This window comes from Anopheles gambiae, chromosome 3 (assembly GCF_943734735.2).
Source record: "Anopheles gambiae chromosome 3, idAnoGambNW_F1_1, whole genome shotgun sequence".
NCBI lineage: Eukaryota > Metazoa > Arthropoda > Insecta > Diptera > Culicidae > Anopheles > Anopheles gambiae.
The window spans coordinates 29697778-29769866 of record NC_064602.1 but is presented as its reverse complement, the minus strand read 5'-3'; the positions used below and the strand labels follow the sequence as shown (position 1 = coordinate 29769866).

Here is a 72089-nt window from a genome sequence, read left to right as displayed (position 1 = left end):
TAGTTGAATCGTAATGATTTGCGTCCGCAACATCGTCATAATAGATCACGCTGTTAATGGTAAGTGTCCAGTGGCCATAAGCATGGTGAAAAATAAAATAATCCTACTGTGGTTCAGCGTATCATGGTCGTCAGGGTACAGCGGACTGGCCAAATTTTACGGATGGATCTTGACGATGACGTATTGTCGAATAGATGTGATTTTTGATAACAGTTTATTGAATGCTGATTTCATTGAATTGAATGCTGATAACTTAAAATAATTAAATGAGTTTTGCGATTATAATTTGCGCATACTAATAACTAATTTTTTTACAAGCAGAAAGTTAGTACATTCCCTTTTATCATCGAAAATATAGCTTGTCACAATGAATATCCTTTAATTCTCTCCTCAAAAATCATTCGCCATGGTACGGTGATGGTCACGGGCAATGTATCATCGCTGCAGCTGCAATGGAAGCAAACATTATTAAAACTGCATTCAATTTAAACAAAGTGAAGTTAATCAGGATGGACAAAAGCGGTTTAGTCCAACTCCATGTGGAAGCAGCAAGCAGTGCATGTTTTATTGCATCGAGCTGAGGCCAAAGATCAGACAAAAAAGTGTTCCAGAAAGATTTCTTCCACGTGCGTATATTATACCTTCCGTATTTTAAGTATTAGGCTGACTGCAGGGATATCGCTCGGATTATTGCAAACTTCCGGCTAACTCATTACTATGAGTTTCGTTGCCTCACCAAACGCCCGTTTCCAGGTCGAAGGAAAATGGTCATAGCAAATGAAAAATAACAAGCTGTGCACCACTTGGGGGAGTGTCTGTGTGTGTAAGTAGTGTGCCACCAACGTGGTTGCCTATTAAAATAATGTATGTCCCTGGCTGGTTTAATGGTGCCATTCGCTCAGGCCCAGGCAGACACAAGGTCACCAAGGCGTTAAAATGCTTCGTTAGGCAGAGTGAGCGTGTCTGTATAAGTCTGTGTGCATGGAAAGTTGTTCCCTGGCAAGACAAAGTGCAGCCAAACTGGGCACTCTTCGATGGTGTTTGTTTGGCACTGCGATGGGTCCGGAAAGCAGTTAGTTAGTACCATTTGATCGCCGTGTTGCATACATTCTGGCGCTAAAGCTCGCAAAAGCGTAGGTTTTATACGAGATGAATTATTAATAGTTATGCGCGTGTCTGTGCTGCATCGCTTTATTAAGTGAACACAGTTGTATGTGTGTTGTTCACAATCTCGCAAAAAGCTCTTCCCATTGCAGGTATTCAAATTTGCTGTTGCCATCTATGCTGGATGCGCTTTTCCTTCTTCGGCTATAAAATTACCAAGAACTACTAATACCATCACCGCTACTGCTTTTTCGTGCAAAGAGTAAAAATTGCACCAGGTGACTCAGCATGATATCGCGTAGTGGAAGGCTGTGACGCTGCGACACTCCGCACGGGGTGCAGTCAATTTCAACCGGTGTGTCTGAGTAACTTGGTCCGTCGTCATCGTCGTCGTGTGCAGGAAAGTTTTCCCATTTTACACCGTGTGTACTCTATCTAATTCCAATCAATTACATGCACCAGAGACCTTGCACCGGGGACGCCTCATTTCGAGTGGTTTTTGCGCCAGACACGTGCGCACGTTCCGTCTCGGTCGTTTTCTTGATGCAGTGTCCCTTAGCTCCCTACATCTCAACTATTGTGAGGTGGACAAACGACACGTTTGCAATGTTGTCCGTTCTCTTTTTTATTTGGTTGTGACAGGAAATGGCAAGATTAGGTCTAGATGGAAACCGCCTTTGCGAACAGTGATGATGTACAGAACGAGAGGGAAAAACGTTTTGCACGCTAGTACGCCACCCGTTTTCGCTCTTTTTGGGTGCAACCGTTCACAACGGTGATCGTGTGTAGTGCTCTTTCATTGAATGAAGTTCTTCCAAAAAGTGTAAATTTTAGACCAGAAATAGGAGGAATACATACAAACAGTCTCATCAACGGATCACACTGGGTTAAAAGTTTGTCCTGCAAAGAGCATTTTATGCCACTTTTATTTCCCACCCACAGCCTGTCCTTACGCCGGGTGGCCGTTGACGAAAATTTAAAAGAGCTCCATCAGGCGACGGTCATTCTGTTTGGTCCCCGTTCTCGGGTCGTGTTGAAAGTTTTCGGTAAATTGGTTAAAGTTGAAGTGGATTTGGCTGCCCATTTGACCGCGCTGCCTTTGTGTGCCATAAATTGCAGTACTTTAACGCACAGAGTTTGAAGTGTAGTTGCTGATGTTGTGCCAGTTGGATAATGGATAATTTACCCGAGGAAATAGGACACTAATTTAACAGATCGAAGACCGATACTAGGAATTGTATATTTTTCATGACGTTTTTTTGCAGAAAGCTAGAGCTTGGAGCAATTGAATCTTTCTGCAAAGTTTTATATCGTTTATTTAAACTTCAACAGTATCGTTACTATTAATTGGGTCAAGTTGTGCCGTTTTTTAAGAATTTGGAAGTTTGGGAAATGCCGATCGTCTTCGATGATGACTTAAATACGAAACAGTCTCGAACTTGTAAAATCTTGATCATCGTCAGTTACTGATGTCCACAGTGAAGATAACACTAGTCTTAAAAGCATTGAAAATTTCAGTCCCGAAGTCATCATCCCCACTGATAGGTCGTTTAATGGTCGTTAAACTAATGGCCTAAAAGTTTTCGACCATTGCTGATTGTGTTTAATTGTTGTCGTTAGAATTAGTCTCGCTTGTTGTGTAAGCTCGAAATTGAAGTGTGGTTTGTTGGGAAAGCAACTCAGGGAAGGTATGTTGATGTCCATCCACAAAGGACATTTAGAGCTGGTAAGCGATTGCTCGATAATCATTACCACGGCAGCTGTTGGTGACTGAGCTGAGTATGCAAATGCATGTTGGAAGATTTGAAACCATTCGTAGGTTGGTTTGATAATGATTTTGCGAACATTCCTGTGCTGAGAGATTGAAGACGAACCAAAATTCGAATGGCAGACAATAGACGATGTCTAATGATAGTTGCCTCTCAAATATCTGGCTGTTGTTCGTTGTTAAGTAACGAGTAAAGAACATCTTTCAGATTTGGATTTTCTGCTCCTTTTTCGTACTATTCTTGCTTGCACCAATTTTTAAACTATTATTCCCGAATAATCCTTTGTCGATAGAACCGTACGAGATGTTTGCTGAAAAGATGCCAAAGACCATGATGTTTTCGTTCCAGATATGGTTACCGTTGTTGATGGAATGAATCAACCGATAAAGTCTTTATGTTGGCATCGTTTCACATAGGTCTAGTTTACAATGTACACATCGGACCTAAGGAGAGTGGGATTTGGGATCATCGGTTTATTGAACGTTCGGTTTTGATCCTTCTCCACGGGACATGGGAAGGGATGGGTCTTGTTGCGAAATCACTGTACCATCACCTGACCCTTATGATACAAGCTAGTAACAAAGTTGTGCAAACATTACGTATTATCTGTCCGATAGGAGATGTTCCTGTTCGTAGCATCAAAATCATGTTTGTGAATAGTTGATTACACTTTGATGACGACGTGTCTCTGATAACGAGACTCGGGTACGTTGAGCTGCCCCGGTGGAGTACACCTTCACCCACACCGAACTCGGGTTGTATTTCAAAACTGCTCAGCTTGCACCATTGCGAGACACTTACAACTTTTCGTGACAACCCGTTGTCTGGTATTGAATATCGATCCGCTGGGGAGTTTTGGGTTCGATTTTAATTGATTGTTCCCACAAGCGGCATTCGAGCACGCGGACGCACACGGCACTCTCGTTTAATTAGTTTTCGGTTCCGTGTGATTGGGTCGGAAAAGACGATGCACGGTCACAGACTAATTTCGGATGCTCTTTAAACGTTTACGAGCGTTATCGTACGCGCAAGGACGAATTACCAAGAACCCTTTGGAGTTTCTTGGAGTTGCGGCACTCACTGCCGGATGTTATTTTCACTTGATTGGGTCACAATATTGTGGAGGTGGTTCCTTTTTCCGGAGACATCTTTCTAGCTATATTGTGGGAAGGGTTTGGCTGATCGTTTCTGGTGCGACGATAAAATGTATCAAAGCGGAAAACAGGAAAAGGGTATTCTAGGGTAACATGGTATATTTAACCATAAGCCTCAGCATAGACGGAGCGTGAATTCTGCTCTACAAGGAGATGATGAAATGTCTTGTAAATGGCCTTACAATCTATTAAAAGCATTGTGATTTTGTTCGCTATAAAGGCTGTATTCTGTAAAATATCTTCTGGGGTTCTTCGGTACCTTTTCAGTTGATTTTTCCCATTTCCCCACGTTCCTTACTCACAGATGATGAAGTAATAAGGAAAAATTTGACTGTTTTATCCCAAATTGATCTAGGGTTATCTTGTCTTGTGTGCTTAACGTTTCTTAGATGTAACAAAAGGTCAAAAACAAGTAGTTTCCTGCTTAAAACACGACATAGGCACCATACAGTATGCAATCCTTCGACAAACAAAAATTATTAAGCAAAATATACTCTTTAATTGCAAAACTAAACATGATTGCATACTGCCAGGCGATGCGTCTTTCGTTGCAGTCGCAACGCCTGAAAGTATGCAATCATGCTTAGCACATTATTTATGCAGTAAATTACACTGGAACGAGACTGAGCGACATAAGATTGAAATTATTACATTACTTAAATGATTGAACTTGTTCCTCTTTTCCCAGAATTTCTGATCCGTTTCTATCCTAACCACTCTCCTGCTTATTATTCCCCAGTGGACAGATCTTTCCGCATGGCTACCGTTTGATATTTGCCGGCTGAAAATGCTTGTTTTAATTAGTGAACGTGAGATATAAAATATCAAATCATCCTGCAAAAGGACATTCGGTATACCGCCCTTTATCGTTCAATGTCACTGTGCCTGGTTCAATGAAATGGGATGGTTTTAATTAAATTTTATTGTATCTCTGCTACATATTGGTTTTGTGCGGTTTCGTTTTGGAATCGCTTACGTCCCTCCAAAGGGGGAAGGAAGGCCCGGGTCTTCCTCGAACGCAATGAGATTATGCGTTTTTGTAATGATTTTCATTTTGTTAAATCCCTAGAGTGGAGAGATACACACATACAGAGGGAGTTAGAGCGACAACGAGTGTCTGCAAAGTTGTGTATCCGCATCTGTTGGAACCTTTTTGCAAGGTACCCAACGACCTGTCGTAAACGCGCGTTTTTAAATATGTGAGATATCGGTTCGGGTTTCAACCGATCGCGTTCGGTTCGCAAGGAAAGGATAAAAAGGGGCAACAGGACACGGAGAAGGCCTCTAAACCAAAAGCGGGAATCGAAGACTAATTTTTTGGCAAACGTAGAAAAATAAATCGTTTCGGCAAAGAATTTACACCGCGTTGGTTTTCATTTCGCAACAGCATCTTTAATCTGTACGGAATTACTGCAACTTTCGGAGGAAGTTTTAAATTGGACAAACTTCCGCACCTCTGTACAGTCCTAACTTAACCTGTTTATGTCCTTGCCGTTTTATTTCCATCCTAAAGCTCGTGACTAATCTTCTACGGAAAGTGCTGCTATCCCTCGTCCGGAGATTGGCTGCATTAATGTTCGTGTTAGCTTTTGGTGCCATATTTCAACCGCGTCCGGTGTTGCACAAGATGATACCCTGAAGGCTTCTCTCATTTCACTCTCAAAAAAGGATTAACTGAGAGCAAACGGTCAAGGATGTTTGGCCAGGGATTTGTGCACGCTTCCGGGTGGATGTTTGCGTCCGGTGTGGTTGCAACTGCTCAGCTCCCGGGACATTATGCAGAAATTGGGTACGACTGCATCGAACCCGATTATGCAGAATTTGGTTCACGGTTTCATCGTTAGTGAATCGCACAAAAATTGGAATCAACCAGCAAAACTGCGGGATGATTCAGCGATAACTGAAGGGATGAAAAACGGCGCTCGGTATTTGCGGTATTTGCGCAATATCCATATCGATTGGCTATCTTTTGGTTGGAATGTCCGTTTGCTCGATGTGGTTAGATGCCTTTTGGTGGTTTTCAGCAGCAAATAGACGGTAGATAGAGTGCGAATGAGTTGTTGCGACGACAGGAGGTTCAGTTGATGATTAGCCCTTGGAAAACGGTCATAAACAGACCCGAGCACTTGAACAGTAAAACATTGGCTCGGATGAAGGGTGATCACTCGTTTGGGGAGAAAGTTTGCTACTGGGGATGGATCAGTTTACCACAAACATATAAATGAGTGTCTAAATTGGATTATAAACTATTTTTCACATTAAGGCCTGTTAACTTGGTCGTTGCAGAGAGCAATGTAATGGGATCGAACGTTACTGCACAGACACACAAATTGAAAGTTAGCGAACACAATCTCCCTTCACCGAGGCATCCATTCGAATGAAGGAGAAGCCAGTCGTTGGTTGGCTGGCGCTGTTTGACCGGATGTCGAAAATCGCCCAGACAGTGCCTGCAAGCGTTACGAGCGGATGTAGTTTTTCTTCAATTCTGCCATCACGTTGGAGCCTTTTCGATTGGCCACCGTTGTGACTAGTCACATCCAATGCTTGTCCTGGACGAGTAAGGGTGGTTGTTCCGGTTTTGGGGAATGCCGGAACCAACGTTTGAGCTGAATTGTTCTCTCGTTTGCTTCCGGTTGTTTGCAGTAGTTTGTACTGTGTATGGATGTAAAAGCATGTATGAACCTTAGCTGATTGTGTTCGGAAAGCTCGATAACTATCCGTGAGTAATTGAATTTAGGAATTGAGGATTGAATAAAGTGAGGATTTAAAATCACTAACAATTCTAAACCAAGTTTGAGTTTAAAGTATAAAAATATTTGATACGGTTCGATTGCGCTACAAAAACCACTTCAAAGGGTGTTCTTATTTATCACATTGAATACAGCTTGCTAACCCATTTTACAGTCAATCGAACGATCGATCAATATGATTTTAAATGTTTTACATCAAACTTAACGACTCGATCGTTACTCCAGCACCTGTCCCTCCGTTGAAGTAAAGCGGACTCATTAAACGCTTCATTTCCATTCTGTTTGGTCCACCGGTCGTTTGTGATGTTTTATCAAAACAGCAATGGCACGGAGTTTACGTGTTACTTTGTGAGCAGCCGTTAAACAAACTGCCAATTAAATTCATTGACCGATTGATGTTTTTCATTCGTGAGGTGTGCTTCCGCGTTGTTTCCGGTCCGGTTGTATTTTTGTTTAATATAAAGCACACAAACAGAAACAATCATGATGATTTGATTGGATCAACGAACGTTCTTTGAATGCAAGATCATGCATTAAATGGGATGTGGTGTTCCGGGTAATGTAAATCGGTATGGCTAGCTGTACGTGATTAGGAGGAATTAGAACACAGTTAAGCAAATTACAATAAAGGGGATGGATTAAGGGCATCATGAAGTGTTTCAGTATAGAGTTTTTACAGCAAAAAATCTGCTAAAAATGCATCAAGTGTTTAAATTCATGATCTTTTCGTATTTGCAAACCGTGGTAAAAGGGAACACTTATCAATTTTCCACCTCGAGTAGTTGCTCCTGCCAAAGGATCCTTCTAATGCATCGATAGCATCCCTACGTAAATTATCGGTTTTTAAAGCCTCAAAAATTGGAAAGGAAGGGTCATTCATTTCTTTGTCCATTTCGCTGCTCATTGAGCTGTGCTCTCGCCCATCTGTGTGTTTTCAATGTGTTTTCCCCCCAAAAACCATCTAACTTTCATGCTCTATTCTTTTTCATTCCTCACAGACCTCACACACCGAATGGCATCGTTCGTACACGTCCGTGTCCCGCTCGGAGATGATACTGACCGCGGCCAAAACGATAGCCACACTGTACAAGCATGCCGTGCTCGACTACGAACTTACCGTGGCGTCTCAGGTGGATTCGGCAGTGGGAGCAGCGACCGGACCATCCACTACCGGCGGCGATGGCGGGGACGGTACACCCCAACCGACGGAATAAGAATTAATGTTCACCATCATTAGGGTTTGCCACTGTAATTACTATTGAGTTAGTGCTGCCCTCTGCGGAACTGCGAGCTACAGCCGGATGGACAAATGAATTAAGCTCATAGTGTGTGGAAGCGTTTTCGTGACGATCGTAGTCCAAGATACTGCAAAAGAAGGGGTTTTGTGAAGAGCTGCACGGTAGTTCCACACAAGATGATGGCGGAATAGGTTAGCATTTAGAGGAGCTTTTGAGTGTCGCTCTTCGCCTTCTTTTACAGACTCATATCGAGAAAGACAGAGCATAATGGAAAAAGTATCGACCAACAATCCCATTGGGAGTGAACAGCAGCAAGAAAGCAAGTGAAAAAGCACATATAGGTTTTAATGTTCGTTTGGGTGGCGCCCGTTACGTGACGGTGTAGAATAAGATAATCTTTTTTTTATTGTTTTGACCCTCCTTCCGAGACACCGAGATTCCCTTTTGCCCGAGATGCGAATGGGAAAATTGGCATGATTTTCAATTTATTGATTCAACCCATGAGATTTAACCGACCGACCCGGATCACAAAAGAATCGCCCGGCATTGCCTGCTGAACAGGATCGCGTCAATCTCGTACGCTCGAAAGATGTGTGTGTGTGTGTGTGTGTGTGTGTGTGTGAGAGAGAGAGAGAGAGAGAGAGAGAGAGAGGGAGAGAGAGATAATTTCTTGAAGGTGTCGAGCGTGCGCTTATCAACATTATACGACCAAAGTTTTTTATTTCGTTTTATTTGTTTCATATATATATAATCGACGGAACATCGTGTCTAATCGGTAACCTTATAATTAAATTAAGGAGCGTATAAATAGACCTCTAGTTATAAGCAAACATTAAATGTGACGTAGACGCATTTTCTTCTTGAACGTAGATGTAGACTTATTAAAATCGAACAAATCTAACACTTCATTGAACACGAGGGACATTCGTATAATAGGGTGTCTCTGGCTATGGTTGTTGCGGGTACGCGGTACTAGGAGATGGAAATTAGATCTAAGAATCCGACAGGGAGCGAACAAATTGATGCAGGCTAGTAATGCCGGGGAATCAATCTCTCTGTTAAGGAGCCGGAATATGAAAAGGCATTGGGCGTTTTTACGTCGAGAGCAGAGTGGTTCAAATCCGAGAAGCAGACACCGCTGATGGTAGGAGGGCCGAGCATGGTGGAAATGCCATGGAAGGAGTCGAACCGCGTACCTGGTGATTCTCCGTTGAATGGCTTCGAGGCGATTGATGTCACCAACGCCAAGCGGGCACCAGATCGGGCAGCAGTACTCCAGGCACGACCTTACGATGGCACAGAAGATCGACTTGACGCACATGGGATCGGTAAACTCGTTACAGGTCCGCGTAATTAGACCGAGTAGCTGATTTCCCTTCGCAACAACGCTGTCAATGTGAGGGCGAAATGACATCTTATGGTCGAGTAGCACCCCCAGATCTCGGATACATGTCGTGCGAACCAAAGTCGTGTTGAACATAGTGTATGTAAACGAGATAGGGTAACGGGCTCTGCTGAATGATATACACTGACATTTATCAGCACACACTTGGAGGGCGTTTCTGCTGCACCAGCTGTCAAGATTCTCAAGGATCATTTGAAGGTGTACGCAGTCACTGTCGTTTCTAACTGGAGTGAATATTTTTACGTCGTCGGCGTACATTAGGTGTTGGCCTGGCGGTTAAACAAAAGATAGATCATTTATATAGATGAGGCACACCGGAGGAGCTGGTGAAGGAGTGAGAGCGATGAGATTCTATGCTTATATAGTACGAACGACCAGTTAAGTATGAACGCAGCCAGGTGATGTGCCAGTCGAGGAAACCGAGTTTTTGTTGCTTCGAGAGAAGAATATCATGAGAGATACTATCGAACGCAACCCTGAAGTCGATATATACTGCATCAACTTGAGTACCACGATCTATGTTGTCGAAGCAGAAACCAACAAATTCAGCAAGATTTGTGGTGGAAGATCTCCTTGGGAGAAATCCATGCTGACTAGGGCTCATATAGTTTTGAACTGCTGTGAGTAGCGGATTGTATAGAATGAGCTCAAACACCTTTGCACAAGCGCATGGGGAAACAATGCCACGATAATTGCAAGCATGAAGTCGACTGCCCTTCTCATGGATAGGAACCATTCGCGCGTGTTTCCAGGACGCAGGATACGTGCCATGCATAAGGGAATCATTAAATATTTTGGCAAGAATGGGTGCGAGTGATTGACGGCAGTGCTTCAAAATGTATGCGGGAATATTGTCAGGTCCAGATGATGTAGATGGTTTTATATCGTTGAGTGTGCGCGCAACTAATGCTTCGTCAATTGTGGGTATAATAAAATCGATAGCATCCGATGGAGTATTGCGAGTGGCCTCTGCTAGTGTGTTAGGGTTGTGAACAGGAAGGGTGAATGCATCAACGAAACAATTGGCGAAAGTGTTGCAGATATCGGATGTATCGATACTAGTTTCGCCATTGTAGCCCATTGACGGAGGGATACTACTTATATTGCGCCGTTTGTTCCAGAAGCTCCAGAACCGTGTCGGCTAAGAAAACAGCTGCCTTTCAGTACGGCGAATGAAGGAGCGGTAGAGCACACGATTTTGTCGACGATAATTGTTCAGTGCATCAAAAAAAAAATCTCCTATGTAGCGATGATCTCGTTCTACTATAATCCGCGTAGGCTTTAGATTTTATTTTTTTCAACCGTCTTAAAGATGCATAAGACCAATCGGGGCCAGACTTTCGTCGAGCAACAGGAACGCAGGAGTTAATCGCTGAGCCCATATAGCACTCGTTGAATCCGTAAGCCTATTATCGTAATAATCACCAGTAATAAAACGCAAACTGTAAGCAGCCATTCTTAACAAAGTGGAACGAAATGGAACGAAACTGGCCGCAAGAAGAGGACGCTGTTTAGCTTAATTCGCTTTTTATATGTCCGGCTGCAGTGTCGCCCTGATGTCGCAGTGTTCTGAGTCACAAATTAACAAAGTGGACGGTAGAAAATCTGCATTTCTTGCTCAACTTTCATCGTTGGTGTTTTCGAGTTGCTCGACAGGATTGCTGATGGTGGGACGTATATTTGTACGGTGACAACGTTTTCCGAAAATCTCATTCTTTCTCAACCTGGCCTGTTTGTCTGTTTGGTCGGAATCTTAAGCTCGTAAAGCATGGAAACGCGAACAAGGTGAGGTGTTTGAACCGGCACCAAGCTCTGGAGTGAAAATTAAATTATAAATTCTATGTTGGCAGATTTGAAAACAAATCGTTGGGCGGCTGATGTCTGAACATTAGCATTTGTGGTTTTGAGAGCTTAGTTTAGAGATACTTAGCTTAGATGAATTCTAGGATGTACCGGGTATAGCAGGTGTAAATAGCACTGTTTATTGAATTTACCCTAACTCGGCGTATTTGGTGCATCCTGTGCATTCATATTCATTTATGCAATTAGTTTCAACGTAATTTCATATTTTTACTTTGTGTGAATTTAATTGAATTGAATCTGTTTGAAGCGTTTTGCACAATGAAATACTCTTTCCGGCATTGGATCAACTGTTTACATTACAGACTAGATACTCCGGTCCTCAGCGTAAAACGTCGGGACAGTTGCTTGTAGTCGAACTGGTTTCACATGTCATAGAAGGACCGGCTGGCAGCGGGCATCCCTACCCACATAAGTCTCATTGCTAATGATAATTATCTGCGTTTTAAAAGATGCTATTAAAAATAAAGTGTGCTACAAACAACACGAAAAGGCCAGTTAGTTATCCGCAGCATTCGTTTTCACGCTTGAACAAATTTATCAAAATGAAAACCATAATTTAGCAGCCAAAGGCCAATTGGTACAAGAAACGAAGTGCAATACTTTTCCATTCAGCAAACATGCACTCAAATTGAAAGTGTGATTAAATGAAACACGAAACCACACATACACAAATGGGAAAATTTAAACAGTCCCCTCCTATTATTTCTCTCTTTGACGCCTATTGTGGCAATGCCTCAAACAGGCATATGAAAGCGTATCGGTTACGGCAATAATTATCCCCATTTGCTTGTGTTTGTTTACATGTGTCTGGTTTATGCGTGAAAGACGCACATAAAAAAATGCTCTTTTTTATTACAACCACACTAGACAACTAGCACGAATGTGGTTTGCATCCTTTACAGGTGTGTCTGTTTTTTTGGTTGTGCTTCTGGTTGAGGGATTTTCATCCAACATTAACTCACAAGTTGATCATAAAGAGGATGAAAACTGACTAAAGTTTTCCCTCTGTTTTATATGGCTAACAACTATAACCTTCAAACAGGCGCAAATGTAAACGTAATAACCACCGGAATGCATTTTGATAAAGCACAAAAGGAGCATCATATCGATTTGATTTACCCAACCCTACCAAAGCAAACCTTTATAGCCAACAACACATAATGCAATTTATGCAATTACCAACTATTTCTCGCTGTATTTGCATAATGAAAGTAAAGCCCCTTTCAACACCAAGAAAGCTAAGCTACACACAAACGGTGGTATTTCGCCCACAAAGCATTACCAACTGCAACTGGTTGGTTGGTTAATGTTTTTAAAAGTTTTCTGATTTATCTCCATCATTTGCCACGCTTCTCATTCGCTCATTTCTTTTACACTCTGCTTGATAATCCGATTAAGCAGAATAGTGGAAAAGCGCTAAACGGTAGTAAAAAAAGGTACCCTGAACACATTCCGTCTAATAGCAATAGCAATGTTATAATATCCAAAATAATATCCATGCAGTTGATATAGCGTCTATTCATTTGCAGAGCAGAGGAGAAAGCTGCTTGCGATTTAGTATTAAAATGAACGAATGGGCACGGGAAAATCTCTCTAAAAATAAAACAAAATGAAGGGGAAATGGGCACAGTTTTGTAATTTAATTTTTATCTTAGGTTCATGGGGGGGGGGGGGAACATTCGAATACGTTTGTTTTTTCCAGCTTATGCTCAAGTCATTTACCTACCTTACGCTCGAATTCGTTCCTTTCTTGTGATATGTAAATAATTAAAATACAATTGACTTTACTTCGAATTTATTTTATTTCACCGCCATGGATGCACAAGAATTTTAACAAAGTTCTTTTCTCCGCTTATTCTGTTCGGTCTTGTCTTGCTGGTCAGGGATGAGTTCTACGATGAATTTTTTCACCATCATCACCGACAGTTGTTGGTCCACGCGTGGATTTTCAGGAAAAATGCTGTTGATGCAATACTGGGCATTATTAAACTCAGCGGCAAACTCCACTGGCTGGGCGGCAATGCTAACCGCTTGAGCGGGGAGCCCACTGTGAAAAGGAAAGATTAAAAATATCCATGAAACCTTTTACATATGTAACACATTACATAAATATTATTAAAAAAACACTCACACAATGGTAGCCTTGACAAATACTGTCTGAAATGTTGCCAGTATCGGGCGAACACTGTCGTATTTGTCATTGCCCTGGACGCGGTTAGCGAGTAGGGCGGTCGCACGGTACCATTCAGGATGTGCACGTTGATCGTGGAAGGATCGGCATTCGATGGGGAGCAGACATACTTCCCGCTGTCGGTGGTACGGGCGCGCTGTATTAGCAGGTACGATGTCGTCATTTCACCCTTCTCCGTTATGACCGACACACCGCCCCGGGGTGAATCGTAGTTGATCTCCTGCAAAAAAAAAATGTGACGTGAGAAATGAGGAAAAATAACTCGAAATGGAATGAATAGAATTTGCTCTCAAACCAAGAAAAAACCTGCCAATCAATTGACATTGACACTCTTCATTCGATCCATTCATTTTTATTGATTTTTAAGAACGAAGCAGTGAAAGCGGTGAGCTATTTGCTTTGAAGCGAAGTTTTAACGCGAATGTGACCGACCGGCAAATTTTCATTTTTAATGAAGTGAGAATTCATTTTTAATGAATATTTGCACCGAAATATGATCTTACGCTTTTTAATTTGGCTTTGGCAAGGTTTTAAGGACTTGAATTTTGCCTCTATTTTTATGTAAGTCAATATATTCGTAAATGCCTCTTATATTGATTTCATAAGAAGAGACAGTGAAGCTTAAGGATGGTTTCAAAGGGCTTTGGGATGAGATTTTATTTATGTAAATAAGATAAGCTTACTCAGAGAATAGTGTGTTAGGGAAAATAAACGAATTTTTATTAAAACATCCTTACCAATATTTAACAATTTACAATTTAATAAAAGTATTTTAATGAAAGGTTAATTTAAGTCATAAACGAGTGTTGAATAAAAGTAAGAACGCGTCAAATCAAGAGAATATTTCATTCCTTAAATATGAATAATTATTTCAGAAAAGATTATGTTTTTAAAGTATAATATATGTTATCATTATATCATCTATTGGTTTCAATTTTGTGTTGGGTTTTTTAAGTATCAAAATCAAGGAATTGATATTATGATATCTTTAGAGATATAAACAATATTTGTAGTCTTGACTATCTTGTTTTACTTGTCAGCATGTTCTTCATTTTTTACAACCTTATCGTTATTTGTTATTGTTATTTAAGAAGTTATGTTGAATACTATCGGCACCTCCGTCCATATATCTGCAAAGAATATTTTAAAAGGCTTGATTTATTATTCACCTTGCCTAACAAATATTTCATTCAGGGCACAGAAAACACCGTCTCTTAAAATATTTCCAAATGCATCCCCCTTCCTAACGTGACATCAAAATGGATAACGTTTGAACCCTAAGCTTTCGAACATGTTCCCACATTAATTCAGGCCATAATCCAACGCACCATAAAGAAGGAAAACCTCATCTCCTGAAACACTAACACACCCGTTCTCCGCTTACCTGATTGTTATGGGTCCAAAATATGGTTGAAGGAGGCTCGGGCGAGTTCCGCACTATGCAGGTTAAATTTACAGTCGAGCCCGTGTTGATGTACAGATCTGGCACACCAACGATCGTGGTGATTGGCTCTGCAGATGGAGATGGTGTTATAGGGAAACGTGGAAAGAAGAAAACAAGTGTTTGTTAAAATGGAAATAAACCTATACCCCAGAAAAACGAAAAACTCAAAGGCCTTTGAGAGAGAGTGAACGAGCAATACGTATCCTAAACGGGTATTAAACCAGTATCTGCTCCGTGCATTTAGTGCGGCTGGACACTTACCTACGACGGCGAGGAACATTGAGTGCCCGACCGGTGGCGTAGAGGAGATCTGGCACTCATACACGCCCGTGTCCCGCTTCTGGGGGTATCTAATCTGAAAGAACAACGGGTATTTGCTGCTTGTGTGAGATAGACAGACGCAAAAGAGGTGGGAAAATAAAATGGACAAAAAAGAGAGTTCAACACTCCACGGACGGAATCTCCTGAGAACGTGCGTGTTCGTGCGTGTGCACATGGATCTACTGCCAACGCCCACCAGCACATGATCGATGGCCCGAATAGGCCATATAGAGTGTCAATAGAGGCAGAGTGGGTTCATTTTTTATTATTTCATATAGTTTGCTGACTCATCGTTTGTGCTTTTCCCCAAGCTGTAAAAAGTCTCATCGAGAAGGAGGGACAGAGTGATAGAGGTTGCACTAAATAACAACAAAAACACACATCGAGTGACGCAATGGGGCAACAGAGGAATAAGGGGGCTTACTTGTAGCGACCAGTCGTCTGTCTGGGGATTATGTACAGCCTGGAAACGTTGGTCAGACGTATAGGTGAATCTACCTACGGTTAACAGATGAATGTCACGATGCCGCACCCAGGACACCTGTCGAGGACATACGATCCGCACAGGGGGACGTTGCACGTTGTGTTGTGATATATGAACAGGTGAAGCACACACACATAGGAAAAAGAGAAACAAATAAAAACACATGGTTAGAATTTATCGGTACGGAAGCAACTCGACCTCGAAATCAAAAAAGGGCACAGTCAATACACAACGCGTGGTTGTGTGTTGGAAAAAACGAGCACGAAAACAATACACAGCTCCATTGAAATTGAAATTTACCGTTTTGTTACCGATGTTCTTCACCCGGCAGTTGAGATAGGCCGTCTTCCCGACCAGCGCTGTAATGTTCTTCGAGGCGGACAAATCAAAGTGTGGCCCACGGTCGAGCGGCGTCCGCCGTAGATTACTCTCGACCGAGTCGTAAATTTCGTTCTCGCTCGTCTCTGAGTGATGGTGGTGCTGCTGGTGCTGGTGAAAGCCAAGGTGCAGATTGCCAAGGTACGGTGGTGTACGGTTGCGTATCGGAGGACGCGTTACCGGTGAACTGCTGCGATCGTCACTCAGCTCCAGCAGGAACTGTTCCTCCGAAAAGGTTTGCAGTGACTTTGTAATGCCTTCCGGGTTGGTGTTGTGGGATAGGAGTTTTCAATCGAAGAGCACAGATCCGGTGGCAATGGGAGAAAGTAGAGAAAAGATACAAATTAGAGGTGGCAGTTGGAAGCTGTCGAACACAGGAAATCGAAACGTCAGAAGGTCAGGATGATAAATGAGAAACACCGTTTCCTTCACAATGCCCACGTTGGAATGTATGTAATTGAAATTTGTATACTTTGTTGCTTTCCTTATTGAAGTTTTTATTCACTTTCTTATGAAGGAAGACATTTTACAGCTTTGCAGAGCGCTTCAAGTGTAAAAAGTTATAACAAGCTTCATTCATAACAAACTTCATTCATTGACATGTTTTATAATTTTCATCTTAGCAGTAGTTCAGTTAATATGTTTTCCAAGTAAAAATAAAACGGTTTAATTCATTTAGCTTTGATGTATTTTATTATTGGGATTTTACTTTCTATCAATCGTTCTTATTGACAAATAATAAAAGCACTTATTATCCCTTATTAAATTTATTTTTGGATTTATAGTCCAAATATAACAACAATATCAATAAGTGCTAGAATGATCATTATCTCAAACAATCACAACCATCAACATGCATGCAAAGCCAATCAAAAGTGCAGAACTGTGCTAAGCAGGTGTGAGATGTTATCACATGGGTAAAGATACATAAATCAACTGTCGCCACATAATCTTTCCGTGATGTTGGCCGTGATGTCCGTGATTGTGATGTGATTGCGTTGAAGTGCAAGTGGATGCCGTTGGTAGAAGAGGACGGATTAGTGTGAATGTTTAAATGTTTAACGAAACGCTAATGACAGTCGTGTAGATGTGTACTTGTGGACGTTTGATCTACAATCACAGTTTTTGGGAAAGTGCAACGATAGCATCGGTACGATTGGTACATTCCGAACATCAAACGAAATTATACTTAGAGGTACTGCAAAGCAGATTCCGATGATTAAGTGAAGCTGCTTATGGGTAAAGTTTTAATTGCAATTTGTGTAGATTTGCGATTGTTGTAGAAAAAGAGACATCAAAGTCATAACTCAGGAAATATATGCCACACCGTTTAAGCCCTCAGGAGAAAAGAGCTGATAAGATGCTTGAAAAGAATACATCTCCATTATCACGTAAAACATTAAAATTCATCTCATTTTAACTGATTAGTAAAGGCCTGAGGGCGTTTTCTTTTTACCTTGTAACAAACTCGTTTCGTCTATTTCATAATCCCAGCCCAATTAATTCAATTCCGATGGACTGCCACAATTATCGGAATTCGGTTGTTAATTGTGTGAACGCTAAATGAACTCTAAATTGAATCCTTCCTGCAGGGCACCTGCAATGCTCCTAACGATATAATCCCCACCCGGGATGGTGAGGGAGGGCTTGGTCGGAGCACCATCGGCACGCCAAACTTTCCAAATTGATTGGTAACGATTATAAGCGTATAATTAAGCCCTTTTTGCCTGTGATTTGGCTGCGTGATTGTGTCCTGTGACTGGGTACAAACCTTCACACAGGCATACAGACATATTTTGCTATCGATTATCAATTGCGGAAATAGCCGATTCCCATCTGGTTTTGTGGAATCGGTCCGAAGCGAAAAACAGCCAATCCGGCTATCGCCACTCCATGCTGCTGAGGGGTGTAGAGGGTATGGTAGTGGGGATTGTTGATCTTAAATCTGGCACACCTCCCCAGTGGATACGCAGCTGGTACACATAGACACTGGAAGCTTCACAGGACGGCAACTGAGCAACGTGATTGGAATCTGTCAAGGGAACACACACAGTTAATTAACGGAAAACACTCTCACCGCAAGGCACACCAGGCTAACGGGAGTGACGGAGTATCATGCAGCTGTGACACATAGCAATCGATTGTTGGGTGGATTTATTTATGCGGTTTGTGTGATGATTAACCTTAAAGGGAAAACAGAACAAGTCGTATATTGGGGTGGATCGATGTTTGCGAAATGCAACGTGCGGCTATTCTCAGTAGGTAACATACATTTAAATGGAATTCAGACTCAGCTGCAGGGTTGATGAAATTTTTGGGTTTTTTAATTGAAACTAATGAAAGGTTACACGATGAAACAAGAACTGCGGTTGAAGTTCCGACATAGTATCAGAGGTGCTTATCATTTTCTTGTGATTAACTTGTAGACATAAGTAGTGGATAATTATTAGAATTATATGAGATTGCTCTAAGTAAGAAATTTTAAAACAGATTGCTTACATTCAGGCTCATAACTTCGCCCGAATTACTGATTCTAATAAAAATAAAACACATCATTTAAGTTTGTTGATTGACTTTGAAAGCTTCCTTATCATCTTGGTTATCATTTTGCTGTGTTTACAGATTACAAATGTGTACCAGATGTTGTACAGTTATGCCACTGTGCTGGCATGCACACCCAACCATTGTTCAATTAAACCGATCTAAACATGAGGTACAAAACCATAGATTAATATTCATACATTTTCAGTTCCACGAAAAAGGGTTCTCTCATACTGATTATATTGTTGGGAAGCTTTCTGGTTCTTTTACGCGAAGCATCTTGCACTGTCGTGCATGCTTACGAGCCATTAAAAGCTGCCCTCTACCACTATTGGTACTATGGAGCATTATTTCAAACAGACCCTCCTTGGCGCACTTGAACACGAACAAAGCAGATAACAGATAAAAGGATTACAATTGGGACTTCATAAAGTACTGTCTCGACCTTAAATATCCTCCTTCGAAACCGTAAAGGCCTGTTATTCTGGCTTTCCGGCCAAAGGGACTCCGGTTCCGGCTAGCGTGTATTCCGTCTCCGGTGATCCTTTCTGCTTGGAGGTTTCTTTCTTTTTTCGTTACTTTGACTTCTTACACTAGCCTAATCTTACCACAATATTTCGAGCGTGGGTCCATCAAACCAAAAACCCACGGTGCAGCCCGCATTTGACTCCGGAAAGGTCACTGCGAGGCGAAATATGTACGCACCAACCTTCTTAGAGCGGCTGTTCGGCAGGATCCTGCTCGGTGTATAAAAAGGGTCACAATTTCTTAGATTTTCTGACTGGTGCCGAGTTCATGAATATTCCTTCTGCCATTGTTACCCTTGTGAGGGTTTTTTGTCTGTTCTCAAATACACCGAATCGGATATCTCTGCACAATGTTCGTTAAAAACAAGAAAATGGTTTCACGATCGTGTACCGCACCGAAAAAAGGGATAAAATAAGTAAGCTTCCTTTTTTTTTGCTGTTCCTTATTTCCATCGGCATTCTCGCTTATACAGCATCTTGTTCGCATGCATTAAATGCGCGTGTAATGTGTTTTATCTCATTAATTCACAATTTATAGGCTCAACAACAATGGGATTTATCCGCTAGCATGAAGCCTCAGTTACATTTTCTAATTTGATTGGAAAGGATGGAATACAACCATTTACAAAATTCTGTCCAAACTTTAAACACATTCCAATGGTATTGCTGAAACTGCAAGAATAAACTACCTTATTTATTAAATTACACACAAACACGCTTTCTTTCCGTTACCATTATTACTTTCAATCGGGAAACAATGTAACACGGAAATTAATTACAACTTTTCATCGCTTCCATCATTGTCCTCTACAACAATATCAAACACCTCACACACGTGCCCTTGAGAGCGTGTTCGCGAAATATCAATTTTAACACAACCGTATCACTTTACAAAAACGATACAAAAATGGAACGATGCAGAGAACAAAACAGAACTGTCCAACTCTTCACACAATGCACAACAAGCTCTTGTTCTCCCAAACGTGCTACCATGAAGTAGGTGAATGTTCGTGTGTCTGAGCTTTGCTTCTTGCTGCAGGCATCAACTCTAGACTTAAGCGGAAGCGAAATGAACCATTATTATTTAAATTACATCATTTCTGCTTGCTGCGTGTGTTCGACGATTGATATGATGGGCGTTCGCGAATGTGATGTGTGTCGTTGGAAAGCGAAACGCGTCAATCGACTGGTGCGAATTACTGTATCCTCCTGTCCTTCACTCCTCCTATATATAAACTGCTGTTGCCAAAAAATGCAAATCCATTCCGGCACAAACGAGACCAGCCAGTCCGGGCTGTCATTAAGCGTAAATGGCTATTAATAAATCATTCCGAGGCGTTTCGCACGGAATGATAACGTCTTTTTTGTTTTTGCTTGCGTGTGTGGGAATTTCCGCCTGATCGCTTCACGCAGTCGTTTGGGTAATTTTAAGCTTTCGCTTTGCGTGTTTTTTTTGTCTGCTTTTGCTTTTGCCGCCTGCGATGTGGATGTGGAACAAACAGAAATAAAGTAATCCCCGAGCTCAGCGTAAAACCACCGTTATGCTCAAGCGTTTCAAGACATTTGATGATGTTTTGACGTGTTTTCAATTTGTTTTTCTGCTGCTTTTTTGCGTTCATTTCACTTCCTGCAAAACTTGTGCACATTATGGTAAATGGAAAAATGATTTCAGTTTGTGCGAAACGCAGATTACAGTGAGCGTTGAACAATCTTGTCCCGCTTTCTTGTGCATGAGCAGAGTGGACAGAAAAACGGAGCTTCAACACACACAAAAAATCACTCAACACTCGTCCACGCTAACGGTTGGCAGTAAATGCTTCACCGTAGTGCTGCTTTTATGTGTGTATGTTTGTGATGAAATTCAATTTTGACACTAGGCAGGCCGGCAGTAAAACGCAAGCCTGTTCTGGTGGCCACCGGCACCGGCATGATGGGATTTTGCTGGTCGGTGCGATATTCTGACAGCAACAAACGCATCATAAGTGAGCGATCGAGGATAGTGAAGCAAGGACAAGGGAGTTTTTGTGCGTTTTTTGAGCAAATACCTTTTTGTTTTCTGTACCAGAACGAGAATACAAGGAAAATATGCTTCGGAATTTGTAAAAGGTACATGGAAGCCATATGCTTGGAAGGAAAGCCTAAAATCTAGTATTTGTGATTCTTCATGAAAGGGTATGTTTCTTCATTCCTGATAAATGATGACATTACAGGGTTTACCAGCATAATAAACAACTGTCCACTTGTTTAAAACAATAGTCGTTTTGAATAGACACCGCTGTCTACCACTTGCTCACACGTCAGATGGTGTAAGCTACTCTGTCCAATTCAATAACACAATTTTCGCCTTCGATTGCACAACGGTCGGATTCGGCACGGTTTCTTGTGGTTGTTGTACAATTAACAAAATTGATGTTTTGATTTATTGAAATGTATGGTTTATACTGCATTTTTCTTGAATAAAAGAAAATTGTTTGAAAATGTTTTGTTTTTGCAAAATTTGTCAAAACAAAACAAACAATGCCGGATCTGACAGTTGCTACTCGAAGGCGAAAATTGTGTTATTGAATTGGACAGAGTAGCTTACACCATCTGACGTGTGAGCAAGTGGTAGACAGCGGTGTCTATTCAAAACGACTATTGTTTTAAACAAGTGGACAGTTGTTTATTATGCTGGTAAACCCTGTATTCGCACAAGTTGTAAACTTTGATAAACAACCAAACCAGTTTCTATGATTCTTTGTTAACTATATTTTATCGTCATTTTTTATCCATTTTACAAGAGTATTCGCTTCCATTCCACTTGACATACTAAGTTTTCATCAAATAATCGATACCGTATCGAGAAACCCTGCACTGCTGAAACAAACGACACTGTTCTGTAACTTTTTTCCCGGCCAAATCTCAACGAGAATCAAGGAAAAAGACATGACGAAAAGCCAGCCGAACCGTTTTTGTGCTAGATGCTCCTCCCAGAACATCAAAATCTGATTCCAACTATCGGATGTTATCACTTCCTGTCAGTTCTGTCCGTGCCAGTAGAAACAGCACAAAAAAGCGTGGTCCTTCAATATGATAGCCATTTACCATTCTAGCTCTCGGCATGGAGCTTCTGCTTGTGTGTTTAAGAGATTCATTTCCCAAACCCTTTCGAACGAAGGTTGATGTATGAGGAAGGGGTTTTGAGAAATTTTGTTCATTTCTTCTTCCCTTGTTTGAAATGATCGATGCAAAGAGGTATGTCTGGATGAAGAAACAGTTTTAGTTTGCTTGTTTCGCTAAAAATTTCCGTTGAGTTCCATTTGTATTGTGCGTAACGTCTTTGGTAAATATATTTTTAAAAGCTTTGAAACTTTCGGGTTTTAAGAATATGAAAATGAATGCATAAAAAGACAAGAGCAACAGCAAATGTTACAATGGCGTTTCACAAAACAAAAACTAACAATATACCATTAAAACACATACGACAGTTCCCCACATTGACTGATTCTGATGAAAAACAAGCAAGGGTCCTGCGAGACAGAAACGGAACTCAATTTGTATAATTATACTTCTTGTTATCTGCATATTACCTTCTGTAATGGGTTAGGCGATAGCTACGGTCGCCATATGATGAGCGTACAGCTGTACCTCAAGTATCGTCGCGGTAGGTCAGTTTTTACTGACATGAGCCGAGGTGGAATAACACTTTTGTTCAAAGCGGACTTTTCAACACTTGATCGTCCAGGCGATCATAGAAACCTTTAGGAGGTTTCCCTTACTGGAAACGTTGGAGTTTAGAAGCCTTACCTTGGGTAGGGGGACATAACTAAACTCTTGAAATAAGTTGGAAGGCAAAGTATTAGGAAGCGTAACGTCCTATCTTGGCAGTCCGAACGAATCTGACTTGCCACGGTCGGAATTGGTTTTATTTATACTCAATGGGTTTCGAAATATTGGTTTTGGTATGTGTTTTTGTCCTAATTAAAGGTTATTGATATGAGGTACAATTAATACATTTTATTGGAGTGAGGTGTCTGTCAATTTGTTCCTATGCTGCGCTTTTAGTGTTTTTACAAAGGTTCTGGAAAGTTTCAACTGTTCTAGCCAAACAACGAGTGCGTTCGTCGATCTTTGCCTACACTGCGCTTTTAGCAATAAGTTGCTATGCGTCTCTGTTTGTCCACTTTGCCGCAGTAACGCTTGAATTGCTTATGTTGCGCGTTTCGGTTGTTTTCGATAAATGTGTCTCAATTGTTTTTTCTATGAACGGTATGGTCTGGGTGTGTTGCTATGGTGTGGATTGATTTGCTGATGTGTTCTAATGAATGTGTTGCAATGGTGTGATTTGGCTTTCCGAAGTGTGTTACAATGTGTCTATAGCTGATAGTGTGTATTATAATAAGTTCTGTATAGCAGATATGCTACACTTCCACGATCGATGTATTAAAAGATCTTTCTCCCGGTTAATTTGGGTAATTATACTTGCAGACTTGAGAAATGAATAATCCCACAACACAAATAAAATGTATTCCAATCCCTCCAGACAACGGCTCACACCGGCACGCTAAGCAATGACCGTGGAAATGATGAAAATTCAACGCTTGTTGCAATACTTCAACTGATGAATAAAAGTCCCTAAAGGCGGGACATTAAGCCAAATACGAAACATTGCAAACGTACTCACATACAAACGCTCACAATAGCTCCGCTAACCTTACTTAAATAAAAAAGAAAATACATAAAAAGGCTCAATTTTTTCAGCAGTAGACAGGGCAGGTCGGGTTTTCGGTTCGTTCCCCCCTCGGTTGACCTGGCCTGATGGTAGCCAGCAGATTACAGTATTGCCTCATGCCTCGTTTCAATGCTTTGCTTATGCAATGGATCATATCCTCCGCGTTTGTTTGCCACTTTCCTTCGCCTTGATGATGCTTTCCGCATCCTAAAGCGTGTACACGAGCAAACACAAGGCTATTTCTGCGTTGTTTCTATTTAAATTGTACAAAGATATGCCAATGATACGCTCCAAACGAGTCCTTGGGCGGGTGTTTGTATGTGTGTTTGCCTTGTATGTTTTTTTTGTTCGCGGTTGCTTCATTTCAATAGCTCGAGGGAAAGCGAATGCATCATCAGCCCAGTGTGGTTCCGAAACAGTGCCGGGAGAGAGCCGGTGTACTGAAGGGCAATCAGAGCTAATAAATCAAAATGCGGTACACTCGGGTTGGAAAAGATCGACTGTGCCGTTCACGTGCTCCCTAAGGATGGGATTGTGAAACAAAACTAAAGTCAATGAGAGAAACACCGAAGTTGATGAACAAATTCTTCATATTCAACATTCTTTGTTCCTTGTTTTTATAGCATCGAAATATTTTTTTGTTTGTTTATTATATATTTACCTTTGAATTTATGACGTATATTATCCCTTCTATCCATACACTTTAATTTCAATTGAATAAAGTATGAGGTTCATAAATTGTTACTGTTTGTTTTACTTACCGTGGTTTAAATGTACGATGAAAAGGAAAATTATATTTATTCCATACTGAGAGCGCAGCGCGGCCATTACTGAAAACAAGGGAATAAATAATTTGGTTTGTTAATTGTTTTTGGAGTTTCAAACGGTCTTAGTTTTAAACAGCTTTTTTGCTTATGAATGAATAATACCAAAACAATCCAGTACAACCCATGCACAATACCCGCAAGCAACAATTATTCAAATTGGATACGGTGAATAATAAAACAGAACAAACGACTAAGGCCTGAGCTGTTGTGAGTTTTCCTACCAGCTTTTTCCCCTTAACCATACCTTTCCCATAAGCAAACGAATGAAAATAGGTTGAAAACGACACTGAATGTCAGCACATGTCTCCTTCACCTCGGCAAAAACCTTTCCATCGAGGCCCGCGGCGCAACATTTGAATGATTTATTGCATCAGCATGTCCAACGGCTGGCACCATGAATACAACACCGAGCGTCCTCTATTCCTTGCAGTATACACATTTCGCTGATTGTGCAACTGGCTAATGTCACACGCACCTCGTGCAGCAGTGTGCAGCAGTCGCCCTCAGCAACTGTCAAGAGTGAAACAGCCACCAGGCGTCTCCATGTTTCGCGCGGGGAAATATAATATCATGCATCATGCACACACGGGGTCGTACCGGTAGAACTCCATACCGTGGTGGGATCTGGCAGAAAACCAAACGTAACTAGGTGATCATTTGAGGTGTGCCTACCTTATGAACTCTACCTTACAGCGGCCTACCGTTGCACCGTTGCCGGAAGCGATACCGTGACAGGCTATATTCAACTTTTCACATTTACCCGATGCGTCAGCTATCGCGATGCTAGGTACACTATGTTAGTGTAAAAGCAAGCTACCACGGTAGATTTTTTGTTTTTTTTTCAATCTACTGCTAGTTTAGGAGCTGTAGGTCATCTGGTGCATGCTAGTGGTCATTCGGAAGATATCCACTAACTTTGGAGGCTTCGGCGGTTTGCGATCCAATGCAACCTGTCGTTTTTTATCGAATTTTACATTCACTGCGGAAACTCATTAGTGGTTGAAGGTTGACCTACATCCTTTACTCACACCCTCGTTTGAACTAGCATTAAGGGTCACCGTTAGGAACCACAAATTTTCCCATCGCAGCAGCACTCGCGTGCTTGAGGTTCTTTGGTTCATTTTACCAGGCAACGGTTACTGCATCACAGCAAATGGGAAAGATTTTTATAGCATGGTTTATAGATTTTGTGATTTGAATTAAATTAAAACATTACTATTTAAATTTGTGTATTGTTCTGTTGATTGAAAAATATTACTTTACCGTTAATCGTCAGCAGAAATCAAGCATGAAAGCCTATACGAAAATTTAACTAGATATGTATGATAAAAAAAGCACCAGAATTTTATCTATGCAATTCGAAATGCTTTCATTTTCTGAGTTCGACTTATTTCGCTGGTAAATAAAATTATCCAAACTACTCAATTCAGTCTCATGCCAAAGACATGCATTTTGAAAAATTCTACAAAAAATGCTTTTGAAAGTTTACCACTTTCATTAATTCGTTCTTTCTTCTTGTTGCGGGTCTTAGCAAGTATTCTGCCAAACATAGCAAGTCTTGTGTATAGCCTAAAAGAGTTTGCTGACTTTGGTTTAGTAAGTTTTTTGCTAAATTTTATTTGAGAGAATAACTATTCCCATGATCTTCTTTGAACATCGTTTTTGTTGCCCCACCTGCTGCTGTTTGACGTTATTCTTGAGTTTGACTGGATTTATAGAAGCTGATAGATGAAAGAATCCTTTGATCTGCTCTTAAATATCGAAGCGAAGAAAAAAGGGGTGCTACTACCGGTTCCCTTGTTATTGTGCTACTTTCAGAACTCTAACGTACATTTTTTACTGGTTCCTTCGTATTCGTTGTTTGTTGCTATCCCATAAGCAACGGTGTGCTTGAACGAGTAGAGAAGAGCTACTCAAAAAAGCTTGTGCTTCATTGTGTTCGTTCACCTGTGTGCTGCTGATGCAGGATCAAATGGAAGGATGATTATCATAGCCAGATGCACAGCACAATATGCTCTCATCAAGAATCTCTGCCGCACCGGTATGGACTGCCTCCGGGCCGAAAGCCAAGCTATCGCTTATGCACAGCACGCACCGTCAAACGGGAGCAGAAGCACTTTTTTGGTTTGAGAAATGTGTTGGAGGCTACGCTTTTAATTGAATTAAAGCAAGCGCAAGCATAACTGGCATACACTATTCGGGCAGCATTGTTGATCGTATGCTTATTGCAGCCATGCATGTACAAAGGGATGCGTGCCATCATCTGTGTTTAAATATTTACTTCCACAGATAACCAAATACTGCTTTCAGGCAATTTCATTCCAGCAAGGTTGTCACGCAAGTATGCTGCTGAAGTTGAGAAAAACTGCAGAGGAAGGCACTGGGAATGATTCGTAAACTACCAGGGCAGAATCAGGAATGGAATGCAACGGTGCAATGTTAATTAGTTCTGCCGTATCACTAACATTAACAAAGTTCTCTCCACGCTGTTTCGTTGCGTTCGATTCGCTTGTCATGAATATTTTAAACATGTTGATAAGGTATGGGACTATATGTCTGCCATCTACCAACCCAAAAGTGTCATCTGGTTGGCTGATGGCATAGCTGAATACGAAAATGTACCAAGAAGTGATCAAATTGATGTTTGCCAACACCTGCTAAACATTCGTCTGGTGAAATTGATAATGAGACAAGTAACAGGAACACCTATGAATAGTTTGCCTGTACAATGTGTTTGTTTTGAGACAGTTTTTCCTTGATGTACTTCATTACACCTTGACATTTATTGATTTCCAAGAAAGAAAAAAAAATGTCACAATTGAAATACTATGATAAAAGCAATTCCTTGTTGATCTTGCCACTGAATTCACCGTAGGAACGAGTCTATTCTCTTACTGGTTTCACGTAAATGACAGAATCTTTCCTTTTCGTTTTGGATCAGGACTTCAGCTTTGGATAGCCAAATATAGTACCGAATCATGGCTGAAAGTCCAATCATTGCAATACGCTTGACCTGCCAATTTGGTGTTCATGCACTTTGAATCACAATGTATCTTCCAGGAAGCGTTGATCTTTCAAATAATACTTAAAGATTCCACATGACTGTGAATAATTTGGTTTTAATTGCTGTAACGAAAGGTATTATTCTTTTTCATTGCAGGCTACAGGGAATTTGCCTGGAATGAATAACTTGAGTAGCTATACTAGAGTTTTGCAGACTACGTTTATGTTTAGAGTATCACCTAGAATTCCAAAACCTTTGTTGTCGCTTCCAGAGTAGATGTATGGCTTCATAATCTGCGCACCATTGTACCTACGATTTCAGACGGGTATTGATGCTTGCGTGTATTGTTACATACACCTGTTCTCACTTTCCTCTGAATCTTTATCCATGAGATTGGATCGCAATCAACTACGTCTGAATCGTTTGCAGCTACGTTTGGATCGTTTTCAGCAACGTTTGGATCGTCTCAGCTACCTTTGGATTTTACGGTAGCTCACGTAAATCTCGTTGCAGCGCAAAGTTTATTTAGTGACCATTCGGCGTACCTAACGATTTTCCTCATGACAAACAATTTGAAAAGCAACAATTTCGTATTGTTCTATGTTTGAACCCAATTGAGAATATGTGTTAAAAACCCATTTTTGAGCTATAAACAACATTTGACAGATTTGTCTGCTTCTACGCATCAGAACAGATTTCCTCCATTCTAAAGATGGAATATCCGGCTATACCTCGAAACCCTGAACAAGACTAAATGACCACGTAGGTCGTTACGCTAAAAAGAAGAAGATTGTGCTGATTTGTTTGAAAAACTTGGTCTAATAACCAAAAACGTATGAATGGTGATGTAAGCTTCATATAAAAAATACGATGAGATTTTATAATTGAATGCATTAATTGTTTAGTTCTTTCCTTGGGGTACAAATGTGTCCCGCGGTCACCAAATAAACGGTGCGCTAAAACGAAATTTGCGCGAGCTACCGTAAAATCCAAAGGTAGCTGAGAGCGATCCAAACGTAGCTGAAAACGATTCAGACGTAGTTGCAAACGATTCAGACGTAGTTGATTGCGATCCATTCTCATGGATCGCGATCCATAGCAACCGGATAACGATTCAGAGGAAAGTGAGAACAGGTGTAAAAGCTAATACATCAAAGGGATTGAAAATATTATTGTTAGCTCTGATCTGATGAATAGTTTTTGGAATGTATCCACAAAGTCCAATATCCAACAAAATAACTGCTATTATACCATTGCTCGACCCTGTCAACGACATGCATACAGCAGCAGGATAAGGCATCCTAAAATTTCTTTCTTCAAATAATCATATTCACTTACATATATTTCGTATTATTTGTTTATCGGTGCTATCAAAACAAAACTATTGATTCTTACAAAACTATTCATATCTGCTCCCATTTAGGCGGATTTAGGGTGTTGGGGGCCCTAAGCGTTAAAAGGAGTGGAGGCCCCCCGGTTGGTGTCGGGGGGGGGGGGGGGGGGGGGGGAGTGCATATTGTTGCAGGTTTTGAATCAAACCCACTTCACTGGTTTGCTGGCGGGGGGGGGGGGGTGTCCTCAGAATCCCTGTACTGGGCCCCTATAGTTTATGAGATGAGTCCCTTCATCCATGGGGCCCCTAACTAGCACAGAAGCTCTTGTTGAGACTACTGTACACATTGTTCTACATGCTGGACTTCCTTACACGGGGCCCCTACATTGACGGGGCCCCCCGCGGCCGCTCAGTCCGCGCACCGTTAAATCCGCCACTGTCTGCTCTTGTTCAAAGAATCTGAGAATGTAGCCATAATCGAACTGAAAAAGCTAAAAAGGAATGATTCTTAGTACAATGCTCAAAGGTAAACATTATTCATGCGTAACTTTTCTTTTGATTTAGTACTTTTGCTACTTGTCAAGGTTATACGATTTGTTTTACGATCGCATGATAACAACAAAAAAAGTGGGAATTTCATTCGAAAAAAAGTTCCAACAAACTGAAAAGAACAACGTGTCATCCCCAAAATCCAATTTCCACAGAAAGCTTCACCTGTAAACCAATGATGGCACATCTTTCCGAGATACAGATTATCTCGTCTCGAATATTGATTTAACTATTTCCAAATCTTCTTTCGTCTGTGATGATGATATAAAAATATCCCCGATGACACAGTTCAATCGAAACGGAACATATCAAACAAAACGGCATTGGATACACGCGTACAATATTGACACTTGAAATGTAGCTTAGACAAATCGAATCCTTTACTTTGTGTTTGAGATCGACGGAATTTAGTAGACTCCTCCTACAGCGATTGCCTTCGCTGTGTATTGGAATGATTGAAGGTGTTTGTCTGAATGTTGCAAATACAAGAGTTATGTAGTCAATTTTCCCCATGAATAAAAGGCAATCGTTGGTGTCTTGAAGACAATAATTTGAATCGCAGTGCAGAGAGGTGTCAAAAGAGTTTTGCAATCGTAGCTCTTTCATCACAGCTTTCACTTTCTTCAAAGCAACGTACGTTTAACGCGGTATTTCCCTTGAACATATCACCTCAAACACCCAATCATGACGCACAACACTCACAATCTCCTTGCATGAACCTACAGACATGCTCGATAAGCCGGAGGATTGGATCGCGAAGAGCTGAGAACAGACGATATTCGTTTAACGCGGTATTTCCCTTGAACATATCACCTCAAACACCCAATCATGACGCACAACACTCACAATCTCCTTGCATGAACCTACAGACATGCTCGATAAGCCGGAGGATTGGATCGCGAAGAGCTGAGAACAGTACGTTTAACGCGGTATTTCCCTTGAACATATCACCTCAAACACCCAATCATGACGCACAACACTCACAATCTCCTTGCATGAACCTACAGACATGCTCGATAAGCCGGAGGATTGGATCGCGAAGAGCTGAGAACAGACGATATTCGTTTAACGCGGTATTTCCCTTGAACATATCACCTCAAACACCCAATCATGACGCACAACACTCACAATCTCCTTGCATGAACCTACAGACATGCTCGATAAGCCGGAGGATTGGATCGTGAAGAGCTGAGAACAGTACGTTTAACGCGGTATTTCCCTTGAACATATCACCTCAAACACCCAATCATGACGCACAACACTCACAATCTCCTTGCATGAACCTACAGACATGCTCGATAAGCCGGAGGATTGGATCGCGAAGAGCTGAGAACAGACGATATTCGTTTAACGCGGTATTTCCCTTGAACATATCACCTCAAACACCCAATCATGACGCACAACACTCACAATCTCCTTGCATGAACCTACAGACATGCTCGATAAGCCGGAGGATTGGATCGCGAAGAGCTGAGAACAGTACGTTTAACGCGGTATTTCCCTTGAACATATCACCTCAAACACCCAATCATGACGCACAACACTCACAATCTCCTTGCATGAACCTATAGACATGCACGATAAGCCGGAGGATTGGATCGCGAAGAGCTGAGAACAGACGATATCATGCAAAATCATATTTTACCCACCAGCTCGGCAGCACAAAACCCTTTTCTCTCGGTGTGGTACTAACCAGTGCGTGATCATAAATTTCACCACCACTGCGAGCGCACTTAGATAAATGACCTCCGACAGCAGCGAAGGATGGCACCATAAACCACCCGCCGATAGGCTCCAATCGTTCCGGGGTGATAGTGTATCGCGTACGAAAAAGGTGAAGGTCACTGTCAAATCGCTTTACTCGCTTCACACAGCCTCCAACGATCGAATGACCGTCCGCGGGAAACGCTGCAGTTGTAAGTACTCGTCGACCTTTTCTGCCGATACTCTCGAACATGATTAATGTACCGTTGAAAATGACAAAGTTATGTGCCGGCCGACGCTACTTTATCACCAACAATATTGATCAACGTAATGGTGCACGACAGGAAACGCCGTCACCATGAAAATTGAGCTTGAAGTGAGTGATTACGAATGAAAAGAACGAACGAGTAAAGCAAATAGAGTGGAAAAACATTCCAGCCGCGCCAGCCGTAAGTGCAGAGAATACTTGAAAGTATGTTTACTATGTTTCATTGATGTTGAAAATCTATCGCCAAGAATAATACGCTCAAAGCCGTTCCAAGCCGCCGCCATTGCAATGATGGCATGTCTCGTCTATAGATATCTCGCAACTTTGACTTTTTGAAAGACAAACAGACATAAACACAAACCAACAAGGACAAAACACACTGTCTGATAAGTTTTCCAACCGTGAAAAGGGTTGCTGTTCGAGTACTGGACTTGTTTGACCAATCTGAACACTTCACTTCAAGTTGAGCTTAAAGTTGGCTTATATATGAGTTTTTTTTATCTTTACTCAAGAGTCTTGAAGATGGATTTTTTAAGGTAATAATAGATTAGACTGTTCATTATGCTCATAAAATGCTCTGAACTTATATTTGTTAAACATATTAAGTTAACATCTCCTTTAAAGCCTGGAAAAGATAATAAAAATGATAAAAGTAAAATCATTAACCGTTGAAAATAATATACAAAATCAACTTTTCTCTGATGGAACTTCTTTTTTCGAAGGTTGTATAACAATCTAGACCTTTTTGCGTTTGAATTTCATTTATTTACAAATATGACACGTTTGATACAACCAAGTAATATATCAGATTCTGCATACTTATATTTATCTACATGTATATCAAACTTCCCGTAAAAGTTGCTCCGGTACTGGGAAGGCCGTCCGTTTTACGGTAGCTCATAAATTCAAAGCTTATTGCAACAGAATTCATGTTTCATGGTTCGCCTATTCAATAGCCTAACATTCGGTTTTCGGACCCTCGAACACAGTCGATCGTCTGGCCTGGACTTTTACCAACCTTGGTCGTCCAGAGCGATATGAGGAAAAGAGGCTCAGAAATGAATTATCTCTTTCCAGTGAACAATTAATTTACTTTTGCGGTCATAAAACTGCATACAGTGCCACACACTTAACCGACCAATAAGTCTTTCAACCCCGTAACGTAATGTGTTAGCTATCTGTCAGAAGGGAAAGCATGAGTTTGTGCACGTGTATGGTTTGAGAACAGATTTTGGTGCGCACAAGAAAGAGTCAGCCGAACATTATTCTTATTGGTTCATGATATCATTGAGCAATACCTTCACATAAACATACACGGTATGGTGTTTCTGGGAAGTAGCAACTTTTTGCCCCTTTTCCGAGAATATTGTTCACCCGCTTAGACCTTTTTTCCTACCAAATTCGATACTTTACTCACCCATTTGTATTACATCATGCAAAAAGCATCGTAGGTGCTAGCATGAAGATAAAATTCCCAATAACACACACACACACATACACGTGATCCTCCTGCAAGATTCACGCACAAAACGCGTCCATCATCCACGAGAGCAAGAGCACAAAACTACACACACTCCAGTCCTGTGGTTAGCCCAGTTGGGAACTAGAAGTTGGGAAGAAGCGATTCGGCTACAAATCAGCTTTAATGAGCTTTACCCGACACACGTTGCATAATTTACCATTCACCCAGCACACGCTCGTGAACATGCAGACCACTAAGAAAAGTAGCAGGGAACGGTTGAATCGAGAGACATCAACGTTCCTGAGTGTGCTTCAACACTGCTCGAAAATTAAGCATTTAATTAAGCATCGAAAAATGCATTTGGAAGAATGTGGAGACGTCAGATTGATGGAAATAATTGCTTGAAGTTCATTATGATACCATGCTTGTAACGTTGTGGGAGAAATTAAGCACTTAATGCGAGCGTTCCAATGTAATTTTACAAAAAGATAGAGAACATTGCTCGTTTTTGAATACAATATTCAAAGACGTCCTCACATTTGGTTTGCGATAAGCCATTCCACATCTGCGACTTCAGTTCAAATGCAATTCAAATTGATAGCTCACAGCAACATTGAAACCTTTATCGACTTCCGGGATATTCTAATCCTGATTGGATTCAATGTAAGCGAAACTACACACCATAAGCCACCAACTGCTCCAATGAGCATCATTTCCAGCAGTGGCAATATTGTTTAACGATAACAAAAGTAGTACAGGCTGTTTGTTGAAATTATTCGGTGCAAACCCCATCTAGACAGTAAACGACCGAAGATTGTCATGCGAAATCTGCTTCTTCTGTGTCTCTCTATGCATTGGTTGAACTTTGGTCGGATTCCATTGCCATAAATACTTTACATGAGCGCAGTTGATTGCAGCTGACATTGATTGTAAGAGCGCCATCATTGGCATTAGTCCAATCCTTAAAAGCATTGCTGTCGTTGGGCGCTGTTGTACACAACTGACCGAAAGTTAAACGACATTTTACTACAAGTAAACAAACAATACTCTTGCAGAGTAAGAAACGTTTTATCGGCTTTTAAACAAAAACATTTAGTGACTGTTGTTTAAATCAATCACGAAAGCAATGAAGTGAGAGGATAATACAAATCAATAATCTACAATAATGCAATCCAGTCTATTCCTTCCAACAAACAGTCCAATATAATTTCACTCATATAACACCTTACCACTCGGATGGACAGATGTTCTTTATCTCAGGCTTTCGTTGCTACGGGTCAAAGCTGGGCAAAGAAATAAAAAACCACTCGAATTTGAAAATAAATCTAGTTCACATCAAAAATCAGTTTCAAAAACTTTGTGCAAGTTCAACACGTCGCCAGGAAACATTTCCACTTTGCACCCAGTGTTGTCTCTATTAAACAACAAATCCAAAATCACCAAATATCCCCGCTTTTGCTTTGGTTTCATGTTCAAATTTGTGCTTTCTATTTCTGTGCCTCCTTATTCCAAGAATATTATTTTTGTCAAATTCCTTTTCCCATTCGTGTCGCCACAAACCGTGCTTGAACTGGCTGACTTTGTACGGCATGCCGCTCTTACTCGACCAACTCCGTCAACAATCTGTGGCCATTCATCTTTCTCAAGCAGCATGGGGTGTAGGACGATGAAGACGACGACGATGGATCGAGAGGCTGTTTCTATGTCTGTGTCTGTGTGTCATGATTAGCGTCATTTATGGCTGGTATAAGCTTAAAGGTTCTGTCCAAGACGCGACGTCTACTGCCTGTGTCTCCGAATAAAACTCCGTCTCAAGTTCCCATAGTGCCATGACTGGATCACAACATCTCAACCAAATATCCAAACATAAATTGAATAACTTTGCTCGGATCATCAAATAGCTCTGTATCAATTTCATTCGTTTGTTCCTTCTCGATAGAGACATTTGAGACCTTCACTATTCACAGAAACCAGACACGTCTGTATCGAATATATTTCTAGATTTTGTTGTAATAATACAAAGTCAGCAAATAGCTTCAACAAAGCTTGGAAAATCATTATCTCGCACGCAACACTTTCGGCTTCAGAAAAGTTTCTCTGAGTAAGCTGGCACAACATCTCAAAGAAATAAGGCATGACATCAGCCCAGCAGAACAGCCATGGTCGGTTACTTCGAGTGGATCGATTTTCTCTCGACTAAATGCAATCCAATCGGATTGCGTGCTCCACTTCCAGAGTCAACTAGTTCCCCTTCGCTTCACCTGACCTCTCTCTGCAACGAACCAGAGTCGTATTTCAAGTGTTGAAAGTCGCAAGCATGGTGAGATTTACGGGATGCACCAGTAAACAGGCAAACGGGAAAAGGAAACGGTTGTGGTCCTCTTTCCAATTCCAATCGCTTCTCAGCACAGCTTAACGAACCAACACAGTCATGAGATCGGTGAAGACGGTGAAATATTATCAATGCCGATGATATTTCTACCTTCCGAAGACATTAAATATCCACAAGCAGCATGCTGTCTGCTGCTTTTCTTGATACTCCTAGCCACTTTTGGTCCATTCCAGTGGGCCTTGTAAATCTTAACTCTGCGCAATCTGGAGCAGTTAGGGAAACGAAGAAGCGCAGTAAAACATCCCGGAGGCACATATTGCTTTTTGCTAATCTATGGCCTCCAGTGAATGGGGTTGCGCCATTTTGTGAGCAGCAATTTCCTATTTTTGGAACGGTTTGCTATTTCAATACCAATGAAGCTTTTCATGAAATCGCCTTTAATTATAAACTGCTATCAGCGATTTTATAACTGTACGTTGAAGGCGTTTTGGGGTTATTATCAAGTGGCGTATTTAAGTAAAGTCAAGAACATTATTTCAAAACCATGAACAAAGACTTCAACATGACATATGGCATATATTTATCATTAAGGTACGAAAAATATAAACAAAATTAAGCAATTGAATATCTTTTGACTGAATTTGATTCATTTTTTTCATCTACACCACAATCATTCGACTATCATATCCCGTAAGCCATGTTACACACCAATATTCATAATGGCCGGATGTAAAGAAGCATGTTTGCAATAACAAATCCAATTACGCGGAGTTTATTCGTTGCAATTTTGAGGTTTTGTGGTTCGTTGTGTAAATTTTCCCAACAATTGCAATCCCTCGTTGTTCAAATTCCAGATCATGCTATTCAATCGATCACTTCGGATTTTTTATCCATCAATTTTGAACGCCGCGTGTTGCAGGGCCTCCATTTTATCAATATGATGCAACGAGTTTACCATATTATCCATCCCTGGACCTTACATCCTGGTACATATTTTCGGAAACCATGCTCATGATTCAGCAACCGGAAATGCACCGACAAACGCATCAGCTTACGCCCCTATTATAGCATATCGTTAATGTACCTTCTGCCAGGACAGTCCGATGGTACGATGCGATAGAATTGTAGTATACACCAGTGCTTCTGTCAAGGAGGTTGTTTTCGCCTGTATGAGCACTGGCAATAGACATAGAGTTAGGAAGGGTGGCGTAAACAGTGTGCTGTGCATATTGTTCCCCGGATGCACCCATATTGTACACGGATATGCAAATGCTCCGACAGTACCCGGGCGCCGAATTCGGTATGAATATGGTTGAAGTGGGCTCAGCAGGGTTGCGTCGAGCGTCAGTTGTAGAGAGACTCGTTCTATGCTGTTAGCTGGAAGTGGGAAACGTTACCGCACCTCGGTGCATCAGCTGCTCAACGGTCATTAATAATCTCCTTGTACGCGGCACTCCCTTCTTTGTTCCTCCTAGTTTTCCACCATTACATCCGGACCGTTTTGCGTTGTGACTCGGTGTGAGTGTGTTTGTTCCCCTTAAACCCCGTGCTATTGGTGGTGTACCTCATCTTGCTACATCTTTTTGTGGTTCAAATTGAAAAGCTTGTTCTTCAGTGCTGCTCCTCTTGCTCCAAACACAATCAGTTTAGATCATATTTTTTTCAATTTAAATTTTCTTTAAACGTTTTCCTTATGTAAAAGTGTGTGTATTTATGAAAAAAGTGTGTATACTTGGGCACTCCCAACACAAGCGATCGCGCACTTACATCACCAATCCGGGACAAAAGGAGCACATCGAGCCAGTAACGGTCAGCTACTGGCATAAATTTCAATTTTCAATTCTTATATAACATTTTCCCCTTTTCTTTGCCACTTGCGCAAAAGCACCACAGAGGGTGATTATAGAAATGGGTGGGAAAGAATGGAATAAGTTGGTCATTTTAATAATATGCATGGTTTAGCATTTTTGAAAGCCGAGTAAAGGTAGAAAGACGACATGGAAACAGCTCATAAATCTGATACTCTTCCACTTAAACATTCCCAAAATGCAAGAAAAGGTTCTCGTATTGTTATCACAAATGTGTAAAATATTCTCACAAAAGCATGAATTTAAAATAAAAACTGACTTGCCCTTTAGGATACATCCTACGCAACGGTAGGCACGCGAAATGGTAATCGTTTGAGGTGCAATAAACGGAATACTTATAATCGTTACCAGCATCGTTAGATATCTTGTTTATCCGGTGGAAATGCTCACATTGATGGTGCGTGCGGAACAATAAGCGGAAGATGCCTTAAGAGTGCCGCTAAAGGTCGCCGAAGGGCACATTTGGGGCAGAATTAATTGTTTTGTTCCCTTTTATCGCCTATTTCAAAGCGCATTTATGTAGTGGAGATTGCTTATAACCAAGGTGAGTGCATATTATAACATTTTTATTATATTTTATTTCGTATTTTTTACATGAAGATCGAGTAATATGTCCATACATTATCATAGAAAAGTATCCAGTGATATTTTTTGCTTTGAAACATCCTTAAACACAAGAAACACATTTAAGGATATAAAACAAAACCAAACGCTTGAATGCACACTAGAGCAAAGTACACATTAGCTCATCTCTAATGGCTCCGGTCCCTGGTGAGACAGTCTCTCTGGCGTGTTCTGGGAATGTCAAACGGCAGGAGCTGGCTTGTCTAAGCTGTCCTGTTTAATTTTCATTTCAGGTCGTTTAGTTTTTTTTTGTTTTGTTTTTATTTTTTTGCTTTTTATTTATTTGAGAGTGCAGAGTTTTGCTGCTATCATCTACCGAAAGATACGATTACGCGAGCTTTGCCTTGCTACTAGAATGTTTATGCAGGCTCTACTCCATGTGGAGCGCACTAGAGATATTTTTAATGACAGTGAGAAAGATATCAAAGGGAAAGAAAGAAAAAGATGGAGAGATATGATGAGGTAGTGGCATCCGTTGACGTCATTTGGTAGGCGAAACATGCTTATTGCATTTCTTCAGCATAGGAGAAAATATTTGACGCATATCGCATCGCATTCAAGCACCACTAGGCTCTTCAGAAAATGATGGTTTAGTCTCAAGTTTACGTTGTCTGTTCAACCATCTCTACTGTACATCAAATACAATCGTGCTAGAGGCAGTATATTCTACTCGAAGCGAACCTGCGTGGATTGCATCCGTAGCTGATTCTAGAAAAAAAAAACATCAATATGCGAAAATGGCGAAAATGTGGGTTGAAAACTGGTAGAACTTAGTAATTTTAATCTATGGGTAGCTTATGACTCGAACAAAGATTCACACTTCCACTATCGCAGCACTTCTGAATGATGAATCTTGTTCCGCGCTCTCTCGCATACTCCAACGCATACTCACACAACATAAAACGAAAAGTCATCGAGAACTCTTTAAGCTCCTACTGCACCGAGCGAACATGCAAGCAATACATTCATACAACAGCGAGTTGCAATTGGATCTACAATATTCTGTTACACACTGCCTGCAATGAATAATCAGATGCCAACGATCCGAGCAACCATGACAGGGGAAATAAATGTGGGAGCGTCGAGGTTCCTCCTATTCGCGCCGTACATCAGACGACGATATGCAAGCCAGCAGTATCGAGTTCTCAACACCTACCTCTGACGTTTTTTTGCCCTCCTCATGAAAAGTGGATGAGAGTTGCAGAAAAAAACGTAGTCATAATGCCGGAACATGCTACACGTGGTAAACTGGAGTCGAAACTAGACCACTGATCCTTGCACCCACCATCGTCCCGAAGCGTCTTCTTTCCACGTGATATCGAATAAATAATGTACGGCTATTTATCAGCCTCAGGGGGCACCAACAGCATACGAAGCACACACACAGGGAGAATTATTGCAGCTCAGGTTAACCATTACCACCTCGTACGTTTTACCAGTCGAACGTTGCAATGAAGTGCAATAAAAAAACACTACGACAATGAAACAAAAACCAGCCAGCACATCCAACTAAACTGCATCCGGATAAGAACAAAGGAAATGAAAGAAACAGTTGCTGGTATAGTTGGCGGCGTTTTTCGACTTCGGAATCCTTTTCTCCATGGTGAGACGTGATTTAATGGCGTCCTAGTTCTTCTTCGCTGGGGCGAGCTCGTGTTTGCATTCATTACGCTAGTGGCCAGTAGTAAAGTAATCGCTCTTCTTGACCGTCGTGATCGTGTTTGAAGCTCATCGTGTTCTGTTGCACAAGAAACAAAACCTTGAGGCATGGACATTGTGTCCAGAGTTCGATATGGGTTGCGCGTGTTTGCAGGTATCCTGTAAGCTGATTTATGTCGATACTGGTGACCCGGATGGTTGTCCAGAAGAATAATGGCGGGTGACGCGGACCCAATACAAACCGAAACTGACCTGTTACTTGGATGGAGATGACCTGTACACGTCTTGGACATTTATTCAGACATTAAAACTGTTGTTTGAGCCTGTTGGTATATGAATTATGCACGTGGTTCAGTGTGTAGTACAGGACCTAAGCTACTCACACAAAAAAGTAAAGTCTCCATTGCAATTTATTCAAACAAATATTGAACCTCCTGGTGTTTTTCCCGGAAAGCGATGGATATCCTCTAGCGCAGAGGAGCTAACTATCAACCTTTGTCCAAGTGGACACCCTTACCAACTCCACAAATGGTGCCGGTCTGATGCAATACGTATGACAAAATCTGGATCACTGGAATCAAACACTTCTGACAGTCAATAGTGCCACGGAAACTTCTTTTGTATTTCCACTCGGATTTGTATTTCCACTCGGGTTCTTCTGAGAACGTTACTCTTATTTGAGGCTTAAAGGATTTTGCAGGAAAATGGAGCTACATCGATTGCATTTTACTTGTTTTTTATTGAAATGTATGACCTGAACGGTCATAAAGGCTTTTTCCTACCGTGGAACTAATTATGTTCTTATGTTATCCAATCCAGATAGTTGAAGTCAAGCGGAAACCTCTGTTTAAATGATTTATAAAAAATGGAGGAAGAAGCAAATCCTACAGCATTTCTTAATGAGCAGGATTGATTTCTCAAGTCATTGATGTGTCTACAGGGCTTCTGAGTTGGCTCTAATGCTCAGTGTTTATTTTAGATCATTATTTTATCTTTATAAACCATGAATAAACATATTTTTTTCTAAACTACATTACATTAAATGTTTTTGAATTTAACATGGATGCAAATGTTCTGCAAGCATGGCACATCAATTGAAACAAAACTAATATCATAGTCATCACAAGGGCCTTTTCTCCGAGTTTCTCCAACGCTTCTTCTTTTCGCTTCAAACAATTGTCATTCTATTCCCTTTCAAACCCGTTTCCATACAAGCAATAAGCCACATTCAAGGAAAGTATCGAATGGCTGTTTTCTATTGCACATCCTCCATTGTACAAAAGCCATTACATTTTACCCCAAAGAGCGGTCGGTAAACTGCAAAACCACCTTGGGAAAAATGGCTCTCACCTGGAGAAAAGTAGGAAACGAAAGCAACGACGCGTTTCATAACAGCATTTTATGAGACATTCCACACGCCAGCTGGTTTTATTTTGCCGTCTTAAAGGCATTTGCGTGTCCTTGCCGTAATCCTTGCCTGTCGGCACAAAACGAAAACCAAGTGCTCACTAGCGACTCACACCGGCCCGTGGTTCATTATTCGGGCTCGTGCGTAGAATTTTGTTACCGCCTGCGGGCTAATCCTGTCCTCGAGCTAAATGCGAAATGTACGCACTGTGCGAAAGATGCCGGATGCTTTATGGTCCCAGCCCATTGCTCGTGCCAAGCGTTTGCGAAAACGAAGCTGTAAGGAATAACATGAAAAGAATACAGCTTTGCCCCAGAGTCGTGAGACGCACGTGCGGACTTGTTGGGGCAGATCGGTATCGTAAATTTGACACCTTCTTTTCTCGCGCGAGACACAACAAGCGCCAGTGACCCCCACACCGAAACCGCTTGTGCTCATGGTTTATGTACACCGAAGTGTGTGGCATGCAAATTTTTCTCTTACCCAAACACATGGACATGTCACCACTAACATTCAAACATTATGTTTCCAGCGGGTGTCGTTGGATGAGGTTTTTGGTGAGATTGTTTTGTTTTGTTTTCCGTTTTTGCGTTCGTGCGTGTGTGTGTTTGTTTGCTGAACAGCTTTTTGCCATGGCTGTCAGCACTCTATTGATGTAACTGAAGCAATGACTGGTTGTGGTCGAAAGCAACACCAAACGGGCCTAACAAAAAAGCCACAACATGTTGAAACTTTTCATCCCACACATGCTGGCAGCGCTTTTGCTGTATCGCTACGTCGAGCTTTCACATCCAACACGACTATCATTTTCCGAGTTAAATTCACCAGAAGATGGATAGAAGACACAAAAAGCAACACTTACTCATCACAGTCTGGCACAGAGACTGATGTAGGGTTGAAGTGAAAAAATTAGTCAAATAGATGGGAAACTTTTGCTCCGAAAAAAACAAAAAAACAAAAGCATTCTAGAATGCTTTGAGCCTGACAACGAGAATGCATATAAAAAGGGGAAATACTCAGTAAACTGAGCAGACAGGCATACATTAGCTTTAATTTATCTCAGATAAAACATTCCATTCCGCAGCATCACACAACGTCAATTGAAAACTTCTTGTGAACGAGGTGCTTTTGTTCTTCTATTTCCATTGGGTAGAACCCCCTTCCCGATGGCCCAGAGCGGCGAGAGAAGAGACGAGATCCGACTCTGGAACAAAGAATGAAACTGAGTCAAGCGTGCAGGGTTGGAATAATTTCTTGGGAAAACTTTTAATCTTTTCCTTGTCTTTGAACCGGAAACGATAGGGACACGTCCCCCGAGACAATGCGCTTGCCAGTATTTAACAGTACATCTTTTTTGCTATTGTTACCCCAATGGAAGGTTACCACACCGCACGGAAATCCTTCCTTCCTTCGTGGAGGTTCATTAAGAGAGACTTTAAAGCTAGGTCCGTTTACTAGCAAAAGTAGTACAGGCTGTTTGTTGAAATTATGTTCATTCGGCGCAAACTCTATCTAGACAGTAAATGACCTAAGGTTTTCATCCGAAATCTGAATCTTACTTTCTGTGTCTCTCGAGCCATTGGTTGCACTTTGGTCGGATTCCAATGTCATAAATCTCTTTGCAAGATGGTCGAGCTGGCATCAACAACATGAGCGCAGTTGATTGCAGCTGACATTGATTGTAAGAGCTACATCATTGGCATTAGTCCAATCCTTAAAAGCATTGCTGTCGTTGGGCGCTGTTGTACACAACTGACCGAAAGTTAAACGACATTTTACTACAAGTAAACAAACAATACTCTTGCAGAGTAAGAAACGTTGAATCGGTTTTTAAACAAAAACATTTAGTGACTGTTGTTTAAATAAATCACGAAAGCAATGAAGTGAGTGGATAATACAAATCAATAATCTACAATAATGCAGTCCAGTCTATTCCTTCCACCAAACAGTCCAATATAATTTCACTCATATAACACGACACCACTCGGATGGACAGATGTTCTTTATCCCAGGCTTTCGTTGCTACGTGTCAAAGCTGGGCAAAGAAATAAAAAACCACTCGAATTTGAAAATAAATCTAGTTCACATCAAAAATCAGTTCCAAAAACTCTGTGCAAGTTCAACACGTCGCCAGGAAACACTTCCACTTTGCACCCAGTGTTGTCTCTATTAAACAACAAATCCGAAATCACCAAATATCCCCGCTTTTGCTTTGGTTTCATGTTCAAATTTGTGCTTTCTATTTCTGTGCGTCCTTATTCCAAGAATATTATTTTTGTCAAATTCCTTTTCCCATTCGTGTCGCCACAAACCGTGCTTTAACTGGCTGACTTTGTACGGCATCCCGAACTTACTCGACCAACTCCGTCACCAATCTGTGGCCATTAATCTTTCTCAAGCAGCTTGGGGTGTAGGAAGATGAAGACGACGACGATGGATCAAGAGGCTGTTTCTATGTCTGTGTCTGTGTGTCATGATTAGCGTCATTTATGGCTGGTATAAGCTTCAAGATTCTGTCCAAGACGCGACGTCTACTGCCTGTGGCTCCGAATAAAACTCCGTCTCAAGTTCCCATAGTGCCATTACTGGATCACAACATCCCAACCGAATATCCAAACATGAATTGAATAACTTTGCTCCGATCATCAAATAGCTCTGTATCAATTTCATTCGTTTGTTCCTTATCGATATAGACATTTGAGGCCTTCACTATTCACAGAAACCAGACACGTCAGTATCGAATATATTTCTAGATTTGGTTGTAATAATACAAAGTCAGCAAACAGCTTCAACAAAGCTTGGAAAATCATTATCTCGCACGCAACACTTTCGGCTTCAGCAAAGTTTCTCTGAGTAAGCTGGCACAACATCTCAAAGAAATAAGGCATGACATCAGCCCAGCAGAACAGCCATGGTCGGTTACTTCGAGTGGATCAATTTTCTCTCGACTAAATGCAATCCAATCGCATTGCGTGCTCCACTTCCAGAGTCAACTATTTCCACTCCGCATTATTTGACCTCTCCCTGCAACGAACAAGAGTCGTATTTCAAGTGTTGAAAGTCGCAAGCACGGTGAGATTTACGGCATGCACCAGTAAACAGGCAAACGGGAAAAGGAAACGGTTGCGGTCCTCTTTCCAAACGCTTCTCAACATAGCTTAACGAACCAACGCAGTCGCGAGAGCGGTGAACATGGTGAAATATTATCAATGCCGATGATATGTCTACCTTCCGAAGACGTTTAATATCCACAAGCAGCATGATGTCTGCTGCTTTTTTATACTCCTAGCTACTTTTGGTCCATTCCAATCGGCCTTGTAAATCTATACTCTGTGCATTCTGGAGCAGTTGGAGGAACAACGAAGCGCAGTAAAACATCCCGAAGGTACACAGATTGCTTTCCGCTGAAATATGGCCTCGAGTGAATGGGGATGTGAGCAGCAATTTCCTATTTTTGGAACGGTTTGCTATTTCAATGCGAATGATGCTTTTCATGAAATCACCTATACCCGGTGCAAATCATGAACGGCTGTCAGCAAATTAATAACAGAACGTTGAAGGCCTATAGGGGTTACTATCAAGTGTTGTATTTAAGTAAAGTCTAGTGAAATATTTTTAAGCCATAGGCAAAGACTTCAACATGACATATGGCACATATTTGTCATTAAGGTACGAAATATACAAACAAAAACAAGTAATTGGATATCTATAGACCAGATCTGATTCATGCATTTCATCTACACTACAATCGCTCGAAAATCATATTGCGTTAGCTCTACTACACACCAATATTCATAATGGCCGGATGTAAAGAAGCATGTTTGCAATAACAAATCCAATTACGCGGAGTTTATTCGTTGCCATTTTGAGATTTTGTGGTTCGTTGTGTAAATATTCCCAACAATTGCAATCCCTCGTTGTTCAAATTCCCGTTCATGCTATTCAATCGATCACTTCGGATTTGTTATCCATCAATTTTGAACGCCGCGTGGTGCAGGGCCTCCATTTTATCAATATGATGCAACGAGTTTACAACATTATCCATCCCTGGACCTCACATCCTGGTTCATATTTTCGGAAACCATGCTCATGATTCAGCAACCGGAAATGCACCGACAAACGCATCAGCTTACGCCCCTATTACAGCATGACGTTGATGTACCTCCTGCCAGGACAGTCCGACGGTACGATGCGACAGAATTGTAGTATCCACCAGTGCTTCTGTCAAGGAAGTTGTTTTCGCCTGTAAGAGCACTGGCAATAGACATATAGTTAGGAAGGGTGGCGTAAACAGTGTGCTGTGCATATTGTTCCCCGGATGCACCCATATTGTACACGGATATGCAAATGCTCCGACAGTACCCGGGCGCCGAATTCGGTATGAATATGGTTGAAGTGGGCTCATCAGGGTTGCGTCGAGCGTCAGTTGTAGAAAAACTCGTTCTGTGCTGTTAGCAGGAAGTGGGAAACGTTACCGCACAAGGGTGCATCTGCTGCTCAACGGTCATTAATAATCTCCTTGTACGCGGCACTCCCTTCTTTGTTCCTCCTAGATTTCCGCCATTACATCCGGACCGTTTTGCGTTATGGATCGGTATGAGTGTGTTTCTGCTCCTTAAACCCCTTGCTATTGTTGATGTTCCTCTTCTAGCTACATCTTTTTGTGATTAGAATTGAAAAGCTTGTCCCTCAGTGCTGCTCCTCTTGCTCCAAACACAATCAGTTTAGCTCATATTTTTTTCAATTTAATTTTATTGTACTCTGTATGTAAAAGTGTGTGTATGTGTGTATGTGCTTCAGGCACTCCCAACGCAAGTGATCGCGCTCTTACATCACGCAACCGGGACAAAAGGAGCATATCGAGCCAGTAACGGTCAGCAACTGGAATAAATTTCAACTTTCAATTATTATATTACATTTTCCATTTTTTTTTGCGACTTGTAGAAAAGCACCACAGAGGGGGAGCATTATAGAAATGGGTGGGAAAGAATGAAACTTGTTGGTCATTTTAATAATAAGCATGGTTTAGCATTTTTGAAAGCCGAGCAAAGGTCGGCATAGAAACAGCTCAGAAATCTGATAATCTTCCACTTAAACATTCCCAAAATGCAAGAAAAGGTTCTTCTAATGTTATCACAAATGTGTAAAATATTCTAACAAAAGGATGATTTTAAAATAAAAACCGACTTGCCCTTTAGGATACATCATACGTAACGGTAAGCAGGCGAAATGGTAATCGTTTGAGGTGCAATAAACGGAATACTTATAATCGTTACCAGCATCGTTAGATATCTTGTTTATCCGGTTGAAAAGCTCACAAAAATGGTAAGATGCCTTAAGAGTGCCGCTAATGGTCGCCGACGGGCACATTTGGGGCAGAATTAATTGTTTTGTTCCCTTTTATCGTCTATTTTCGAGCGCAGTTGTGTAGTGGAGATCGTTTGTAACCAAAGTGAGCTCATATTATAACATTTTTATTAAATTCCGTTTTGGGAATTTTTACCAGAAGATCGAGTAATTTGTCTATAAATTATCATAGAAAAGTCTTAAGCAATACGGCCCAAGCTGTTCTTTCTGAATAAAAAAAAATCATAGAAAAGTATCCAGAGATATTTTTTGCTTTGACACACAAACAAAAGCAAAGCTGAAAGTACACTGGAGCAAAGTACACATTAGCTCATCTCTAATGGCTCCGGTCCCAGGTGAGACAGTCTCTCTGGCGTGTTCTGGGATCAAGGTGAATGTCAAACGACTGGAGCCGGTTTGCTTAAGCTGTCTTGTTTAATTTTAATTTCAGGTCGTTTAGTTGTCTTTTGTTTTTATTTTTTGCTTTTATATGTTTGAGTGTGTAGAGTTTTGCTGCTTTCATCTACCGAGAGATACGCTTATACGAGCTTTGCCTTGCTACTAGAATGTTTATGCAGGCTCCTCTCCATGTGGAGCACGCTAGAGATATTTTTAATGACAGTGAGAAAGATATCAAAGGGAAAGAAAGAAAAAGATGAAGAGATATGATGAGGCAGTGGCATCCGTTGACGTCATTCGGTAGGCTAAACATGCTTATTATATTTCTTCAGCATAGGAGAAAATATTTGACGCATATCGCATCGCATTCAAGCACCACTAGCCTCTTCAGAAAATGATGGTTTAGTCTCAAGTTTACGTTGTCTGTTCAACCATCTCTACTGTACATCAAAAACAATCGTGCTAGAGGCAGTATATTCTACTCGAAGCGAACCTGCGTGGATTGCATCCGTAGCTGATCCTAGAAAAAAAACATCAATATGCGAAAATTGCGAAAATGTGGGTTGAAAACTGGTAGAACTTAGTAATTTTAATCTATGGGAAGCTTATGACTCGAACAACGATTCACATTTCCACTATCGCAGCACGTCTGAATGATGAATCTTGTTCCGCGCTCTCTCGCATACTCTAACGGTTCCTAATACTACATAAAACAAAGAGTCATTGAGCACTCTTTAAGCTCCTACTGCACCGAGCGAACATGCAAGCAAAATATTTATACAACAGCGAGTTGCAATTGGATCTACAATATTCTCTTACACACTGCCTGCAATGAATAATCGAATGGCAACGATCCGAACAACCATGCCAGGGGAAAGAAATGCGAAAGCTTCGAGGGTCCTCCTATTCACGCCGTACATCAGACGACGATATGCAAGCCAGAAGTATCGAGTTCTCAACACCTTCTTCTGACGTGTTTTTTTGCCCTCCTCATGAAAAGTGAATAAAAATTGTAGAAAAAAACGTAGTTGTTAACGCTAGGGTTATCACTCAGCAGACTGTGTGATAACAACACAGCAGTCAGAGCGCGGTATGCGCATACGCGTTATATGGATTTGAGGTGGGCGGTGCAAACTCACGAACAAGAGCGCGGACTTATCACTGGAGAGAGGCCGCGTGTTTTTTTGACAGATAAGCCATAGAGATAGCGAAGAAAACAAGTGAATAAAAAACGAGAATATAAAAACAGAGTAAGACACACATTTAGTTTACAGTTTTATTTCATACACCAGAAATTCCGAATGCAGTATCCTGCGCAATCATTGGTCCTTCGAACCGGATTTCTGGACATAAAAAAAAACTGTAAAATTTTGTGTATCGAGGTTCTTAACCTCAATCACGCGTTGCGTAAGTGAAGTGAAACACATGCTTCTAATACACTCTGTATTGTAGAAAAAAAAAAAGTCTGCTGAATATTTGCTGGTTGGTGAGATGGCTACAGAAACGAAGAAAACCCAAGCGACGATTGTGACGCTGCGATCCCGAGCCCAGATGCGAGCAACAGAAGAGTTTATTAACGGGTTCAACGAGGAGAAGGCGAATCAACTGGCAGAGAGGTTATCCAATTTGGAAGCAGTTTGGAAGGCGTATGAAGCGGCTCAGTTGAAGCTGGAATCGTACGAGGAAGATGATAAGCTGCTGAACGAATTGTTCGACGCACGGAACGCGTTTTATGACAGGTATTGTTCAGCTAAGGGTTTTTTAACGTCACGTAAAACCATGGCAGTCTCTGATCTGGATGTCACGGATACGGGGAAAGGCACAAATCTGGCTAATTTACGTCTACCTAAGCTGGATCTGCCTACTTTCGATGGTAACACGACGGATTGGCTCAGTTTTAAGGATCGATTTGTGTCCATGATCGATGAGGCAGAGGACATGCCTTCCGTAATGAAGCTGCAGTACTTGTTATCAGTGCTAAAGGGTGAAGTGTCAAAACGTTTCCAGCATGTGCAGCTTACAGCCGACAATTACAGCATAACATGGCAAGCGCTATTAGATAGGTATGATAACAAACGGGCACTAAAGCGTGAATATTTTAAGGCCCTGCATGCCATTCTGCCGATGAAGGGCGAGTCGACTGAAGAGTTACGCCGGGTTTTCGATGAATTTACTAGGCTGACCCAAGGAATGAGTGCGTTGAAAGAGCCCATAGGACAATGGGATACACCGCTGTGCAATCTGTTGTTCTATAAGTTGGATGGTAGAACCTTATTGGCTTGGGAAGAGTATACTAGTAAGGATCAGGAAGATTTGTATACCAAGTTGCAAGAGTTTTTACAAAGACGGCTGAGAATCCTTAGTGCAACAGTTCAATCGACCTATGAAGTATCAAGATCGAGTGTGGGAAAGGTAGCCGGCGTGAAGCAGCATAAGGGTATTGTGTGTGTTAGCACCGTGCCACCCGCTATCCTCCGCTGTTATGCATGTGCACAACAACACTACTTACATCAATGTGAAATGTTTAAAGGAATGCAAGTAGCTCAACGTGAGGAGGTTATCACATCGAATAAGCTGTGTCGGAATTGTTTTCGAGTTGGACATATAGCCCTGCGATGTAATTCGAAATTTAAATGCCACAAGTGTCATCAGCGCCACCACACACTCTTACATGTCGATCCGATTGTGCAAAATCCATCTCCAGATAACGTTGTGGTTGCAAATACTGCCGCATCGGGAAATACTATTGTTTTACTACAAACCGCGTTGGTACAGGTGATAGATGATAATGGAAGAATGTTTGATGCAAGAGCATTGTTGGACTCTGGTTCGATGTCCAATTTCATCTCGACGGCTCTTGCAAATCGTTTAACTAATCGCAAATGTTCTGCTAGCGTATCTATTTTAGGTATTGGCCAACGAGAAAATCATATTCATGAAGCAGTAGATGTGATCGTGGCATCCAAGACGCAGCAATTCAGCACAAAGCTAAATTTTCTCATTTTAGATTCACCTACCGCACAGCTTCCCACTATGGAGGTGAATACAAATGAATGGAAGATTGAAGGATTAGTACTAGCCGATCCATTCTTTTACAAGCCAGGCCAGATTGATCTACTTATCGGTGGAGAAGCATTCTGGGCCATTCACATGAACGAACGAATCGGTGTTGGGTCTGATAAGCCAGTATTTGTGAATACTAAGTTTGGATGGACAGTTGCTGGATCGACTTCAGCAACAAGCCAGAATCGTCACGTGTCAACAAATGCAGTTGTGCGTCAGGACACGTTAGAATCGACCATCCGGCGATTCTGGGAGATAGATGCTTTACCATCCTCATCCTCGGCTTCAGACGAAGATCCATGCGAGACATTCTTCTCCGAAACTACTTCTCGCAACAACGAAGGAAGATTAGTTGTCAGATTGCCGAAAGTAAAAACATCAAGAATCAGTCTAGGGGAGTCCAAAAGTATAGCACAAAGAAGATTCTTCAACACCGAACGTAGACTACAGAAGAATCCTGAGGTATACGAGCAATATCGAATGTTCCTAAAGCAATACGAAGAGTTGGGACACATGGAATTACTTGCAGAGCCTGTAGATGATAGTATGGTCCATTGTTACTTACCGCATCATCCAGTGTTGAAGGAGTCCAGTTCAACGACGAAAGTAAGAGTAGTTTTTGACGCGTCGTGTAAAACTACATCAGGGTACTCCTTAAATGATGCGCTTCAAGTTGGTCCAACTGTTCAAGTAGATCTTTTCTCGCTGATTGTTCATTTCCGGACTCATCGAATCGCTATTAGTGCAGATGTCGAAAAAATGTATCGACAGGTTATGGTACATGTTGATGATCAGCCATTACAGAGAATTGTATGGCGTCCAAGTGCTGCAGAAGAGCTTAGAAGCTACCAATTAAAGACTGTTACTTATGGAACAGCTTCTGCTCCATTTCTAGCAACCCGAGCTTTAAAGCAAATTGCCCTCAATGCAGCTGATAAATACCCAATCGAAGCACACGCCATCACGAACAATTTCTATGTCGACGACTTTCTATCTGGTGCTAATAATGAGGAGTCTGCTGCTACGTTGCAGAAAAACGTATCCAACTTATTACAGCAGTATGGGTTTGTTCTAAGAAAGTGGGCATCGAACTCGAAACGCGTCCTAGACGATATCGCAGATGAAGATTTAGCAACCCCACGTTGTCACAATCTAGGAACTGATCCTGCTATCACTACTCTGGGACTTGTATGGTTCCCTGGAAGCGATAATTTCAGCTACAATTTCAAGAATGTCGCATTGCCTCCAACTATTACCAAACGCACACTTCTATCAGCTGTTGCTAAAATATTTGACCCTCTGGGGCTGGTTGGACCTGTTGTGTGTAAGGCAAAATTACTAATGCAACAGGCTTGGACATCTATCGACCCAATTACTGGTAAACCTATTGATTGGGATGTTAATCTTCCAACAAAACTGCAACATGCTTGGAAGGCCTTTCAACAAACGATTCATATTGTGGAGAATTTAAACATTCCACGCTACGTTTTTGGGAATGCAGGTTTAGACAAATGCGAATTTCATATATTTGGCGATGCCTCCGAAAAGGCTTACGGTTCCTGTTGCTACATACGTGCTCCTTCAGAGTCAGGGGTTTCAATTCATCTACTAGTGGCAAAGTCTAAATTGGCTCCTGTTAAAACTCATCATTCCATTGCCAAGCTTGAATTGTGTGCTGCATTATTGAGTGTGCAACTTTATGACAAAATATCGACTGCATTAAGATTCAATCCTACGAAGATTATATTTTGGAGCGATTCTACCACAGTTTTGCATTGGTTAAACGCATCACCATGTCGATGGAAGACATTCGTAGCAAATCGTACTACACAAATATTAGACGCTACGAACATTAACCAATGGAAACATATAGCGGGGATTGATAATCCAGCAGATTATATCTCCCGAGGTTTAGATCCAACGGATCTATTAGACGCAGAGAGATGGTGGTTTGGACCATCATGGCTTTCTTTACCAGAAGATCAATGGCCAGCAGGTCATTTCACTCCTTGCGAGAATGCCGACATACTAGAAGAACGTCGTAATACAACCATGTTGGCATTAGCAGCCGTTGCAGCAACATTCTCTGATGAATTATTTGCCAAATATTCATCATATACTAAGCTTCGACGCGTTTTTGCATACTGTTGCCGGTTGCTAGTTAAAACGAAACATCGTAAAGGAGCGAAGGTCTGTGTAGAATTTCCTGAAGATACTAATCCCAAATGGTTATCGACAGCGGAATTACATCTCGCAGAAGTAAACTTATGTTTATTACATCAACAACAAATGTTCCCAGACGAACTACATGCTTTGACGAATGGAAGCTTTATCTCACGATCATCGCAGTTGAGGTGGGTTAACCCAGTATTAGGAAAAGATGGATTAATTCGGGTCGGCGGACGACTTAATTTAGCAAACCTTCCATTGTGCACAAAAAACCCAATCGTGTTGTCAGCGAAACATCGATTGACGGTTATGCTGGTTGAAGCCTGTCACAAAAGGCAACTACATGCGGGCCCACAACAAATGCTCGCCTCGTTAAGACAACGGTTCTGGATCATAGGTGCAAGAAATTTGATTCGATCGGTGTATCATCGATGCGTTACATGCTTTAAGAAACATCCAACATTTATTACTCAGACCATTGCCGACCTACCCAGCAGCAGAGTGGTTCCAGCGCCTCCGTTTTCAATTTCAGGAGTGGACTACTGTGGACCCTTTTATGTAAAATTTGGAACACGGAAGACAATACCACGGAAGGTATACTTATCAATCTTTGTCTGTTTTGCGACGCGAGCAGTACATATCGAAGTAGTTAGTGATTTAACTACCCAAGCCTTTATTGCCGCGCTACAGAGATTCATCTCACGTCGTGGAAGGGTCAAGGAGCTACATTCAGACAACGGCACAGCATTTAAGGGTGCAGCAAATCTTCTCCATCAACTCTATGTACAATTGAAAACCGATCCCAAATCGCGAGAGATTATTTTCAACTGGTGTGCTGTGAACGAGATAACATGGAAGTTCATTCCACCGCGAGCTCCTCATTTTGGTGGGCTTTGGGAAGCCGCGGTAAAATCAGCAAAGCAACATCTACTTAAGGAGTTAGGATCGTCAACACTGCTTTACGATGACTTCTTGACGCTATGTGCACGTGTGGAAATGTGCCTCAATTCGCGACCACTCACTCCTATCCCCAATTCACCTGATGATCTCGACGTATTAACTCCGGGCCATTTCATCACTGGATCTAACTTTCAAATGGTGCCCGAGGTAGACGTCAAGCACATTCCGGACAATCGCTTAACACACTGGGGGCATACGCAAAAGCTAATGCAATCAATTTGGGCAAGATGGTACCCAGAGTACCTCCAGCAACTTCAAGCCAGAGCTACAAAGGTATGTAAACCACCAGTTAAGATAGAGATAGGACGAGTCGTAATTCTAAAGGAAGATCATGTTCCACCGGGCCAATGGCCACTTGCAAAGATAGTAGCGCTTCACCCAGGCAAGGACAATATAGTGCGAGTTGTTTCATTAAAAACGCCAGATGGAAAAACAATTACTCGCCCAGTCGTCAGGATAGCATTACTCCTTATAAATGAGTAGTATTAAAATAACATTGTTATTTCAAGGTAGCCGGGATGTTAACGCTAGGGTTATCACACAGCAGACTGTGTGATAACAACACAGCAGTCAGAGCGCGGTATGCGCATACGCGTTATATGGATTTGAGGTGGGCGGTGCAAACTCACGAACAAGAGCGCGGACTTATCACTGGAGAGAGGCCGCGTGTTTTTTTGACAGATAAGCCATAGAGATAGCGAAGAAAACAAGTGAATAAAAAACGAGAATATAAAAACAGAGTAAGACACACATTTAGTTTACAGTTTTATTTCATACACCAGAAATTCCGAATGCAGTATCCTGCGCAATCAGTAGTCACAAAGCCGGAACATACTACACGTGGTAAACTGGAGTCGAAACTAGACCACTGATCCTTGCACCCACTGTCGTCCCGAAGCGTCTTCTTTCCACGTGATATCGAATAAATAATGTACGGCTATTTATCAGCCTCGGGGGGCAGCAACAGCATACGAATCACACACACAGGGAGAATTATTGCAGCTCAGGTCAATCATTACCACCTCGTACGTTTTATCAGTCGAACGTTGCAATGAAGTGCAATAAAAACACTACAACAATGAAACAAAAAACAGCCCTGCAACAACTAAACTGCATCCGGATAAGAATGAAGGCACACAGTTTTAGGAAGTTAGTATAGTTGGTGGCGTGTTTCGACTTCGGAAGCCTTTCCTTCATGGTAAGACGTGATTTAATGGCGTCCTAGTTCTTCTTCGCTGGGGCGAGCTCGTGTTTGTATTCATTACGCTAGTGGCAAGTAGTAAAGTCTTCTTGACCGTCGTGATCGTGTTTGAAGCTCACCGTGTTCTATTGCACCGGAACAAAGCCTTGAGGCATGAAAAATGTGTCTCGAGATCAATATGGGTTGCCGCGTTTTTGCAGGTAACCTGTAAGCTGATTTATGTCAATACTGGTGACCCTAATTGTTGTCCAAAAAACAATGTTGGATGACGCGGACCCAATACAAACCGAATCCAACCTGTTACTTGGATGGAGATGACCTGAACACGTCTTGAACATATATTCATACATTTGAACTCTTGTTTCAACCTGTTGGTACATGAATTATGCACGTGGTTCAGTGTTTGGTACAGGGCATAAGCTACTCACACAAGAAAAGGACATTATCCATTGCATTTTATTAAAACAAATATTGAAGCTTCTGGTGGTTTTTTCCCGGAAAGCGATGGATATTCTCTAGCACAGAGGAGACAACTAACAAATTTTGTCCAAGTGGACACCATTTCCAACTTTACATATGGCACCAATCTGATGCAATACATATGACAAAGTCTGGATCACTGGAATCAAACACTCTTGACAGTACAAAGTGCTATGGAAACCTTTTTTGCGCTTCCACACGGTCAAAAGGTCCTTCTGAGAACCTTACTCTGATTTGAAGCTAACAGGATTTTGCAGGTAATTAGGATTTTGCAGGTACTATATCGATTGCCTTTTACTTGTTTTCCGAAGTAGCAAATCTTACAGCATTTCTTAAGGAACAGGATTAGTTTCTAAAGTCGTTGATGTGTCGATAGAGCTTAAACGTTGGCTTAACACTCTAATGCTCAGCGTAGATTTTACATAATTCTTTTTTCCTTTCAAATGATGAAAGAAAGTATTTTTGTCTAAACTGCATTATTCAAAGTATTTTAAACATGGATTCAAATGTTCTCAAAGCATGGCACATTTTTTTAAACGAAACTAATGTCTTAGTCATAACAAGGGCTGTTTAGGATGGAAATGCGCCAAACTATAGGCAATTTGATTTACACCATAGTCAAGCCATAAAATCAATAGCAGCGCCATGTCGAGGCAATGACACAACTACTCCCCTTTTCACAATAGCGCCATCTACGTAGTTAGTTATGTAAGTTATGGGGTCAAAGGGTGGTGTCTTGACTAATAATTAGGAAACATTTGTATGTCCACGGAAAGAGGGGAAATTAAGCCAGCGTACAAACCCAAAAATGTAAACATCGCTAACGGAACACAGCAATTTGTAATGAGTACCCCAAGAAATACATTCAGAATTCAGTTAACAGCACAGATTTTGGGGCTAGAATTAATATCTACATCTTCATATCACCTTGCTAGCAAATCTTGCATAGAGTCCTTGGCGGGTAGCTCTTGCTTGACTCTTGTTAGCGCTCTCCGGTGAATATGCTAACTGTGCTGATTTTTACTCCCTTGGAAACCTCGAGTCGCGAGTTTTAACTATCTAGTGTGGGGCGCAATCCTACACAAGGGCCTTATCTCCGAATTTCTCCAACGATTCATCTTTTCGCTTCAAAAAAATGTCATTCCGCTTCGGTACAAGCAATAAGCCACATCCATGGAACGCATCGTATGGCTCTTTCTATTGTACATCCTCCATTGAGCAAAAGCCATCACATTTTCCCCAAAGAGCGGTCGGTAAACTGCAAAACCACCTTGGGAAAAATGGCTCTCACCTGGAGAAAAGTAGGAAACAAAAGCAACGACGCGTTTCATAACAGCATTTTATGAGACATTCCACACGCCAGCTGGTTTTTGGTTGCCGTCTCAATGGCTTTTGCGTGTCCTTGCCGTAATCCTTGCCTGTCGGCACAAAACGGAAACCAAGTGCTCACTAGCGACTCACACCGGCTCGTGGTTCATTATTCGGGGTCGTGCGTAGAATTTTGTTACTACCTGCGGGCTAATCCTGTTCTCGAGCTAAATGCGAAATGTACGCACTGTGCGAAAGCTGCCGGATGCTTTATGGTCCCAGTCCATTGCTCGTGCGAAGCGTTTGCCAAAACGAAACTGTGAGAAATAACTGGAAAAGACCACAATTTTGCCCCTGAGTCATAAGACGCACGTGAGGACTTGTTGGGGCAGATCGGTATCGTAAATTTGACACCTTCTTTTCTCGCGCGAGACACAACAAGCGCTAGTGACCCCTGCACCGAAACCGCTTGTGCTCATGGTTTATGTACACCGAAGTGTGTGGCATGCAAATTTTTCTCTTACCCACACACACTCACATGCCACCACCAACATTCAAATATTATGTTTCCTGCGGGTGTCGTTGGATGAGGTTTTTGGTGAGATTGTTTTGTTTTGCTTTCCCTTCTTTGCGTTCGTGCGTTCGTGTGTGTGTGTTTGTTTGCTGAACAGCTTTTTGCCATTCCTGTCAGCACTCCATTGATGTAACCGAAGCAATGGCTGGTTGTGGTCGAAAGCAACATCAAACGGGCCTAACAAAAAGAGCCGCAACATGTTGAAGCTTTCCATCCCACTCTGGCTGGTATCGCTCTTGCTGTATCGCTACGTCAAGCTTTTACATGCCACACGACTATCATTTTCCGAGTTACCCTCTCAAGAGTCGATTTAGAAGATGGGTAGCAAACACAAAAAACAACACTGACTCATCACAGTCTCGCGCCGGAGCTGATGTGCGAACGATGTGAAAAAGTTAGTCAAATGGATGGCAAACTTTCGCATTGAAAATAAAACAAGCACACAAAAGCATTCTCTAAAGCTCTTCAGTCAGACAAAAAATGCATATGAAAAGGGGAAATACTCAGTTAACTGAGCAGACAGGCATACATTAGCTTTAATTTATCTCAGATAAAACATTCCATTCCGCAGCACCACCCAACGTCAATTGAAAACTTCTGAGGAACGAAGTGCTTTTGTTCTTCTATTTCCATTGAGTGGAACCCCCTTCCCGATGGCCCAGAGCGGCGAGAGAAGAGACGAGATCCGACTCTAGAACAAAGAATGAAACTGAGTCAAGCGTGCAGGGTTGGAATAATTTCTTGGGAAAACTTTTAATCGTTTCCTTGTCTTTGAACCGGCAACGGTCGGCACACGTCCCCCGAGACAATGCGCTTGCAAGTATTTAACAGTACCTCTTTTTTGCTATTCTTACCCCAATGGAAGGTTACCAAATCGCACGGAAATCCTTCCTTCCTTCGTGGAGGTTCATTAAGAGAAACTTTAAAGGTAGGTCCGTTTTTGTGCGGTTTTTGTGGTAGAACCTGCATACCAGAGGTGTATTCTTCCGTCACACTAAGGATGTTACATATACGTTCTAAGAAAAAGGAAGCTTTGGTAATTTGTTGATTTATTATGTTTTGTTTAGGCTTTTAATTAATAATTTTTACGACCAACAATTTCGAAATACTGTGCCATACTCTCGACTTTCCTCAAAGAATCCGATCGTAAACAACAGAGAATTGTGTTCACCGCAACAACCGCAGAACAAGAGCGAAGCAGTGAAGCAACATGACATAGTTTAACGTTTAGCAAATTGTACATCAACCCGCGGGCTTTATGTGGTAGTTAACGGTTTTAAGTTTCAACCCACATTTCTAGTATTCAGCTTATGCTAGCAGCAACATCAGTGAAAGCCTGCAAAGTTTCTAGCAAAAGCTTCTGTACAACAGCACTGGAAACTTCGCACTCACACGCACCGGCGCATTATATTATAAAACATTGCATTTTACGAACCACTGAGAGCATGAGAGTGGGTTGTAGCAACACATTTCATGAGAACGAGTTCACCCGAACCCGAAAGAAGATGATTCAAAAAGATGGCATGCAAGCGTGTTTGGTGTTTGAATTTCTTAAAGCAAAAGTAGATCCTCGTTCCTCTGGTTGCCTTGCGCTTTGTTTGCTGAATTTACGCGTTGCGGTAGTTGCGATGAGATTAAAGAACGAATCGTGCAGCAGATTGACCTTCTCTGTGGAATTGCATCGGGTCAATAGGTGGGTAGGGTAAATGTACCAATAGTGGTGCAATTTGTGGTGGTATAGATGTATTTTAATGGATTCAAAGTTTCAGGAAAGACGATTTCTGATTATTTTAACACATAACAGTTGGAATATGTTGTATCTTCGCAATCACAACCATTTTTACCAGGAAAAACCCTAAAATTAACGAAAAAATACATATTTTTGTGATTGCTTCGTTGTACCTATAATGGAGGTATGGTTCCTATAGTCGTCGTATTGTGTTCCTATAGTGGTGGTTAACAAGGATGCCTCAAAACAGTGTATAATATCAATATAACTTAGTTTTGAAGCTGTTTTCGTGTGAATATCAAGGATTACTGCCATAATAATGATTTCTTTCGTCATTTCATTGTAAAAAATGTATTAATTTGGTTGATGAAAATATTGACTAAAGTACTGAATAACACCTGTCGTCAACTCATACCCAGAATAGTTTGCTTGATTTGAAGTCGATTTTTCACTCAGCCAAATAAGCGAATTTTGGCCTTTGTTTGGTAAATTACTTACAGAAAATTCATTTTTGTTACTTATTTTAATGAAAACAGTACAACAAGTCAAAAATGTCGTCGAAAAAAATCTAAAATTACCTGTTTTTATTGATTTTAGAACTAAGACCACTATAGGAACATGCCAGTTTTGTGTACCTATAATGGCACTAAGTAAAAAACACTCAAAAATACGTAAATATGGTCAAGAGCCAATGAATTTGAATAAAACAATATCATTTGATAACAATTATGTTAAACAAATAATAATTGCATTGTTATGTGAACATTTAGAACGTTAACAAAAATATTAGTATCGTTATGAAATCCTAAGGATTTTGGAAAAATGTTGATACCTTTCACAAAATAATGGACTTTTCGGTCACTAAGAAACGGAATGGCCCCATTTCATTTTTGAATCCTTTGTAAAAGGCTAGAGAACATTTCACACTATCATAAATAACTTAACTACTGTTAATTTATCGTACGAGACGCATTTTAGTGCAATACCACCACTATTGGTACTAGCACCACTATAGGTACGTTTACCCTAGTGAGTTGTATGCGTTTCTCGATTGTTAACAGATAAGAATAAAAAAATGGCTACAGATTCCTATTGAGATAATATAGTTTTTCTAGAGATGACAACAAGGATTTCAGTTTAAAAACATAAATAACTTTAACCATTTTTTGTATCCAAAACTAATTAATAATTGGCCTAACCACAAAGAAACTTGGATTACCATGTTCGATGATATCCATTTTCTGCTACTACTCATAATCCATTATCCATTATTTTGCACAGACAGTCAGTCTTGGCAACAAAGAACTACCGGGAAAACTTTTCCATTCATTACTGCGTGCTTTGTTTCAGCAATCACTGCTACTGGGAAGCCTTGGTTGTGTCTTAAACCCAATATTATGAACGCCCACGATGAGTAAATTAACTTTCTCGATACTTTTTCCCACCATTCCCACACTGACTCATAGTGTCCTTCCTGTCTGGTCCGCGTTCCACTGAGCATCTCATCGTGTAACAGAGCATAATTTACAAACTTACAAAACATTCGTCAAGTGTTTCATATTTCATTCTTTTGCTCTCAAAGTTTGGTTACCATTTCTATTGTAGCAGCCTTTTTCGTACACCAAACTTCAATCCAAGGCCGCATTCTGAAATTGCATTTCTACTTCTTGTTGTTCTCAGACGATGTGTTGAGAATGGTTTTCCCATCAGCAGACAACACTGAAATTGAAATGCTAATGGTTGCAAGAGTGGGTGCAGAAAGGCAAGCAACAGTATGCTAGACAACAAAAACATTTTTTTTGTTTCTTGTCATTCGTTTTATCTTATCCATTTCTCTCATTGCTGTCCCGCTTTTACCGGTCGAGAAGAAATTTCATCCTAAAGCAAACTCATCTGAACGCAGCAGACAATGGAGGATGAGCAATGATGAAATTCTTCTCGTCCATTTTGCTTTACGCGTGATTCTTCTCTTGTTTTTTCTATTAAATTGATTAAAAAAAACAGTTTAAAAAAATATTTTGTTGGAGGCCATTGCACTCATTTTAAAGATAGAGTCTAGAGTAGATTGGAGCTTAAAGGAGTAATTGGATATGTTTTTCACAGGTCTGAAGTGATTTATGCTTAAGGTACTGCCAAGTCGAGAGCATCATTCACGATAAGAAAAGAACGCTTATTAATAACGCGCGATTAACCATGAATTTCATATTAGTTAGGCCAGTATTTAGATTAATAATGTTAATGGTTTGTAAATCGTTCCAAAAATTCCACTTACAACGTTCTGCGCTACAAATCAATCTAAATTACACAACCATGTTTTATTTTCGCCATTTATTATGCAATGAGCATTATTATGGATGCAGTTTTTACTCGTTTCGGCCTTTTGTTATATAACTACATAAAGCATTTTCAGTGCCAACAAAACTTGCTGCCTCCACGCAGAAAGTGGTTCCGATTGTTTCTACACTCCACTCTCCTGCTTTGCGTTGAGCTGCATGTTGTTCCAATTTACAGAGCATAATGCCACCACCACCACTACCAAAAACTCTTTCATTGCCGTTTTGTCTGGGCCGTACCAAACTAATTTTGCTCGTCATGTGTTTGTGAGCCTGTATAGCCCTTAAATAACAAGCGTACAATATCGAGCGACCTCTTTAAAGCGATTGCTGCAGTTGCAGCCTCACTCGTTTTAAAGCACTTAAAATGCTCTATGAAAAGGCTGCAACTCACGGCATGTATTTTGTTCTATAGCGCCAATGTCGGGCAAGTCTGTGGAAATTTGTGGTTGGTCAATTTGCCGTCGCTTGGAACCAAACTAAATTGCTGATGCCCAGTGGCGCAAAGTGGAAGCAATTTCAGATATGAGCTTCAACAATACTTAGATAGTGAAAAAGTTATAATGCGCCGCAGCTGGTACGATTAAGAACAATGGTCATGATTTATAAAGTTTCGTGCTTTTTTGGTGATGTAGATAATACTAAGCGACTGCAATATTTTACAGGAGTTTTTTTAGCTTTACAATCATTCGCTATGCAAGGTTCGTTATTTCAGTTTGGTTATTAGTCGTACAATCAGCTTCATGCTGAAATTTATCAAACCATACTATGAATAATTTATGGCGTTGTAAAACACACGAAGCACAAAAAGTTTCTTCCATTGCTCGTACACTTACCACAGGGGAAGTTAATTGTTCACTTGTTTCTGCTTGCCTAATTAATTCCACTGCAATACGTAAATAGTTGAACCATGCGCTTTACTCAAAATCGTTTTGAAAACAAACAAACATAAACTCCCGACACTAAAAGTTGATCGCTCAAGTTAAACTTCAGGCACTACTAAAAATGCGCAGTTTTGGAGGTTAAGGCACAAACACAGAGAAAGGCATAATAACCAGAAAAACGAACACTACTACCGAAAAACTGCCCAACGCTCAATTGCCATCGGAACGAAACATAAAAACGCTGCAGAATTCATTTGCGTTTTCGACTGTGCTTTTATTCACCGAACTTTTCCCATGCGATGAATTTGTTGCATGGTTCGCTTTTCGTTGAGCTCTGGAAATTTGTTTTTGCAATTATGACCACTTAGGCAAACTAAACAAACAAACAAGCTGAACGGGGTTTTCGCCCACGAACCAACCTTTTGTTCGCTTTCTTTTAAGTTTCTTTGTAAATAGGCGGTAGTTTACTACAGTTTAACAAGATTATGGTTTTATTAAATGAGAAAGCGTTGGATGTGGAAAATTTAATTTTGTTGGTCAAACTTGTAAAAGGTTTTTTTTTCATCTGAACATTTATTTATTCAGCAAGGCAAATAGAGTAAAACAGCACAGGTTATAATTTAATAATTTAAACAGCCCTTTTAACTCCTTAATTATATTTGCTTCTTTAGAAAATTATCATCCAATCATTAATTCAATCCCAGCTGCGGTAACAGGTGCTAATCCTTCTTACTGATCCGAATCTCTTATCGCCTTAATTAATGAATACTTTGGACCTATCGGATAAAGCGTTGGCTTGAGACATAACAACCCCATTCATCTCAGTTTCTTTCGCTTTGTCACAGGCAAGTGCATTATGGCTCGGTTCAAGGCTTAGAAGAAGCCATAAATCTGCATAACAATTAGTTAAGCAATCTGATTAATGAACAGCTCTAATAAATAATTAACTGGCCAATAGAAGCGAACGAACTTGTTACGGATAATGGGGTGATGATCGTTCGTTGATGGTTGAGACTGATAACAATTAGCAGTGATCCTTTCTGTTCTTTTCATTTATTTGGCTTATGATTTTGCGACTCAAGAGCTTATCGATTATTCAAAAGAAATAATTATTACCATAAAACGTTTTGACGAGACTAAATACTCTAAATGTTTTAAACCCCTTGTCTGTTTTAATTGAGTAAAGTCTTTACCAGCTTTTTTAAAACACCAATACGAGCAAAGGCTTTTAAGAATAAAAAAAAACAGCAAACAAAAGAGTGGAAACATTCAAAATCATGCATCCCCGTTAGTGGGAAATGTGTGCATTCAAGAACACCGACTCCCCAAAATCAATTTCCCTGCCTTGAGTAACAACAAGGACAAAATCCCCTCCCAGATCTCAACATTTTATGCAGGATGTGATTGTACATTCTCTAGCTACAACCAGACCTCGTCACAAGCGGCAAACCCTTGTCGACACGTTGGCGAAACATGCTCCCAAAAAGTGGACCCAAAACAAGGAAATCATTTTTATCGATTTTCACAGAGCGTCCGTTTGCTGTATTTTCTCCTCTACTCCTCTGTTAACCGTAAGCCTACATGCTCACTGACACAAACGTTAGTGGTCGAATCTCGAGTATTCACTCAACACCAGCGCTCAACGTTTTGGATAAAAAGCCTCTCTTTCATAGATGTCCTACGACTCGTTTTACGTGAACCTTTAGCTGGTGTCGGTTTTTTCCATTCCTCATATCTGCATACCTAGCTAGCTCGATACAGCTGCCGATCCGGTCGCCGTTCGTTAGTGACACATTTTTGTAGCTCTAAAAATGGAAAGAAACGATCCCAAACCAAAAAACAGCACAAAATTTGGTGAACACCAGTCGAAACCGCTTATCTCATTCGCACAACGTGTTGCCCGGTATCGTTTCGAGCCTGTTCGGAATGTCATTCATCAACAGAGAGGTCGAAAATATGCTATGTGTACCGTTGGTGCGACGAATAGACCTGTCAAAACGTAACGACAACAGTTTATGCGTCCGGTCTCGGAAACGTATTGGAAAGGCACGAACACTCGCTTCATTCATCAGCAGGCTTACAGCATTTCTTTGCAGCCTTTTTGTTTCCGTTTTGGTCTTTCATTCTCATTGCAATCTTTTGCAATTTGGTCAAGGCACGAAATGTGACGCTTTTCTGCATAACTCAATTTTTGGACGCGCATTAAGACGACCTTGAGAGCGTGCTGAAAAAGGTGTGCCACGGTGTCCGATAACAGGATGCGGCTGCCGTAGTACGCTTAGCCACCGATTGATATTTCAACTACCTACACATTATTCATGGTTTGTTGAGTTTTGCTGTTTCTTTATTCTGCCAGAAATGGAACCCAGTGGATGAAGCCATGTCCGGACAGTATAAAAGTTGTCCAGCATCAGGGCAAATGAACGAAAGGGAAGAGAAAGAGCGATGTGAGCAAAACACACCCTTTAAGCTTTCAGCCACTCCTTGGTCCTTATAACGCGATAGTATTGGAAAATTTCATTTTGTTATTTCATGGAATTATCACTTTCCTTTTCCACTTCCGGCCTGTTCCGGGACGAGAAAATTTAGAGTCCGAAAGGTTTCGGGCTCTAGAGCCGAATAACATCGATTCGGGGAAATAATAATATGGCTTTGAGTGAGCAATCCGTACTATGGTGACCCATATTGATATGCCCAAACGCTGTAGCTGGCGAGAAAATGCTGTTTGCTTGTAAGTATTTTCTACGAATACGGACAAAACGGGGTTTTCCATAGAAACAATGTTTGTGAAGGTGGACCTCACCTTTTCTCTTCTTAGAACGGCTTAGAATGTAGTAATTTTATGAAGTGTTGAATGTGTAGAATATGATTGTAAAATTTTTTTAAAATTATACAAAACTCTTCTAATTATTCCTACTTTTTTATGTCCCAAACCGGTATACGAGAGTAAATGGTACCGTGCTAATGGAGCCGCCCAGTCGTTTGTGTAAAAAGCTCGTTTAATGGAGACGCCTGGTTGCTTTCAAAATCAAAGTCACAAACAATTCCCCCGACATTTTACTTACATTCGCTCCTCGAGCGAACAATCTCATTGCAATATGAAGGGGTTTTTTTGTCTTGTTTAATGCCAACACACCCACACGTCTGGCTAACACAAGCAGACGCACATCAGACCTGGTTCATTTCATCATCGAAAAAAAAAAATTATGTAACACCTCTGCTTAGTTCACATTCGACCCGGATGTTGAATCGATCCTTATCAATCAAATTTAGATGCAAGCAACGCATTTATTTTCTCAAATATTCGTTAATACATACTTACTTACATCATGTAAGGAAAACTGGATAAAAAAGTATTATAAATTCAACATATTTTGTGCCAGTCAAACCTTCGAATGCGTGGTTGGTGGATGATCTTTCAAAGGATCATTTTAGAATGGGAAATAAAGCTTATTTTACAAGTTAATCAATACCATATTTTATTTCAAATAATACAATACTCGAGCACTTACATGTTAGAAATCGATATCCGAACGTTTCCCATTCGGTTTAGTTAAGGTTATTTTGCAGCAAAATATCCAAATCTTTCAGTAAAAAACCTAAACTTCTCAAGCACTGCCACATTTCCGTTCCAATTTCGGCCCGTAAATTTTTAATTTAACTGTATACGCATTTTTGTTTATTAAAAATAACCCATTGAGTGCCTCTAAAACTCATCAACTAAGCCCTACACGTACGCTGGTGTTCAAACTTTACCGCTTTCTCACCCAAAAAATAACCAAAAATTAAGCTGCTCATAACTTTACCGTTCCAAGCTGCTATCCCACGAGATGCTTGACGATTTCACCATTTTTATGCTGTTTTAAGGTTTCACTCTGCACCTTGCACCACAGCACTACCGCGAACAGGTATGAGCATTTTCATAAATATTTATGAAACCGTGCGCAACCCGGCCGAGGTTAACCTGCAAAGCCGTGAGCCGGAAAAGCAGACTCCCAAAAGATCACCGGAAAACCGGAGGTGAAAATACGGTTTTAACGCTCCGTCTGTAGCGGTGGCAGGGGAAAAATAATTTCGTGCATAAACTGCCACTAGGGCAGGTTCTGCACTTTGTGTGGGTTGTTATGGAAAGCAGGAAATATGAAAAAATTTAAGCAGGTTGGTTGAAGCAACAATACCTCCTTTGCTGGTGTGAGCCTCTTTTTACGTTTGATATTTTTTTCACACATGAAAATTATTATTATAATCAGAACAAAACGCATGCTCTGGAAAATGAAAGCCACACTCATTCGTATTCTGTATAATTGATACTATCAATTAAAATAAACACAGCATACAAAGAGATGCAAAAGCCCTGGTTTGTTTTCAATCTGTTCAACCTATTGACACAATTATTCACTTGAAAAGGTTGCATCAACACGCACTGATGTATGTATTGGATTATTTGGTTGTTTGGAGCAGTATTATTTCATGTATTGAATGAAAGTACAGCTTGAATTTTATTTAAAAAAAGCAAAACAACTGATAACAATGCATAGAATAATTTTACATTTTTTTTATTATAAACAAAATAAAAAAGAATCCAATAAAAAAAAGGAATTGAAGAAAAAAACAAACATACGATTCATGGTAAACCTTACTCTATAGACTTTGCTCCATCTACGTACCTGTAGAAAATACTTCCTTTTTTTCTAAATTTGGCAGTGTTTGTTTCGGCCGCTTTATCAAAAATTCATTTCCTAAAAATGTATCCAATAAAACGCAACGCAATTGACGTTATTTTACCAAAACCGCATGCTGTTCACGCTTGTTCCTTTGCGTGGTTTTGCGATCGCAATTCACAGGCTCTGCTTCTGCTGACCGCAACACAAATTGTCAATTACCGTAACAGATACTGTCGGTGAAACACCACCACACACTGATACATCCAAAGCTCCAAGGTTTAACACCAACGAGAAACACAAAACCACAATCTCGCCCAAACCCCCACGTAGCGAAAAACACTGAAAAATGAAAGGGAAAGAATTGGTTTGCGCATACAATCAAGGCATGGGGAAGAGAGTGTTGGTACAATTTTACGCCTCCCTAACCATGCTCTTGCGCGACGGCGGCTCATGCAAACATTGCCCGGTGTACATATACTGTCACACAAACACACAATCAGTATTCTTCATTATTCATCGATAAGCTGAAAACCGATATTCAACACACGATTGGTCTTAACCCGCGTTGGAAAAGATTTCCGGGGAACACTTGTTTATTTATTTATCGCTTCGTTTTTTGAAATCTCATATCTTTTTTCGTTTCTGGACCGCGTTTCAGCTGCTTAAACCATATAATCGGAAACGGGATTTTTTTTCATTAAACTCTAGGTATCCGAAGATGCGGGTTTTATGCGTCGGATCGCATCTGTTCAGCAGATAGCTCAAACGGTACACTTTTCTGAAATAAAACGACACATACATCTACACTCTATACTTCACACATTTGCTTTCCCCCATGTACGGATCACGTTTTACGAAAGCTTCAACGTACAGCACTCGGACAAAAGAAATCACACCAGATCGGACTTGCCCCCATTCACAAGGCATCTCAGCACCGTATGCGTCACGCAACCACCACAACCTCGAAAACCAAACACTGCAGTACAACGGAACGGGTCGGAAAATTGCTTTCTTATCCCATTAAAGTGGTCTCACACAATCCACATTCCAATGGCATCCCTAAACGATCACACTAACACACATATCCGGTTCGACGTAAGTACAGATCTGCATGCGTTTTATTCCACTGCGTTGCGTACATCATCATCTTCATCATCATCATCACCATCTACATTATCATCATGGGTGAGTCGTGAAGAATTTCAAATCGCTTTACCAAACATGCCAAGCGCAACAACCTTTTGCGCTAAACACACACGGCCTGATGCACTGCACTTCATTCCGAGCAATTAACGATTAGTGCCTTCGTCATCCCGATGGCAGAAAGGTGCCACTTGTGTGTAAGTAATGTATGTTTCACCAACTAAGGCTTTACCGTGCGCCCATTCGGCATGCCATTGTACAGGTGTGAACGAACACTATTGCCATCCAACAGCATCTCTGTCGAATGTTTCTGTTAAGGGTACTTTATTCTTTTTTTTCAAGACTTTTCCTTTTAATTTCATCTTGCGTCTTGACTTTCTTCATGTATCAAACATCCTTCTTCATGCGATAGTTGAGAGCCACTTAAAAATAAAAAGCACGACGACTGTTTCATATTGCATCACTCCGTCCCCTTCAACAGCAACCAAAGAAGAACCCGTACGACATTATGACACACTGCTGGCAAAACGAATGTATTGGAGAGCCTCTTTCCTCAACACACTCGTACATTTCTACCTTAGAGCCGTTATAACACGTCTGCCTACGATGGTCACCAGCGCACCGGCAAAGGAATAATAATCCAATATTCAAGCGACGAAGGCTGCACCATCCACCAGCAACGATTGAAATGATCTTTCCGCCGACTGATGAAGAATTAAGTACTGATTGTGTATCTCTCTTCGATGCGGTTTTCGACGGAACGAGAATAGTCGTTTTCTTATCACCTCTACCACCGCTACTACACGCTAGCACGTACGCACGGATAGCTGATTCCTGTCAACTACCTTCAACACTAGTCACCGAGCTACTGAGTTGCTGTTTCGTTTCTTTCGCCCATGGAGTTGACTTCGTTGATTCAAGCTGAGCTGAGTGACTTCCCCTAACCGAACGAAGAAGCTTTCGAGGCACTCACTGAGCCATCTTGGGGAGAGAGTTTTCATTGTCACACCAACACAACCGAACGGTTCATTCAAAAACTATCAAAACGGACAATATACGTTTACGTTTCGAGGTTAGGGTGTTTTGCTTTGATTTTTTGTTTTGTTATTTTTGTGTGAGTAGAACTTGTTCCTGTTCTTGTCTCTCTGTCATGTCCCAATCCATTATCAGCTGATGCGTTTCGATGAGTTTGATTGAGTATTACGTACGTTGTGGGAAAAGTTGTTCGATCGAAAATAAGTAGAAGCGTCTATTTTAATAAGCAACTTTTGAGCAATTTAAGAAACAAATGTAATGAAATTGAATATTAAGAACTAATTTTGACAATTAAAAGACACGGTTCAGTCATGTTGCTTAAAAATTCAAAATAATATCACCAAATCATGAATTGAACATGTGTATAGACAGTTTTTGAATGACTTGATCTGAACCCTAAAAATTATATGTAATTCCAACGATTTGAACAAAGTATAATTGCAAGGATATTCATTTTCATTCAACCGAACAAGTCAGTTAAAAACAGATCGTTAAAGAAGGAATAAGAAAACCTCGTCCATGCTTAATATAACAGGAAAAACTTCCAACAATATCTAAGTTTCAAGTATCAGTCGACCTATAAGCATTCCTGTCGATAATGAGCTTCACTATAATCTGCTAACATGTCATGTATCGAGCTGATAATGTTTTAAACAGAAGCAAGGCTTACGGTTAAACTTTCCCTATTCAGTTCACTCTAGCTTATTACTGATGCGATTTATCAAACTGTCTCCCAATCTCCTCTCGCTTCGTAAGGCTCTCCCAGCAAGAGGTCGTATTAAATTAGCGATTGTGTCATGGAAAGTACCAACTGCATTATGAACTCGTATGCACATTGGCCCAAATCCACCGGCGCAAGATACCATCAACGCCCAACAAAGCCGTCACCAGTGTGGCACATTATATCCCACCAAACACACAGATTATGTTGTGCCACCGAGTACGATGAGCATGAACTATTCACCTCCTCCATGCTGACGCATAATGCCTATCCAATAACTTTACCAACCAGTTTATCCCAAACCGAGTGCTGCAACGCAGCGAAAGCTTCACATGCACCCCGTGGAGTGAGTGGATATCAGTGGCATTCGTTGGTTTAAACTCTATAGCCACAGCTCGTACACTACTTTCATGTTTTCGTGGACATTTATCCTTCCAGCGATGGTGCTTGCCTCACCCAACAGCTCACAGTGGAATCATTTTCATGTGACTGAACCCCGAGGATAGGGAAAGTTTTTTCCCAGTAGGGCAGCAATCCTGTCTTTATCAATTCATTTCATCCTTCATTCTTTCATCTTGACCAACAAACGCCTAGCGCGCACATTGGGTTTGTTTATACCATCGCAACTATAGTTTCGTAGGTGGCAGTAGATCCCCCACGGGGATGTACAACGCTCAGTCGGTGAAGATGAACCAGAATGACGTTGGTAACAAATTCCAAATGCCACCGGTCAGATATGCATTAGAACGAAAGATGAGCGTTTGATGTTTACTTAATGACCTTTAATTCGAGAAGAAGAAAAACATACATATATATGCATCGAACTCTCATGTTACGAGCTTTTTTGTGACAACTCATGAACAACACACTGATGCATAGAAAGTCTTGATTAGTAATTGTGTGTGATTTTCGAAAATGTTATCAAGAAAAGCTTTTCTGAACTCCCAACACAATACGCAATGGTATTTAAAACACTAAAAAAACTTAATTATTAGAGTATCGATCATTAACTATTCAAAAATGCTGTTTTTGAACGAATTGTAACGGGCAAATTATTTCATTATGACTATTTTCGATCACGTCATCGGCATTGCATTGGGCAGACCACACGCAAACCGAACCCTAGAAGCAAACATTCCATAAGGAGATACACATCGTGGACCAAACGACGTCGACAATCATCATCTCAGCGCTGTACATGTCGTTTTCCTTTGCTCTGTCTATCTTAAACATCGACTTCAACGACTTGAACCGTACCTTTGAGTAGTAAAACCTCAATGATATGCAGTGCAATTCACCTTGATTCCGTTCTCGTCAATGGGAAAGATATAAGGACATCCAACAACCCATATCCTTCGATGGTTATCGGTTTCGTAGTGGGATGCAGGCACAAAAAGGCACAAAAATAATGGGTTTGAATGTCAATTGACGGTTTCAGAGGAAAATTGAAAGCTTCTCGCTATAACTTCTATCAACCACTCAACAGCTTGCGTTCATTCGATGTCCCGTCCCGTGCCCGAGAATTGATGTTCATTTAAAACCGCTCGGAGTTGAAGAAGTTTACAAGCACTTCATCGTAAACCGTGAAAAGGGCGAGGACTGGCGATGCATAAATGATGTGGCGTCAAATAATTAAACTAACTTCGCAGATGCTTCGTTCTGCAAAACGATGGCTGCATCAAGTGTAGGGAGTTGCGTGGCCACCAGGTGGCTTTGATTATTCAAATAACATCCCAACGCCGGGTGATCTCTGAGCGTAGTGGTAGATTGAAAGGAGAATGTAGAATATCGGCACACTTATCAGTGATCATTGATGCATGATGGGTTACGCAGAAAAGCGGAAAGTTTTGAGGAGAAGAATATAAAATACAGTTCAAAGAAACAGGATGAGTTATATGGATTATTTTTTTTCATATTTTGATACAAAATCATCCACAACAATCGTCGTTTCAGCGTCATAAATTTCACCCTGTGTACTGATTAACGCAAAATGTGACAATTTCACGCTCTTACACGCACATTCACGTTATCCCATTGTCATGGGATTCACAAATTTTCCACATGAATCTGCCGTGCCTTGGAAAAACACACATGTGTCATGCACACATGTCCGGCTCACCTAGCAGCTTCCTCCGGTTTGGATGGATGGAAACGGTCACCACCAGTAACGTGATACATTCGGTTGGTCACCAGCAGTGGCTTGATTATTCATTTTATTTTTACCACGTGCATTTCAATTACGCTGTGAAGCAGGAATCTATCAATTTCACTGCAAATATTGGTGGCGTGTGCGAAAAATCAATCAGAGAAGGTGAATTTTGCATGGTTCGATTGTTGTCTTGATTTCGATGATTGACGTTTAACGTTTCCGCGTGGTCATTAAATTTGTTCTCTATCGGTGTGATCTTTGTACTGTCCAATATTTTTAATTCAAAACGTAGCATCAATAATTTCAGTAATTGCTTAACCGAAATTATTTTATCTTTTCCTTGGTCATAGTTATGTTGATTTTCGTTCGTAGAATTAGCCCTTGAGTAAATATTGTGTTTATTTAAACCTTGAATTTATTTTTTGTGCACTTTTATCTTATCGTTATCTTTTATTTATCTTTTTTGCACAACAAGTGAGTGCTAGAAAAGGAAACTATTTATGAACACAATCGAACCTTGAGATACTTGCTGAAGAGAGTCAACCTTTTTTTCTATAAAATCACGAGCTTAACACATATTTTACTTTTGTGCTTGTGGAGGAATGTTACACATACCAACACAAAGGAACAAAAACCGATCTATTTCTCGCAAAATGCAAGACCTCCTTGTTCTCGGAAGCAATCACACCCACATCAAAGACATCCGAGACGCTGCCGCGTAAATGTAGCTGTGTATCGTTAGGCGAATGGTAAATTTCGCTTAATCGTTCAGAAAATGCGCTTGCCTAGGTGATTACAAACGGCGCTAAGCCTCCCTCCTTGGATCTTTAGAACGTAACATCGACGAACGAGGAAACAGTACGTTGTTTCAATTCCGTCGTAGCAATCAGCAGAAAATATTGAATTATGAAGGCGAATGTTTCGATTAGCTCAAGTGGCAGTTGGAATCGTGCCGACCAAATTGAAGAATCCTCGATGCTTCGCACATTAAGCACTGTGAATTTTAATAGAAA

The 72089-nt window shown here is 41.0% G+C and overlaps 1 protein-coding gene across 2 annotated transcripts; it reads right to left on the bottom strand.

Moving 5' to 3' along the window:
* Window positions 1–13061: 13061 nt before the first annotated feature.
* On the bottom strand, window positions 13062–68022 carry LOC1280209 (zwei Ig domain protein zig-8). Of its 2 annotated transcripts, none has more exons than XM_061659497.1 (9): window positions 67740–68022; window positions 66032–66367; window positions 24642–24710; window positions 16024–16358; window positions 15664–15780; window positions 15180–15273; window positions 14859–14986; window positions 13415–13694; window positions 13062–13330 (listed from the first exon to the last, which is right to left on the bottom strand). In XM_061659497.1, the coding sequence occupies exons 3-9, from the start codon at window positions 24706–24708 to the stop codon at window positions 13200–13202; spliced, it is 1152 nt and encodes a 383-aa protein (XP_061515481.1). In that variant the 5' UTR covers window positions 24709–24710; window positions 66032–66367; window positions 67740–68022; the 3' UTR covers window positions 13062–13199. The 2 variants fall into 2 exon arrangements, with proteins under 2 accessions (XP_061515481.1, XP_061515480.1); XM_061659496.1 differs by having other exon boundaries at window positions 67748–68022.
* Window positions 68023–72089: the final 4067 nt, after the last annotated feature.

Bases quoted from the DNA above. Each gene is read 5' to 3' on its own strand.
- LOC1280209 (XM_061659497.1), bottom strand. From the start codon at position 24,708: ATGGCCGCGCTGCGCTCTCAGTATGGAATAAATATAATTTTCCTTTTC. The intron at 15,781-16,023 runs GTAAATTTCAAT...TGTCCTCGACAG, and splicing joins AGAACATCGGTAACAAAACG to GTGTCCTGGGTGCGGCATCG. The intron at 15,274-15,663 runs GTAAGCCCCCTT...TTGTTCTTTCAG, and splicing joins CAGACGACTGGTCGCTACAA to ATTAGATACCCCCAGAAGCG.